This window comes from Photinus pyralis, unplaced genomic scaffold (assembly GCF_008802855.1).
Source record: "Photinus pyralis isolate 1611_PpyrPB1 unplaced genomic scaffold, Ppyr1.3 Ppyr1.4_LG7, whole genome shotgun sequence".
Lineage (NCBI taxonomy): Eukaryota > Metazoa > Arthropoda > Insecta > Coleoptera > Lampyridae > Photinus > Photinus pyralis.
The window spans coordinates 23,512,500-23,573,447 of record NW_022170738.1 but is presented as its reverse complement, the minus strand read 5'-3'; the positions used below and the strand labels follow the sequence as shown (position 1 = coordinate 23,573,447).

Here is a 60,948-nt window from a genome sequence, read left to right as displayed (position 1 = left end):
TTGGCAGAGAGTTAGTATTTTTACCGTATACAAACAGACGGATCGACATATAACTTGGTCCCTTTTGATTCTATTTGGCCTTTGGCGTAACATTTCCTAGATTTTCTTTCCCTATGTCCCATAATTTGATACATTCATGACAAATTTGGTATGTTTACTCCCGAGTTTACTCCGCAATTTTCTACAGCTACATTTACCACTCAAATAGATCGTGTACGTCTCGGTGTACGTTTCAAAATATATCGGAGCTTTTTAGTATTGTGTGTTGCCTACGTTGGACAAAAATAGGAAGTGTTTTCGAGAAATTTTGATTTATTTCAAGACAATGCGACAGTTAGTTGAAACCGACCTACACTAGAATTAAGCTAATCCTTTACATATCAGCGACCAATTTCTCCAATCGCATTTTCCACACTCCGCGTACCATTTACTAACCTCGATCTGATAAAATAGCTGTCTTGTTAGGCATGTTTTTGAGGGAGCTAAAAATGACGTGGACTGTTCAATTGCAACCTTATGTTAACATTTTTTATCAGCCTTGGTCAATATCGGTTCGATAGCAGAGTACATAATAGCAGTGATTAAAATATAAAGGGTGTTTTGAGAAAACAAAAATGTGTGTTGACTATTGCGTAATCCAAAATCAATGCAACAGATAGATTGTACATATAAAAAACGCCAAGAGAGGAAAATTCTGAATTAAAGTGATAAATAATATCTTGCTTCGCAGAATTCCCCTTTATTCCGGGGGTTAATCCATCATAAATTAAGATAATATTAGCTTGGAAAGTATTATACATTTTGATTAAAGACAAACGAGAAACTTACCCTTTTAACTTGAAAGTTATCCGGTCGCAAAGTTTCCTGGATTTCTTGGTCTGGTTTAGTTGGCTGTACAACGGATGTACGAAAATTGTCCAAAACGCCTTTAAACGTAAACTTCTTCATGACTGGTGAGAGTCCTTATCGCGTTTCGTCACACCATAACATTAACCAGAAAGTTAGTAAATGCGATAACAATGGAAAGTAATCGATTTCTCAGTTTCTAATTTTGCTTTAATTCATGAATCTACTGCCGGCATCTAAATTTAAAAATCACATTATCTGCCACAAACGTACTGAATTTGATGCCAAGGCCGCTCTCATAAATCGCACCGTAAGGTACGAACCTTTTGCAATGCGCTAGTGCCTGGAACTCCAGCAAGATACGTTAATATGAGAGAATCACGTTTAGTCACTCGTGCTATTCTCACCAACCTACGGTGTTGACGTTCAAATATCAATAATAGAACCTCTGCGCTTTATTCTGCACAACTTCTGTTATGCGCTATGGAAAAACCGATATCGCGCAAGCGAAATTCTCTAATCTCGCCTGTCGTTTTACGTTTTAATCAAAATTTAAACAACCGTTCTCCCGCTAATTAAAAATATATTTCTATAAATCGAATTATTTATAAAATTAAACACTAGTCACAGATCAATACATTTATAAAACACATGTTGCATTTGCGTAAATCCACCCCAGACTACACGGATCACATCTCTGTTCAACCTAATTCGTTTCCACAACTAAAACGCGACAGTAGATGATAACGTGGAGTACATGATTGGAGGTTATATCAGCAACAGCTGATTTTGACAGCATTGGTATACTACTTAACCTGTTTATTCGAATAGATTACTGCAACGTTTGCCTAAATAAGGGGAAAGAAAGAATATGGTTTTCAAAAGAATAAATGCTATATGCTCGTTAATATTGTATCAACGAAGAGATTATTATAATAAATTTCGGTAAGTAGGCTCCCGATAATTAGCATTTTACATCTTTCCATGGTCATTATCCTTAAGGTTATTAGGAGGGTTATTACATGTGAACCAATGATGTGTGTGTGTGTTTAAAACTGCTGAATGTCAACCTATCCTCTCAAGACTGTTAAACTGAAATTAATTCTGTTTTTCATTTCATCAATGGGTTTTGATTTAGAATCGAGTGACTTAATCATACTTACTTCAATCGCTAGGTATAAAACGACTATCCTTAGTGTGATAAACCGTGTGAGGCAGTTTATCAGATTAGACCTGAAAGGTCTTGTTGTCGTGAAATTAGTATCCACCTAAATTGTCTTCAGCTTTTTGCTTATTGTAGGGGCATGGTCACGGGGATAGTGCCGTATACTTTGCAGTTAATATTAACAAAAAATTTGTGTAAACGTATTTTACCAAGCCAAACCTCAGATTGCACAAAACTTTTTAATACAGGAGTATCCATTCGAGCGTAAAAGTCTTATTTTATTCAAATTGCACTGGATCACTGTAGGGGGGCCACAACCCTAAGACAATAACATACAAGGAAATTATATCGACATTCTAAAAAACAAAGCAAACTACACAAACTTGATTGACTTTCTTCACCAAACTACCCTACTTAATGAAATATAAAGTAAGAAACATATATGTAATTTAGAACCCCTCACAGTAGTACGCTAATGATCATGGCAATCGATGCGTACACTGCTAAGAGTGTATATAATAGGAAATAATAATAATAATAATAATAAGTCATTTATTTGTACATAAAAAACAACCAAATATCTTTCACTTTAAACTTACATAATTAATATACTACAAATAAATGTATAAAATCTAGGGAGTTTCATTCACACAAACATGGGTACATTGGACATTAAAAAGAAAAAAAAAATAATATATCAGCACTGAATTCATACCTGCAGCAGATATCTAAGTTTAATACTTGTTAATACCTTCTGTCAGGTGCAAGGTGAATAACTTGATAAGAGAATTTAATAAAAAGAAAAAGAAAATTAAAAAAAAATACGAATCAAAATAAAAATAAATAAGATGGGAAAGATGATAAGTAACAAAGGACTAATAGTTAAATTAAATTTGAACTAAAAGAATGTTTCGAACCTCTTGTATACTCATTGAAGCACAAATTTTTATTTTTTTTTCAAGTCAATAGATTATAGTAGCCTATCAAAAATGTTTTAATGTGATGTACAGGGTGGTTCAAATTCTTGGCTCCGAGATGTCAACGAAAAACGGAAAATGTTAAATTTCGTTTTTATCATCCCTAGCTTAAACGTTCACAAATTGACAGTTCACGTTTTATGGGCACTTATTTATGGTAAATCAGAATTGCCCTAACACGCTAAATATAGAAGCTATACAGGCTACTGTTTTCTTATTTCTTATGGACGCTGTGGAGGACGCCGTATTGGATTTTCATGGAATGAAATAAGTAGAGGACAAAAGGAAATTAGTATATTTTAAGACAAGTGAAAGTAATTATCAAAAACTACAGGAAACTTTAGCATTAATATGTCTTAAGTTGACAACATCTTTTACGTTGACAATTCAACTCATGTATAAAAAATCGCATAAGCCGCAGTGAAATTGTCACTTTGACAGCGGCAAAAGTTACCTGCAACTTTTCCAGCGACAAATGCACTAGTGGTTTTTTCACTTATTCATTTTCGAACCAATTATCGCATTATCCTTTCCCATATGACTAGTTTGACGTCTGTCAATAATTGATTAGTTTGGTGAATTTCTTGTTCGTTAAATTGTCCTGCCGAATTACACTCGAGGTTTGTATTTAAACCGAGTAAATTTGGGTTGTGGCAATTCAAATCTGTTTCCTTTTAGCAATTGGACTCGAAAAACTGTCAACCTAAAAATGCTCCACCTGCGGTGTCGCATTTTTATTAGTTGACAGTTTTTCTCGTCTAATTGCTAGGCAACAGATTTTCATTACCTAAACAACCCAAATTTACTCGGTAAAATACAAACCTCTTGTGCAATTATAAGTGATAAATTTGAAGTTGACAGCTTAGACGCAACACTCACATATAGAAACTTTAAATTCCGTCGATGTGCCTAAATTTATTTATGGTGGATGTGTAACGAACGTCCATGTACCTACTCCCTCTGCAAGACGGTAAGCCTCATAGGTTAAGTACCTCCACCTTTCCTAGGTAACATCTAAAACTAGAAATAACAATGATATTACTTTTATTGTTAACTTATCTACACATGACACGAATATCTACAAATCTTACAAGAAAACACTGCTTAATATCACAATGGAATACACCGATCTATTGAACATATTGCTTACGTAAGTAGTTAAGTACTATAGGTACCTAACGATCACACATCTTTTTATAGTAAAAATTTCATATACAGTTAACCCGTTTTAAGGGGGAAGGTTGCAATTCGAAGTTGAGTTAGATGTCCATAATGTTAATCCGTGCATTCTATAGATATTATCTGAAGTAATCGGTGGTTTGCTGTACTAACGGTTAGCTAGATAATGCCCGGAAAATAGGGGTACCCTTGCATAAATTCCCAAGAAGCTGAAAATTCACATGAACGTTAGGGATACCATTATAAAGAAATTGTGAAAAGTCCCCATCGATCCCATGTGTGCAAAAAATTTTATTCAAGGTCAAAGTTTGCGAAAATGGGTTTTCTCTATACTATGCACACGTTTCCACGCCACCTGTGAGGTAGTGTACTTGATGCGTTTTTTAACGTGGTTTCCCCAGTAGGTCTACTCCAGGGCCTATTTTATTTAATCCTAGTAGAATAATAGGTCTTCTCATTCAATTTACCTATTCTTCTTTTTTGATATCTCCTTCTTCATAAACTTCTTGTTTTTCTGTATGCGCGTACATGTTTGTCGTGATGTTCGATCGTGTGTTTCCAGCTTAAATAGTAATGTCAGTTTAAGTTAAGATTCTCGTTCAAAACGACGGCGTAGATAGATGATTGTTTAAAACTCTAAAGAAGAAGCCATGAGGAAACTACTGCCTCCCAAGTTTAAAAAGATATATGGAAAACGGTACAATAAGTATAAAATCTGGTGCACGAAACTAATAGTACATACCGCAAATCAAAAGCATTGAACCATGGTCGTGGTTGTGGTTACTTGCGGTACAGGTTGATTTAGTCGGGAGTACAAAAAATAATGAATTGCATTTCTTTGTAGACACCATGCGTTATTTATCGGAGCTGCTGTCCCCTTCTTTACTCAGAGTGATAGTAATGACACATCAAATTTTATGGCAAGCCCAATAACTCCAATGGAACAATTACAATCCAATCCGACAGATATGAAAACGCGCATGGAGCTTATGATTATGAAAGTGCAGGCGGAGTTTTGTAAAGCTTTGGAAAAGGAGGAAAATAGTTCACACAAATTTCTCGTCGATAAATGGCAGCGAAAGGAGGGTGGTGGTGGTATCACCTGCATTCTGCAAGATGGCAAAGTTTTGGAGAAAGCGGGTGTCAACATATCGGTAGTATCGGGACATTTACCTCCCGCTGCTGTGAGTCAAATGAGGTCGAGAGGGAAACAGCTAAGTGAAGGTCAACTCCCTTTTTTTGCGGCTGGAATAAGTGCAGTTATACATCCGCGGAATCCACATGTGCCTACGATTCATTTTAATTACCGCTATTTCGAAGTGCAAGATGGCACAAATGTCCAATGGTGGTTTGGTGGTGGTACCGATTTAACACCATACTATTTGAATAACGACGACGCAATTCATTTTCATAAAACGTTAAAGGAAGCCTGTGACAGACATAGTAATACGTATTATCCAAAGTTCAAGAAATGGTGTGACAATTATTTCGATATACCACATAGAGGAGAGCGGCGTGGTGTTGGGGGAATATTTTTCGACGATTTAGATGAGCCCAATCAACATAAAGTTTTTGGTTTTGTAACTTCTTGCGCTAATGCGGTGATTCCATCATATATGCCTTTAGGTGAGTTATTTAGCAGTTATCAATGCAATCTGTAATTGATACATGTTCAGTTGCTAAGCACAAAGATGAGAAGTACTCTGAAAAGGAACGACAATGGCAGTTATTACGAAGAGGACGATATGTTGAGTTTAATTTGGTGTATGATAGAGGCACAAAGTTTGGATTACAGACACCTGGTGCGAGGTATGAAAGCATTATGATGTCACTTCCTCTTGAAGCTGTAAGTTGTCATGTTTTGATTTTGTAAAAATTACAATTATATTTTAGAGATGGGAGTACATGCACGAGCCTGATCAAGATTCGAGAGAGTATAAACTTCTAGAGGTACTCAGAACACCTAAAGATTGGGTATAACTTGTTATATTAATGATAAATTGTTAACTGTGCAATTATATTTTTTGTAACGTTTTTATACAGTAATTGCAGGAAAACTTTTTTTAATAAACAATTTAACTAAATACCTAAGATTTATTCTGTAGAAGCAACATTGCTAACTCTTCGGCTTCATTAACAGATAACGATTTAGTTTGTTTAAGCGCTTTCTTTTTCTTCTTTGAACTGGGAACATCTGCTGTGCGGGAGGTTTTCCTTTTAAATCTGAAATTAAACAACACATATTAGTTCCAACGTATGTTGTCGTTTGCAAATGTTTGAAAGGTGTATCTTAAACCTGGAACCAAGGTTGTGAAGAAATGGTTAAATAAATCTTCCCAACAAATATTTAGCAAATGATAAAGCTACTGGTTTAGACCACTGGGTATAATGGTATAATAAAACGGGTGAACAAAATGCTGCTAAAGTTGTGAAGCAAAACATAGTCGATTTGATGGACAACAGAAAGGTCAAAGATAAGTTGCAGCTTCTGCACTTGCACTTGCGGCTTCTACTGCTATTATGAAAAACAAGTTCGCATGCAAATAGCTGAAAACACACGAACATGAAAACAGATACAAAACATATAGTCCAGTCAAATTAGCGCAATTTTGGACAAATAAAAACATTAATTGGTAAAGATCTGAATTTTGGTATACACATTTATTTGAACTTTCTATTGAACATACTAAAAGTATTTGTCAAAATCTGTTGCGCTCGAGCCGCCATCTTGGAATAATGGTACACTTTTTCAGTTTTTTGCCCATATCTTGGTAGCTATTACTGATACGAAAAATAGTTTAGATGAAAAATATAGTTTACTAAATTCCCTATAAAAAAGAGTATTTACATTTTTTTTGTATCTCCAATACTTTAGCTGTAATCTGATGTTGAATATGTCAGAACGCGTTTAGGCCCCGTTTCGTAGTTGTAAGGAGGCCGTTTTTTATGACTACACCGATGGCTGCAACCACCAAAAAATGAACAGCATCGTCGTGCGATACAGCATTCTAGTACTGACATAATGTTCATAATACTTATTAAAGCTTTTGGGTAACGATAAAAACAAATCTCGATTGATATCAATGATATGGCAGAGATTTTGAAATGAAGGGTTTGAGCTCAGACAAGCTGAAGATGATGCTGATATCCTTATCGTCAAGATGGGAATAGAATTATCTCTGGCTGCAAATGTTGTCATTGTTGCTGCAGATATTGATCGCCTTGTTCTACTAACTGCATTCACCCCGCAGGACAATAATATGTTTTTCAAGAAACCACGAAAGGGAAAAACTGAGCGAAAAATATATTTCTCGGGTATCTTGCAATCACATGAAGGGACTCAGGATTACACTTTGTTTGCACATGCCTTCACTGGGTGTGATACGACATCAATAAATTTAATGATTTGTCATTCATTCATAATCTTTACCGATCATAGAGCTGTAAAAAATATCTGCGCGACTGTTTCGAGAGCTCAGGATACTTTATTTCCTATTCGATGTCGGATTATAGCTAAAGTTTTGGACATACAAAAAAATGTTAATATGCTTTTTTATGCGCAATTTAATCAACTATATTTTTTATCTAAACTATTTTTCTGTATCAGTAATTATTGACGATATATAGGCAAGAAACTGAAAAAGTGCACCTTTTTTCCAAGATAGCGCCTCGAGCGCAGAGATTTTGACGGGGACTTTTAGTATGTCCAATGGGGAACACTAATAAACATGTGTACCAAAATTCAGATCTTTACCGATTAATGTTTTTATTTTTTCTTATTTGACTGGGCTAATATTTTATAAAATATAAATTATAAGCAATTTAATTTCGTACAAACTGACCTTATATGTTGATTTGTTACCCAAATAAATTCCACTGTCATAAAACCGCCGATATATCCTTTTTCCTTGAATGCCCAGGTATCTGCATGGTCGACTTGACCCCCTTTCTTGCACATGCAGAGAACTTTCTCACCTGACAAAAGCGTTTCCCATATAATTGATCTCAATATTATTACCTCCTCATTTAATTAATTTATAAATGATTAGAAAAAGTAAATTAAACGCAAAAAAAAATATTACGCACATTTCTTATTTGTTATTAAAACCACGTGTCAAAAAGCGCATGCGCATGAGCAAACACTATTTTGTTATTTGTGGACCCTTTGTATGAAATTTTAACTAAAAATGCTTCTTACAAAAGCGAATTGAGATCATACTCTTGTTAGTTGTGGGAAGATTTTTCCTAAATTTTAACAGAAAGTGCTTTTCAAATAGCGGTTTGTCATAATTTTATTTAAACAAATGTGGCTCAGTGAATGTCCAAGGTGGTTCAAATTCGTGGCTCACCATTGGGATCTCGGTAACAGCGAAAGATACAGTGTAGGTGTTTCTCAAACTTTTTTGTCTGGTGGCACACTAAAATTATTAACCCTTCCGGTCTGGTGTTCTGATAAATCACGTACTCACCACAGTGGGGTAACGCAGTTATACTATCAAGCTTATTTAGTTTAGGCTATTTAACGTCAGTTTCCTTAAAATGCCATATATTTCACGTAAAATTGACCGACCGAGGATTATCTGGAAGGACAATGCCATTAAAGTCTCGAAAGAAAAGTTTATGCGAAATAATTATCTTCACTCCGGAATGGAAAGGTTAAACAAAATTCACGGCACCCCTATTATTATTTTTTTGTCTTTTTTACAGTTAAATACAAAAACATTTCAAACAAAAGTTATTATTATAAAATATGAATGAATCTGGTGATAAAATGTGAAGTATGCGCTTGACGTTGTTTTCATAATATTTCCTTGATATTAGGTCGTGTTTTTGAAAGACATGTCATCATATCATTTTCAAGGGCTTTTAATCTTTCTCTCTCTGACTACTCCTTATCGCTCGGTATACACTATATATTTTGGACGGGAGTAAAATCACCTCATGCGTAACGCCACATAACATAGAGTACGCACCTATATTCTGTGCGTAACGCTCGGTAGTCGAAGGCAAGCTCGACTCGCTGGCTCACAATTTCTAAAACGAATTTTTCCATTTGAAAGGAGATATGATATTAAAATAATTGGATCTGTCTTTGTAATTGACTAATATACAGGGTGGTGCCTAGCGCAACGCAGCATAGGGATTTCAATGGTAATTTCTTTATAGTCAATTACTAGCTCCCCTAATTATTTTAGAGCAAAAGTCTAAATACGTTTTTTTAGAGGAAAAAATACTGCATCTGGTCATACTTTTAGTTATAATTTTCAAAACCGTAGAAATCGACAAAATAAAAAATTACATTTTTATAAATCAGTGATGCTTTGGAATCTTTCAACAAACCAGAAGCGCATCGCATCTAAGTTATCATTGTTTGACGTCGAACGCTTTCATATTTAATTCTGTTCCAACTAACCGACGCAATAAAAGGTATCTTATAGTCCGGGAGCCAGCTGCCATTTTCATGACCAATAATAAGAAAGCTGAAATTTTGTAGTATGGTTCATTTAGTATTGCTAATTTTGTTATGTTTGTTATCTTCTTTTTTTGCTGAAGAGAAATTAACAAATTACCGTGAAAACTAGTTGGCAGGTAAACTCCTGACTTGACTTCCCGACTACTTTTAATAGAGTCATTGCAATTATCTTTGGTCATAGCATTGATTATACACACGTCATAGTATAACATTTAGAAAATGCCCTCTAGCGCCTTTATTTTGAACCCGACACAAAACGTTTAGAAGCGTTTTTTGTAGATCTCATCAAGACACATATTTTTTGTAATTAACATTTTTCACTCTGATGCTTACCTTTAGAGAAAAATGCAAATTTAGAAAAATAAAATAAAATACCTAAACATTTTTCGCATGTTAAGACGTGAAGCTGATGTACAACCCACCACCAAAAAGTCAGCTGACTACTTTTTTCCGTTTATTTAGATAGTAATCAACCTACAAACAAAATCTCAGCTTCTTAATATTGGTTTTTGTTCATCATAATTATACATCTTCGGATGGCTGCCGCGAATACACCCACCGCTACCGGGCCAGATTTCTTAATATTGGTTTTTGTTCATCATAATTATACATATTCGGATGGCTGCCGCGACTACACCCACCGCTACTGGGCCAGCTGACGATCACTACGTTTATTAGAAATACTAAATGAACCATACTACAACATTTCAGCTTTCTTATTATTGGTCATGAAAAATGGCAGCTGGCTCCCGGACTATTAGGGTAATGTTTTTTTTAGAGAATGTATGGTGCATCTGCATCAGATACTATTTGTTTATCATTTTCCGGAATCAGAGTACCTACATAATCGAAGAATTGGCAGAAGATTTGTTCTTAAGCTTATATTCGGATTTTCTGCTACTGCAGCCAAAACGTTGAATGTATTATCGTTTTCCTGATGGTTTTGACGGACATTTTGAACGTTTGCACTTGCAATAAACCATAGAAGTAATAAATAAAACAGAAACTTAAAAAGGTAAAATTGTAATAAAAAACCAATATTGGTTTTTGATAATTGTTTTAATTCTTTTTTTAATATAAGTAATTTTAATTTAATTATGTGTGTATTTAAAAATTCCACAAATCCTAAGGTGCCGCGGTACCCACTTGGAGAACCACTGGTATAGGTTAAATGAGGGCAAAATTTCCCCTTTATGTAACTAAATCAACGTATTTGAAAAATCTTTCAAAATGACCGAGATATAACTGTAAAACGTAAAAATTTCCTATCTTACACGGTCGGAAATGAACAGATTATACAGACTACTACTTTTTTATGTCTCTTGGACGCCTGATCTGTTATCAGAATTTCTATAACAAGCTAAAAGCTGGCTACTCGAGAGGCTACTACTGTCTTATTTCTTAGGGACGCCATTTTGGATTTTTACAGAATGAGATAGAGGACAGAAAAAGAGAAACAAAATACTGTTGACACAGCAAGATCTGGTTACCCAAGGATGTTTTGTTGAGAAATGAATGTAAAATATTTGATTTTGAAATTTTTTTTGTAAATTTATGTAAAAGTGTCGAGTGTAAACGTCTTTTTTTTTATCCTCTATCTCATTCCGTAAAAATCCAATATGGCGTCCAAGAGATATAAAAAAGTAGTAGCCTGTATCTGTAGCTTCACATCAAGTGTGTTATGGAAATTCTGATAAGTAATAGATTTACATTCTCTGAAAAACAGAGCCCAGAGAAGGTGCTAACGGGAACCGTCCATTTTCAACCGTTTAAGCTAGGGAAAATAAAATGAAATTTGACATTTTTAGTTTTTCAATGATGTCTCAGTTATTTTTAAAAAGTTCAAATGCGTTTATCCCACTATGTACATCAGGACAAACTTTACCATGGTCTCGAATTCATACTTAACATCTCAAAAAGTCCTTTAGCACATTTTAGATAATATAGGCAGTATTGTTGGCATTTTGTTTATCTGACCTGTGGTTACTGGCGCTATTGCATGCGTATGCCATACGTTATCGCAACATCAGTGGGGAAAAAGTGCTCCACACCTGTCTGAAATCGATCCAGGTTTTATACGCTTCCTTATAGGTTGTTTGACAAGCGTCATCAAAAGCCGATGCACTATCCTTATGTTGCAACTTAGAATTAGAGCTCATGTGGAGTGTCAATTACTCATTTCAAAGTGAGCTTGTTATAAAAGGATAATCTTGCAGGTTGACATTTTTTTTGGGCATAGACAAACACACGGCTGGACCCAAGTTTCTTGGAGAATTACTAAGTATATACAAACAAGGAGAGATCCCAGAACGCAGATTCTTTGTGATTGTCAGTGGTAGATAGCTATACATCAACAAAGTGTATCACAAAGGGCATAAGTACGAAAACTGACTGTAAGTGAACATGTGTGGATCTTCCCCTCAAAATTCAGAATCCAGAAGAAAAGGTCAGTATCCCTCAATGTGATTGACAAGTAGGGATCCTTAAGGTACCATTCCAAATTTGATCTTAGTAGTGGTGACCCGGCAACTCCACCATGGTCGTAGGGCACTACTCTTAGCAGTATGCCGCAGTGTTCAATCCAGGCGCTCCAGGCCAGCTCGCGATCGTGGCGCGGCTGGGCAGCCAAAGTGGGTCGCAACTGCCAAGATCGGAATGGTAGCTTTAAGGTAAAAAAAAATCGCTTACCGTTGTTTCTCTACTTGATTTTTGTTTTCATGCTCTTCATAAAACTCTGCCAGTTCAGAATCAGTTTTCTTTCCATAAATTTTATCAGGATCTGGTAACCATGACAGATCTGGCGCCTCAGATTCCGACTCGGATCCAAAATCATCCTGCTCTTGTTCTGCCTCTTCTTTTTCTTTCAATTTCTTTTCCTTTAACTTTTTCTTCTGCTCCTTATGCTTCAATTTTATCCTTTCTTTAAATAATTGTTTATCATATTTATCTTCCTCTCTCAAAACAAGTTTAGCCTTTTCTATATCTAGACCGCCCACGTCCTCATTTTCGTAAGCTTGCGCTAGTTCAGAACGTTTCTCTTTAGTGCCAACGGCAACTGCATCACCGTCATCGTTGAACACAAGTTTTTTATTTGAAGCAATATTTTTACGCAAAATTTTTTTTGCTAGTGCAACTTTTGTTGTGACCTTCTTTGAGGTATTAACATGAGGTGCTTCCAATTCTTGTCCCACTGGTATATCAATATCGTGGTCTCTCCTTTTAATAGTCAGTATGTCCTCATCACTATCACTATCAACCTCTTCTGTCTTATTGTGTTGATTGTCTTCCGTATCACTATTTTCGCTGTGCTCTACCCTATCTGCATTTCTCACGTTATTATTTTGCACAATTTGTTTTTGAGGTTGTGTTTTTAAATTTAAACGTTGTAAAAATCTAACTCTCGGTGTCACAGCTAAACCTAGTGATCGTGCAAATGAATCTGTGTCTAATGAATGTACATCAAAGACACTTTTGTCTTTCATTAAATATACATATTTTATGTAATTTTTAAATGCTCTTTGAGCTGATTCTTTTAGCGCGACAAATTTTACTAATAATGCCTCCATTTTCTTGATCGGATTTTGTAGTTTTATCGGATTCACTCTGCAATCAAAGATTATAAAAACTTAATCATGTAACAATCATTTAACTAGAGTAGGGTATTTATTTCTATTATGATGTACAAGAGAAATATTGATAATACTCACTCAATTTTTGTGAGTGGAATTTTCCGCTCTTTCAATTTTTCAATCATTGCTATTTCCGATGATAACAAAAGTAAAACGCTTTCACCACCTCGAAAATATCGCGCTGTCCTACCAGTTCGGTGTATGTAAGTGTCTGTATCCTCAGGGCAATCAGCATGTACAACCCAGTGCACTTCAGGAAAGTCCAATCCGCGTGCTGCCAAATCAGTAGCTATTAAAACAGCAGATTTTTTCTGAGAGAATGTTTCATACGTTGTTATTCTGCGTTGTTGGTGGAGACTTCCATATAAAGCGAAAACACTTGTACCTGGTTGTAATCTAAAAGAAGAACTTGTGTTGCACAGCAACTGATCACTTGCAATACATACTTACTTGCAAAACATTTCGTAAACAAATTTCACTTGCTTGCAACTGGAGAAGAAGATTATTACTTTCTTTTTCAAATGATTTTTGATAAAACTCCAAATCACAGCTATTTTGTCCTTTAATTCGCATATCATGTAACTTTGTTCTAAACCAACTGGAGTTGTATACTTGCAGTTGTCATGTACAGATATGTAGCATGGATCCTTTAAACTGAGTCTGGCCAGATCTTTTACAGATTTTGTTTGTGTAGCAGAAAACAGCATTGTTTGGCGTTTTTGGGGTAAATTGGCTATTATTGCATTCATAGTTTGAGCGAAGCCCATATCTAGGCATCTGTCTGCTTCATCTAATACCAAGACCTAAAAAACCATACAAATTGACAATAATAGAAATAAAATTACAATTACAAATTTAAACAATTAAAAATGATTAATTTTTTAACGACCGCCGATTATCATTTTTAACGTATTTTTTAAATAAACTATAGCTTATACCAGGGGTGGCCAAACTTTTTACAGCAAGAGCCATTTCTTTTTGTATGAAATTTGCGAGAGCCACACTTCCCATGATTGAGGAGTGGACGGGGAGGGATCTACGGTTTAACAAATGATTTATTTATCATTCTTTGTGGTTAGGTTGGAATAGCACTTTCAGGTTTTGATTTGGTAATTGCGACCGTTTTAACACAATTTATAGTCGAGCACAACGCTTCAACATCATAACTATCAACTCCAGATCCACGGGCTCTGTTTCTTTTAATATGTTTGTTGAAAGTGGAAAACTTTTATTAATTAGGTACACCAACTTCTAATGGATTTCATAGAAAACCAATGGCGGGTTCCAATTGTTTTGTGAGTGAGCCGCAGTACAGACTTAAAAGAGCCGTACTTTGGCCACCGTTGGCTTATACCGTCTGATGGTTTGAGATCTTAACCAGATTTTGTAAAAAGAAAAGCTTGGTAGAATATTAAATACTGATAATATACTGTCAAACATCACGATGAAAAATGCGCATAAACTTATCGCTTAATAGGCTTTGCTACTATAGCAAGTTATTAACACAAAAATCAAGAAAATGACATTACTGGCGAGTGGCGAAGGGTAAAAAAAGCAAACCTATTCTTATTTGTGGATGTATAGAAGATAATCAAGAGTATTAAAAGCTTCCCCTCAAGCTTCCCGTACTACGCGGTTACTATAAAACCTGCTGTGTACGCGATCCGACTGCTGTTTACACGACTTTAGTTTACCCTGAGATTCACATATCCACGATAGTGCCCCCTATCCGTGACCACACATTTTCTATTGAAAGCATAGGGCTAATAGCAGTCCATGTGCGTCAAGGTGTCCCATTTTTACGGTGTGAATAAATAACTGATTTTTAAATAGAACAGCCTGTATATTTTTAGTTGTTTCGATCACTTGTTAACTTCTACATGGAACCACTTTTTGATTGTTTGTCAATGTTGCTTTTATGCCTATACATTTCCCCCGAATAATTCTCACCATGCAATGATAAATCGTAGGTCGTAGCTACCTTGATTTCGAAGTTAAGAAATACATTTGAATAATAATGTTCATCTGAGTAAAAGGCAACACCTTAGTACGAACCTTAGACAATGAAAGAGAGGGGACCCGTAATACCGCATCCATGGGGAACACGATCAACTCGCCAAGGGCGACTCGCCACCGGACTACTCGCCACCGACCGACTAGCCAACGGGACAACTCGCCAACGCGACAACTCGTCACCGCGACAACTCGCCAATGGACGACTCGCCACTGCTACAACTTGCCAACGAAATATTTTTCCCTGTTTAATGTGTCATACAAATGCATCCCACAAATGCAATAGTCAATTTCCCTAATTTTGTAAACAAAGTTTATCGAAAAATTGTAGTCAATATTTGAATGAAGACCCAATCACCAATACCTGATTCTATTGCTGCATTTTGATATAAGGTACCTACTGTATATATCGCTATCGACAATCATATAGACATATTCTCATATGTCAATGTCGACAATGGGAAATGAATATTGGAACAAGAAATTGTTACTCGCTCTTTCGATTTATTTGAACAGAAAATTTAACAATCACATCGTTATTTGAACGACACATTAAACAGGGAAAAATATTTCGTTGGTGAGGTCGCAGTGGCGAGTCGTCCGTTGGCGAGTGGTCCGGTGGCGAGTCGCTCTTGGCGAGTTGACGCGTACCGATCCACGGCATGCGTGAATTTGACGCGCGGTGGCAGTGTGAATTTATTGACATTTCGTCATTATTGATAAAGTTTGTGTGTGCAAAACTGTGTAATACAAACGTGGTGAATTGTTCTGCGTACAACTGTAAAAATTGCAGTGGTCGTTGTCCAGCAGGAATATCATTTCATAGGCAAAATAAAAAACGGCACGTTTATACATATTAAATAAAATAGTAGTAAAATAGTTAAAATAGTATAAGGCATGTTCAATAAATACACGTTCGAACGCTGTGGCACGAATGTTAGTTGTGTTATAACCGCAGAAAGTTACATAAGACGGTCGTCGGTAATGTAGGTGTCTACTGTGACAGTTGACTCGTGATATTCGTAGAATACACAGTTGTTGTGCGCGTTTCAGTATGGCAGGTCATATCGTTGGAGCGTCCAAGATCGATCACCGAGCAGTACCTGCTTTTTCGATCACCGTGGACCATGAATTTAAAGACCCTCATGTTAACATCAATGCTGTCCGATACAGTGAATCTTTGACTCGCTTGCGTACAGCCATAAAGAATACGTCTTGGGATGCTTACGGAAGGCGTGATTCTCTTTCATGATAACGCAAGTCTGCATATCGCTAACATTATCACCTCACAGATAGCGCGACTGAGGTAGGAGGTATTAGAACACCCCCGTTACAGCTCGGTTCTGTCACCCTATGACTTCCACGTCTTTGGACTCTAAGAAGACACTCAAGGGACAGCGATTCCATTTGGACGCTGAAGTCGAGCAGGCCGTTTTCACATGGTTCTGTCAACAGCCACAGGAGTGGTATGCCACCGGTATATCGCGTTTTGTGAAGCAGTGGGATGCCTGCTGATGTAGTAATGGCAATTTTGTTTAGCTTAAATGAACCGCTTATATGTAAAACCGCTCGACCGTGTATTTATGGAACCTGCCTCGTATGTAGATTAATCAAACAACTATATTTAAATTGATTGTTTAAATATGTGCGATTACTTACTCCACATACGCGTTTTGTATTTACCAGGCAATGGTCAATTAACAATTACCTATGTCGCTGTGATCTGTGGTACAAACCGTATCTATGGTTTCAACCAAGCACACTCTGGATCTGAACCGTCTGTAAATTGACAGGTGCAATAATGGCCCTATCAATTTGGCACCATTCACGCAAAAGTCTTTTGCAGTATGTTTCAATTTGATTTTATTGATGTATTGACCATTCAGTTTGAATTGTCAGAATCATCATTGTAGGTATATACAAGATAAGTATTCGGATTTTGTTTCAATATGGCGAAATTGGCTTATTCACAAACTTGACCAAGATATTTGTGAGTTACACCATTCACCAATACTTAAAGTTTGGTCGAAATCGGTTCATAATGACGAAAATTAGAGTTTTTCTTGGAAGTGATATACAATATAAACCTCTAAATATACTGGTACCATTACAATAGGTAGATAGACATGATACTAGATCGAAAGCTATTAAAGACAACTAATTGTTATCAAATTTTGCCTACGCTCGCTCGCTCGGTTTTAATCAAACTTAAAAATGGGGGGGGGGGGGGCGTTGGACCCCTGCATGGTATTCTGATGAAACAAATCTGTTTGTGTGAACTATAACTTTCCTGAGCAACTCCTTTTCTAGATCAGCAGGGGAAGGGGGAGATTCTTTCTTACCCCTTATCAAAATAGGGGCTGCGGGGAGTGGTTTTATCCTTCATGGTACTCGGTTATAATTCCTCATATCTCAAGAGTCAATTATCGGAAAAGGGTGCCCACCAAGGGAGTATGGGACTTCTGGAAGCAATATATGCATTGGTGACGTCAAAACTTGAAAAGCGAATATCTCGAAAACGGTTTGTTGTCTAGACTAGACATATATTTTGGTGAAGTCAAACAAAACTGTATCTTGAAAAGGAAGTGTCGGAAGGTACTCAAAAAGGCCAAGTGGAATGTGTCTGGTCGAGACACATCTATTGGTGTCAAAACTTTCAATGCTAGGTAATATCTGCAGAACCGAGTGTTGCAGGAGGGTACTCTCAATGAGCGGAAGCGGAACAATCATCTAAACGATGTGTACTGCGGATGTTTACACTTAATTACGAATATCTCGAAAATGTTGAGGTAAAGTAGGTACCTACCTACCTACAAAGGAAAAATACAATATTTTGGAGGGTTTCTCAAGGACTTGACTCTTCTTGCGTTAGATTTTTAATGTATGTCAAGCGGCCTTTAAATGTTCATGTGTAAAGATCCCTCTCCCCATTAATCATCTAGCAAGAAAGTAAACATTGATAAATATAGCATGCTAGTAAGTACTTGATGTTGATATTCAGCACTTTATAACTTAATACTTCAAGTTCAGAATCCTTTCAAACACTAAAGACAATCACCCATTCTTTGGTGAGGAATACTTTTGCACTCGCCTTTGCAACTTGTTGAAAATGAAGATTCAAAAGAAGTTTTTAAAGAAATTAAAAAATTCAAAAATTAATTTATTTAAAAATACTGATTCACTAGATTTATTAATCCAACAGAAACATCTTATAAAGTTTTTCATGATCGTCATTGTCAAATTTAGGTACAAAGTCTACATTCACAATTTCATTAAAGCCCTCTTCTACAATGGGTTCCTCGTAATTCTTTTTATACATATTTAAAATCACCTCACCTACAGGAACATGAGTTTTGTCTGTAATTTGACGAAACTTGTTATTGTGTTTACAATGCACTGGACTTGTGGTCATTACAAAACATCTGCAAGGAACATTTAACTTTTTCGCCACATCGATATACCTTTTTCGACTTGTTTTATCGCCATTTGTATTGTCAATTACAACCCTTTCATTCTTCTGCAGTGATTTTTCTAACATCTTCACACACGCCTGCCAAGAACCTAACGTATCACGATTCACATGTACATATCCGTTACTGACAAGGTTATGTTTGGCAAAATGACTCTTTCCCGAGCCCGGGCTGCCAACCATAACGATAACTTCACACTCATTCACACATTTATCACCACAATTTGAATTAGGTAGAGTCTTTGGATCAAACTTAGGGCTGAGGTGCTTTACAGGGCGAGAACCAAGGAAGAATTCTTCAGGAGTGTAGAATTTTAGACCAACGTTCAGTGCAAATAGTCGATCAGCGAGCGAGTGATCTTTGGCTTTCTTCGGAGCCCAATCCTTCTCACGGCCAGCAGCATCTCCAACATAAAATGACTCAGATAGATCAACGGAAATTTGGTCATTTTTCTCTGAACAAAGTGTGTTCCACATACCGGTTACGGGTTTTCTGTAAATGCTATTTGTAGTAGCTGCGAAAAGTTGAATCGGAACCTTAATTTTAGACAACACGCCTTCGGCTTTCATTTTAAACGAGTTTCTTTTAGCAGCATCATTTTTTACACCTCCCTGATTGGTGAATATGACAATTTTATAATTCTTGTCAATTAAATCACTTAATTTTGCAGATACATCGCTAAAGTTTAACACCCAATCGTCTGCATTTTTTGCAAAGCGGGCTCCCGATTTAGTTCGAATCAGTGTACCATCCAAATCAAAAGCAGCAACTTTGGATTGCGATTTTACAGTAGAGTAAGTACAAATTAATAATTCCCCATTATCAATAATATCCCACATACTGGTTCCGTCTCCCTGACCATTATTATTATTTATAGAAGCTTTCGCTTTCTCCGAATTCTTTGCAAAGTTAAATATTGCATGATTGGGTTTGGCTCGCTTAGCTACGGGTTCCGCGCAATCGTCAATTTGATAATCGAAGAGTACATCAAATTCATAATTTCCCATTATTAATTCTAATCGATCTTCGTGCTTTAACGTATACTTTTTACCTTTCTTCAGAGCGTAGCCATTACAGCAAGAACAATTAGTTCCAAGAGGTTCAACGGTTACTTCACGTTTTGCATAATTAGCTGTGGCTGCTATTTGATTTCTGGACATGTATGGATCTTTTATTTCAGTCTCTTTACTTCTACCTAAATGAACAGTGACATTATCTGGCAAAGGTATAATTTTTAATGGATTTTTCAGGCATTTCACTACACAGTTTTTTGCAATACTGGACATTTTTATGCCAATACAATATTTAAAAACAAAACTAATGGTCGGAACGTGGACGACGATTCGATAACAAAACAAAAAATTTGAGGTTACTTTACTGCGGACTGACTTTAGGCAGGTTATGTTTATACTTCTGTGGTACCATAGAGATGAGGCCCACGGTGATATACTATACAGAGTGCACCAACAGTGGTTTGCATATTTAAGATTTAGACTGTTATAAATTTATTATTAATCAATTAGAAATAAATAAACGACGAAATTAAATTTACATTACAATATGTACAACCAAAGGTTACCTATATGAAATATAGGTTCCGGTTGTGTGACAATAATTTTCGGATCCGGTCCGGTTTTTTTTCCGGTTTTTGAAGGTTCAAACATAGATTTGTATTTGCATATATAAAGAGTACGAGGTATTAATACGTTTTTTAGGACTTTACCTTCCCTCAACCCTCAAGTTTACCTTCTCTCAAACTTTGCTTATAATAATAATAATAATAATATTTATTTCCAACAGACAAAGTCTTATACAGAAAATATCCGGTTACATGTAGGTATAGTTTTGAGTCCTGCATTACATATTATGGTTGTCATAATCATTGAAATATATCTATATTGTGTTGCAATCTATGATAAGTGCGAAACATTTTAACCACGGGGGAGTTTTTATAGTGTTCTGTTCTAGGTCTATTGTAAAAGAAGGTTGATAAGTTTCTCGTAGCTATAGGAGAGATTCTATAACTTATTGAATTGACAATATCGGGAACATCATAGTGACCGTGAATAATTTTGTACAAACTTTTAAGTATCACATTATCATGGTGGTCTCTTAACGATACAGTGTTGAACAAATGTAGTAATTCTTCATGAGGATGGCCACGGGCAGGATAGGAGCCCATTGTCAAGAAGAACATGCATTTTAGAAACTTACGATGAACACTCTCCAATTGTCCGATGTTATGAATTGTAGAAGGTGACCATATGGGACCGCAATAATCCAGTTTGCTTAGAATTAGCGCATTAAACAAGATTTGTAAAACAGATGGACATTTAAAATCACTAGTGTTTCGCATAATGAAACCAAGTAGTCTGTTACATTCATTTGATAAATTCGTTATATGGGCATTATAGTCCGGGAGCTAGCGTCCTATTTGACCGGACCATTTTCGCAAAGTTCATCTTTCTACTATAGATTTTTGATCCATAACCTATCAACGATAGGGGCGTCAGCTGGTTCAAAAGCTTGGCTAAAGATGGCGAGAGACTGAGAAAGACGTAAAAAAAATTGTTTTTCGGACCATTTTCGCAAAGCTGAAAATGGTATATATAATAGTGTACAATGTAAAAAGAGGATAAATAACTGTCAGCTGATATTTAAATGTGGCAAAACCTGTTAGCTGGGCGTCCAAAGTGTAGCGTAGCTGTAGCGCGCGCTAGCGCACGCGTCGACTTGGAATTTTGATGACTCAGCTAACACATTTTTCCACGTTGTCGTGTCAGTTAACAAGTGGTTTTCTTTTTTTGTGCCATAAACTGATGAGGTACTCATTTCCATGCATGCTGATGTCATATTATTGGAGAAAAATATGACTGAAAGAGAATACATGAGTAAAATGGTATCACATACTGTATAATAATATTATACATGAAACATTGTATTTTATAATTTGTAACGTGCGTTAAGGACATAGAATAAATCAAAAGAGACAAAACAAACCAAAAAAGAAACTAATAGCCCTAACCACGGCTGCGGCTGCTTACGGAGAGACTGTAGGTATGATTGTGTGAGATTATCTTTCTGGCGCTACCAACTTTTATTTCCCTGTTAGGGAGCCGTGCCCAAAAATTACAAAATAGCCATCTTGTGGTCGAGGAAGCTAAGGAGAAAATAAGACAAACAGTGGAAGATTGTTTAAATATTTTTGGAAATAAAGACGGCGGGCGTGTATAAATTGATGATTTAGATCCCCAAACTATGGGCGGGTTTCAAAATAATATATTTTTTCTCCAACCACCTGAATAAGACGCTATTTTGTGACAGTGTTCGGTACGTAAAATTGACGTTTTGCGGATTAATCGCTTTCACCATGGCAACTGTACACAAAGTGGATACTTTTGGTCCTAGTACCAAAAAGAAATTGACCTTGAAAGTTGGCCAATTAAAAAATTACAATCACGGAGATATGTCACATTGACATCGTTTTACATTGCAGGTTGTAAGATATTTCTATACATACAAATCAAATATTTTTGCATATTCAATGCAAATAATGATGTTACCTATACGTATGTACATTTATTGAAAATGATTTACGCTCGCTATTTTTATTTAAACCATGTGTAACGTAATTTACATATTCGATGAACGTAATTTTAATACGTATACAACCCGGCGTCGCGCGTAACGCCATCTACTTCAGACCCATTGCACTATTATCTGTCGTTTTGAATTCAAAATTTGAAAAAGTTAATTGCAATTAATTTTAATTAAAAAACTGTATGGTAAGTTCTTTATTTCAATACAAAATATAACAATATTAATTGTGTATACAATAGAAATGACTGAAACTGATAGCAACATGGATTGCACTCCGCCAGAGATTATAGAAACGGCAGAACATGCTACCTCAAGATTTGCTCCCTACAAAGTCGCGAGAGGTGAGAAGTAAACGAATAGGTTATAAGTTCACCTAAAAACTAGAGTGGCATGACACGTGAGGACAAGAAAGCAGAAATTCTTATACTAGTAGTGAAACTGACTGAATCTAAATTCGAATATAATTTGAAGTAAAGGGGGTTGGAGAAAAAATTTTATGTTTTATTCGTACAAAAAATGCGTTTTCGGGACTCGGAAGGTTGCTGGACTCCGCTGACGCGTCGTCCAGCAACTATCTTCCTCGTCCCGAAAACTGACATTTTTTCTACTAATGAAACAAATAACTATTTCGAGCTTTATTGACATCAATTGAACGAGGATAAATCCCAATAAACTTGGCTGGCAAAATTGAAACTTCCGCACCTCATTCACGCACTAGAGACGATTATTGAATGGCCTCCGGAAAATAAAAAGGAGCAAAAACACGCAACCAAGGACAAAATTTGGGGAAAATCAAAAAGTAACGGGCACTAGGCGGAAGTAACAAAATGACGGAAAAATTTTTACAACCACTCTGTAAACTCTATATGGGCAAGAAATGTAATAAAAATCTCAGTCGCGATGTATTTTCGTGATGATTGGAGATGGAGGTATACATGTGCGATACAAAATATGTCGAATGAATCAAGATAGTTTTTTTAATAAAACATTTTTTCAATCAGACCAACGGTTTAAGAAATATAAGAGGTTGAATATTTATTAAAAACGTAACGCGAGCGCCTCAGCTCCTGGCAACACCGACCGACGCGACGCCTGCCTTTATTAACACGCACGCTGTCGCATAAGTCCGTCTCAGTCACACTCCCGCAGACCCGGTCTGTTTTTTTGTAACGCATTTTTTAAGAATTGTCTAAGAAATGTGTTATTGGTTGCGTTTTGTCCTAACAGGAAAATAAAAGTTAGTAGCGCCTAAAATAATCTTACACAAACGTACCATAATCTCTCCGGAAGCAGCCGCAGCCGTGGTTAGGGCTATTAGCTCGGCTATTAGTTTCCTTTTTTTAGTTTGTTTTGTCTCTTTTGATTTATTCTATGTCCTTAACCACGTTACAAATTATAAAATACAATGTTTCAATTTATGTATAATATTATTATACAGTATGTGATACCATTTTACTCATGTATTCTCTTTCAATCATATTTTTCTCCAATAATATGACATCATCATGTATGGAAATGAGTACCTCATCAGTTTATGGTACAAAAAAAGGAAACCACTTGTTAGCTGACACGACAACGTGGAAAAATGTGTTAGCTGGGCCATCAAAATTCAAAGTCGCCGGGTGCGCTAGCGCCCGCTAACGCTACGCTACACTTTGGACGCCCAGCTAACAGGTTTTGCCACATTTAAATAACAGCTGACAGTTATTTATGCTCTTTTTACATTGTACACTATTATATACAGGGTGTTACACGACCGTTCGAAAAAAAAAAATCGGGTTGTAGAGGGCATCAAAACAAGCACTTTTTCCAAATAAATCGAGGGTCCAACGTGTTTCGTTTGGGAGCCACCCCCCAAAGAGTGTTGAAATCTGCATTTCTTCTTTAATTTTTTTCTCAGCAACCATAAGAGTTAGAAAGTCGGGTGGCATGTCTTTGAATAGGTTTTTGGGTATGCTCTTTCCGATTTTGCAATTTTTTTTTCAAAATTCCTACCCCTAAAGGGCGCACCCCTAAACTAGGGTGCAAAAAAAAAATTCTGATTTCGACGAAATTTGGTATCTGGGGGTTTTTTAACATGAAAATCACGAATCTGAAATTAGTTTTTGAAAATTCGAAAAAAAAAGTTCCACTGCAATTCTTGGCGGGACAACGAAAATAGAGATAATTCCACGAAATTTGTTGTGTACATACTAAACGAGTTAAGGAACAAAACTGTCGAACAGTTTTTTAAAATAACTATTCAAACAAAAGTTATACTCATTTGAATGTTGGTCCTTCGGGTCGCGAAGTGTCCCAAGCCTACTAGTAAGCCATAATTTCGCATGTGTTGGTTGACAATGTCGCAAAAACAAAAGATTAATGGTTTGAGTCGATATTTTGTTATTTGGAATTAATTCGGTCATTAAATGATTAAAAAATTCGATGTATCGATTAAAACACTTACCAAGGTATCTTAAAGCGCTGATCGATTATTTATTATCTAAATAAGGTAGGGGAAAAAGTCAAATCACTTTCCGTATGATACTTTTTCACTATGATCAAAAATTTTCATAATCTTAGGTTGAAAAATAACTTCCAAAAGAACACGCTCCTTTTAAGGACAAATCGATCAGCGCTTTTATGTACCTTGGTAGGTGTTTTAATCGATACATCGAATTTTTTAATCATTTAATGACCGAATTAATTCCAAATAACAAAATATCGACTCAAACCGTTAATCTTTTGTTTTTGCGACATTGTCAACCAACACATGCAAAATTATGGCTTACTAGTAGGCTTGGGACACTTCGCGACCCGAAGGACCAACATTCAAATGAGTATAACTTTTGTTTGAAAAGTTATTTTAAAAAAACTGTTCGACAGTTTTGTTCCTTAACTCGTTTAGTATGTACACAACAAATTTCGTGGAATTATCTCTATTTTCGTTGTCCCGCCAAGAATTGCGGTGGAACTTTTTTTTTCGAATTTTCAAAAACTAATTTCAGATTCGTGATTTTCATGTTAAAAAACCCCCAGATACCAAATTTCGTCGAAATCAGAATTTTTTTTTGCACCCTAGTTTAGGGATGTGCCCTTTAGGGGTAGGAATTTTGAAAAAAAAATTGCAAAATCGGAAAGAGCATACCCAAAAACCTATTCAAAGACATGCCACCCGACTTTGTAACTCTTATAGTTGCTGAGAAAAAAATTAAAGAAGAAATGCAGATATCAACACTCTTTGGGGGGTGGCTCCCAAACGAAACACGTTGGACCCTCGGTTTATTTGGAAAAAGTGCTTGTTTTGATGCCCTCTACAACCCGATTTTTTTTTTTCGAACGGTCGTGTAACACCCTGTATACAGTACAACCTCGATAATCCGAATACACGCTAGTCCGAAATCGCGATAGTCCGAAAGATTTATGTGTACATAATTGTGTATGTACATACTGTACTCTTAAATACATATGAATGCTTTTTTACAAGGACAAAGTTTAATTTTGTTTTAGGTGCAGTTTTTAACTAACTTCTGTCCTTGGTTTGTTAAATTTATGTTTTGTTGAAAAGAATAAAGGTTATTTCTTAATGCTTGTGTCCAAATTTATTATTTTCACTAGTTTCGCGACAATCCGAAAATTTGATAATCCCAAAGGTCAGTGGTCCGAATCTATTCGGATTAACGAGGTTGTACTGTACCATTTTCATCTTTGCGAAAATGGTCCGAAAAACAATTTTTTTTACGTGTTTCTTAGCCTCTCATACCAACACGCCACGCAGTCGCGCCAGCTGACGCTTGTTTTAAGTTAAGTAAAAACTACCAGGCAGAATAGAAAGTAATTGTGCGAAAATGACCCGTAAAAATAGGACGCTACCTCCCGTACTATTAAACGTCAGTTTGGAATCAAACGTGACACCGAGATTTTTAAATATTTCACACCTTTTTATTTGATTCCCCGACACATTATAACTATATTCTATTGGCGATCTACTGCGCGTATAAGACACGGTATAGCATTTATCAATATTCAGTTCTAAGCTGTTTTGATGGCACCACTCATGTATGCGGTCCAGGTTAATCTGGAGTAGTTCACAGTCCTGCTCTGATTTAATGGCCCGATATATTTTGATGTCGTCTGCATATATTATAGTTTTCTTTTAAGTTCTCATTGTTCTTTTGGATTACTTTTACGTGGATTACATCGCATATTTACTTGGACTTGGATTTTAGGAAGATTGACAGTGACGAACGACGTGCGATAGATGTCGAATTTCTACATTACCAGCAGATTCACCCCCCATATCAGTGAAACCAAAGATATGATTGTACCAACATTACCTGGTGACCCACTTACATGGAATTGGTTTACCTACACTTCGATACAGTTCCTAACCACAGGTCCAATGGAAGGTGACTACTTCCTTGTCGTAGTGGATGCTTTTAGCAGTTGGCCGGAGGTCATTCGGATGCGTTCAACCACGGCGGAGAAAACGGTCAAGGCAATGGCTGAAATATTCGCTCACTGGGGTCCTTGCAAAACGATCGTTTCGGACAACGGACCACAATTCATATCAGAAACTTTTAAAAAATTTTGTATGGCGGAAGGCATTCAGCACATCACCTCAGCTGCTTATCATCCACAGTCGAACGGAAGGGCGGAAAAGTTCGTTGACACTCTCAAGACGGCTTTGCGAAAACTTGAAGGGACGGATGGTGGCATCGACTCTCATCTTAGGATCTTCCTGAGCAGCTATCGCCGAACTCCATCTAATGCGTTCAACAATAAATCACCGTTTGAACTCATGACGGGACGCAAAATGCCTTCGAAATTCGATCTTTTGCTCGAACGGTCAGACGGAAAAGGTGATCCTAATGTAAAGGCTCAACAGTTCAACAGACACCACGGAGCGAAAGCACGAACATTCGGCATCGGAGAGACAGTTTACTATCAGATGCACCATGGCAATGACTGGATGTGGCATCCAGGAGTTATCCTAAAGCAACTGGGAGAAACAAATTTCCTAATCAACGTGAAGGACCGAATCATTAAGGCGCACAAGAATCAACTGCAACGACGAGTGTCACCAATTCATCAGGACAATGAAACCGATCATTACGACTACTTTGATTGTAATTCCTATTCGTGTCAGAACAATCAGATCCTTGAAAGCCCTCTTCCACAAGATGATCCAAACGAAAGCCGCATGACAAGCTCATTCGACGATGCCGATGGAGAATTCTCAGAAGAAGAAGTACAAATTCAGCCATACGTCAACGATCGCCCACATCGCACTACAGCAGGAAAACTGCCCGAAAAATACAAAGACTTCGTGATGGCAGTCCTGGCCAAGCATGCATAACCTGGAGTCCTGGACATTTCATCTTAGTGGGGAGGAGTGATGTAGATGTAACACACCTAATACAAGTAGGCGGCTCTGATTTTGGATGACAGTTGGAATTATGTAAAACGTATATAAACACGCGTTTTCCGTTCTCTTAAATAATAAAGTATTCTAATAAACTGTAATTACTCTTGACTTGTTCTACGAATACTTCATTAACGAACCCCCTTTGGAGATTAGCGATCTTGTAAATTGCTCAGATACATCTGATTTTACTTACACTACTTGTTTGGTTACAAAGATATATTTCTGAAACTCGGTTTGATCTAGATTATTAACGATCCTCGAGATCGTTTATAATTTTGTATTGCTGTCTGTCTCTCCGTGTGCACGATAACTTTGTGTAGAAACGACCGATTGCTTTGAAAATTGATATGCATCTTCTTCAGGATATAAGAAAGGTCGCTATTGTTTTTCAGCTACATAGACCAACGGGATAAAAAGTTACAGACCAAAAACTGCGCGAACCTCCAAAAAGGGTTTCTTTTATAACTCTTCTTACAAAGATCATATGAATGTCCAGTTTTCTGTGTCAGTAAATATTCCTTAAACCTCAAGTAGATGCAAAAAAAAATATTGCGCATGCGCATTCCAACTTTTGTATTTGCGCAATCCCAATTTTTTTATTTGTTAAGATATTTACATGAAATTTTGTATATAGGCACCTCGAATAAAAGTAAAACTAAAACGAATCAAACAATTTGTTTTGCGCATGCGCAGTCGGTTTTTGTTTGTTTGTTAAGATATTTAAGTAGATGAAATTTTGTATGTAGGCACTTGGAATAAAAGTAAAACTAATTAAATTAATTGAAGTATTGGAGAAGTTTTCAGCCTCAAATACCTACCCAAAAATGTCTACCACATCTCGAGTAATATTGCGTTCCCACTACACATCATTTATTTATTTATTATCCCTCTCTTGTTCTGGGCCCTCAACAGGCTTACACCCAATTACAGAGTGATCCGCATAATGCTTTTTAGAGGTTCCTCTGCAGAAGGTCTTAAGTTGTTGTACACTACTCCAGTATTTACCTTATGAATTAGGAAAACTGCAGGAAAACCTAATTCGGAGTATCCCGCAAAATATGCTTGAAACTGGTCTAAGGTAATTCCCATCTCTGCCACAGATGAAAAATTCACCTCAACCCAGGTTCGGATATAGTCCAACGCTCTACCACTGAACCATAAAGCCGGTAGCAATAGCCCACAGTTGTAAATTCCTTTCTAAGAATTTCATTGGCAGCATTAGATATGCTTTTTGCTTCTTTGTGAATGAGTTAAAGCAAACATGTCCTCATACAGTTTCAGAAGGTACACTTCTTCATTTGAGGTAGTAATAAATTTTTAAAAAAATAACATACCTTCATGTTGTTGCAGTCAAACAAAGGGTTTTCATCCATATGCTGTAACAGTCGACCGGGTGTGCATATTATAATGTTACACTGATCCATTCTTTTACGTTCAAATTTCAGATCTTTCCCACCAATTATGAGCCCAGCTGAAAAATCGTGACATTTCCCAACCTTCCGTAACACTTCAAATATTTGTAATGCTAATTCTCTAGTAGGGGTAATAACCAGTGCACCTAAACCGTCTAAATGTGTCCACTGATTACAATAGAGCAGCTCCAAAATTGGAATTAAAAAAGCCAACGTTTTCCCCGAGCCTGTTTGTGCTGCGCCTAGAACATCTTTGCCTTGCAACGCCAATAAAATGGTTTCCCGTTGAATGTCGGTGGGATTTATATATTTCGCTGCCTTTAAGCCTCTTACTGTGTTTGAGGAGAGTGGGAAATCCGAAAATGCTTTGCAATCACTCGAAACAATCTAAAATTAAGGAAAAGAATGAGAAATCCTTATGAAAACCAAGACATCTTACATCTTTATATTTTTGACCAAGTTCTTCGATAGCATTATTTATGCCTTTTGAAGTTTTTTGTTTTTTAGTGAACACTTTCACTTTAGCTTTTTTCTTCTTAATAATCTTATTTTTGTGCGGGTTAGACATAATATTCGTATTTAAAGTTAAACCACACTTAAATGTTTAAGGTTATACTTGTAAAGTAGGGGTTAATAGAACTACGCTCGATGGTAGTAATTAGAGCAAATCAACTAGAATATAAATCTGGATTTACACTTTACTTATATACAACCCTGTGATTTACACCAACTGATAAAGCATGCCTTAGACCAGCGGTTCCCAACCTCTGGTACGCGTACCCCTAGCATTGAATTTATAACTATCAGAAGCGCAGGTTATATAGCACGAAATGTGACGGTTTTCAATAGTTTAATTTGCAAGACGTAGATGTCTCCTACCATCAAGAAAGATGAATAATAATCTCAGTTTTTTATCTTCCTTAATTATTATGCAAGAATCTGTAATGAACCGTGAACCCAGTATCTCGATTTGTAATTGTTGCATACGGAATTCTAGATACTCAAGAAACGTATTTGTAATGCATTTATGTGGCACACAAGCATGAATGTTTTATAACGCAAGATAAATATCTACAATAACTACAACAGATCGCCAACTGAATGCACCTTTTCTCAAATGCAGCCTACTACACTGATGAACCGGTAGAGTATTATTAGGGTGATACCTTGGATGAAAAAATAACAGAATTGCTAGCAAAGTCAAATTTATGAAGCCAACATCTACAGCGCCATCACAGGGCAGTTGTGCGTTTTGTGAAACGAAATTTGACACACGGGAAGATTTAATTTGGGTGTTTTATAGTGATTTTATGTAATTTTGTGTTAGTTGTGTTACTTTTATATAGTTAATTAAAAATGAGACGCTGAAGTTGTGAAAATGTGATGTAGTTTATAACCTTAAAAACAAGGACATTAAGTCAGAAACGTTTTTCGCATAAGTAAAAGACTAATTCGGTTCCTTCAATTTTCCCAAATACATCAAATGAAAATGTCGATGGTTTCTCCGACCAAGAACAAGTTGAAGAAATGACAATAGATGAAAAGGTAAACACTTTCCCTGATCATCAAAATATGGATTATAATCGTTGTGTAACACCCTGCAGACGCTGCAATAAACATGTATGCATATTTGTTAAATAAAAGCTTATTCCACGATCTATTGGTATCATTCAAAAATTATATCTAGTTCAAATTTATTCATTATATAAGTAAATTAATTCGTCAGGTATGAAGTTACAGTTATCGTAATATATTTTGTGTGGATATACTTTGTCCTTGCAAATTTCATATTTAGCGCCTCAGATTTAGTTCTCATTTTAGTCATACCCAGTGATAGCGCTGCAGATGTTGGCTTCAATTTTTATAACGACGCTAGCAGTCTCAGGTTTAAATGGCGGAAGTCTTGCAAAACACACACGGGGGTGGTCGTTGCCAGACCGTCTCGGTACGTCGCATCGTCTACATCTACTGCTACACCAAGAATCGCGTGGCGTTTTATTACCGGAGCGGCGTTTGTTTACATAGCTTTATACAGGGTGTTCCTTAAAAACATGCTAATATTTAAGGGAGTGATTCTTGGACCAATTTTAAGGAAAAAACTTCCTATGAACGTCTAAAAGTTTTAACTTTTAAGATACAGGGTGGCAAACTTTTAAAAAAATCAGATTTAATAACAAAGATATATTGTAGACATCTTTATGAAATTTGGTACATGCTTCTATATATCAAGATGCATTTTCTGATGTGCAAAAGTTTTTATTTTCTCTACCAGTGGCGTCCGTACGGTTTTTGCATTGAATATATTTAGAGAAAAAAATACTACGCCACTGCTTTCTCTTAAAATAAAACTTATTTTTAAATCCTCATTCATTTTTGGGCAAATTTGATGTTCTGGTTTTTCTTTGTCCGGCGCATGGTTTTCGCTTATTCTTAGGAAATTGACCCTGAAGTAAAACGATTTTTATTTTTTTAAGCGAAAACCATGCGCCGCACAAAGAAAAATCAGAAGATCAAATTTGCTCAAAAATGAATGAGGATTTTAAAAATAATTTTTATTTTAAGAGAAAGCAGTGGCGTAGTATTTTTCTCTAGATATATTCAATGCAAAAGCCGTACGGACGCCGCTGGTAGAGAAAATAAACACTTTTGCACATCAGAAAATGCATAGTCATTTGCACTCAAGAATTTTTAATTTGTTTTTCGTAAGACATTCGCGCGGCTTCGAATGTACGATTCTTGTAACACGAACGTAAATGCCATCTAGTCTCACGCTTTTATAGAACCGTGACACATTGCTCGGCTTCGTCTCGCCCATTCAAAGATACAAAGAGGACATCGGTTGACTTCGGCGACTGCGCCGCCTCACCTAACACATTTATCCAAATCCCATCGATTCAAGAACGCGACTGATCGATATAGGAGCCCCGCATGACGTGACGCTACTCAATGAACGCAGATCTACATGCCGAATTTATTATAGGAATGAACACATTTCCCTGAAGCAGTGTGTCATGCACAGAGTTGTATAATACCCGATAATACCACTCTGTGGTGTTATGATGCTTTTCATTCCAATCAGAATTCAGCATTTAGATTTGCGTTGTGTTGAGTACAGAGACATGGAGAGAGGAGATCGGTGATCGACGAGTGCGCATCCAAGAAAGGGTGCGACCTCATGGGCGCTGCCATTTTTACACCCTTTGTGTCATGTTGTGTTTATAGTGGTGTTATTTTAGCGTGTGTTCGTGTTTAGGAGAGCTTTTTTCGAGGTTTAAGTGTTTATTTTGTAACGTCAACGTCACTGGCATTTTCTTTTGTTCATTTGGATTGAGATATTAGTTTCTTCCTACGGAGCTGCTGCCGAATAGAGTGTAGTGTATGAAGATTGCGTTAGATGTCTCTGGGTTGCGTCAGTAAACCTTTATAGTCCTGTTCAAATTTCGCGCTTCAATGGGTGTCAAAATGGCAGCCCCCTTGTTTTGTAACTTCGCGCAGGTTCATGCGTTATCTCCTCTCTCCATGTCTCTGGTTGAGTAGCGTCACGCCACGTTGCGCCAGGAAGGTATGTTCTCGCCTTTAATATTCATCTTAAAACGTAAATCTTAATCTTTTGATATCCTTGCCACTTATTACTACCACAAGGACTGCACACGGCTAATATATGTAAAAAAAAACGTTTAAGAATGAAATATATTAAAAAAAAAACACATGTGATTCTACCAATACCAACAAAACTATTATCTCTGCGCAGGACCTATCAGTGCCGTATTTGAGAATAGCGCACAGCGTTATCTCTGTTTCATCACGACTCACAGAGTGACATGACATCGGACTCTGGACCACAGATATACGTCTTTACGTATATCTGTGTCTGGACTAACCATCATTCGTTTGTGAAAAAGGCGGCCCCACATTACATGGCAAACTAGGCGAACGCCAACGTTTGCGATGTGTACAAGTTTCCTTGCCAAATTAAAGCTTGTCAAGTGGTTCATACACATTATATGTCGAACTTTCCTATACTCCATACAGCTATCATGGCGAATGTCCTTTGAAGTTTGTCCGTTTACCGACTGCTGGGCGAACGTTGACAAACGCGAACGTTGGCAATGTGCGACTCGTACACATGATATGGTAAACTCGACGCATCACCAACGTTCGTCTAGTTTGCCATGTAATGTGGGGCCGCCTAAACGTAAACGGACCTATAATACGTATGCTTACGTTAAAAATCGAATCGCGCATAAGTTCAATGTCAAAATAACGTTACCCGTTAATACCGCTTGACGTTAGTGAAAGACCCGAGTAAAGACCCATATCTCTATAATAAATTATTTTTGTTTGGTGATCAGCTTTAAGCTTTGGTAATGTATTATAATTAGGTACCTTTCAAATGTCTCTATTTTAAAGATACTCAAATTGTAAATACTCTCATTGTGTTTATTTCACAGCCCACGGGTTGTATGTACCTATATAATTTACAAGATTTTAATTGTTCACGTGAAGTTTCAGGTTTTGATGTATCAGTTGATGCCACATACAACCTATACGTAGGTTCGCGGGAGCATACTTACCTACCTATAACAATAAATTGTGCACACACGTAAAACTTTGACTTTCAAGGCAAGTAGGAGTTTAATGAATTTCTGAACACACTATACAAATAAGTAGTAATTAATATTACAACTAATGTATTATGGTTATAATCATTGTCACAGAAATCAAAGAGCACAAAAATTGCACTCCCTAAAGGCGGATCCACATCATAGATAATTAAATTATCTATGATCCACATTGATAAATATTTGCGTTGTGTGTTGAATTTTGAATTTTGGCAAAAGTATTTGCCCCCCAAATTTGAATATGGTCACGTATTTACTAGTACTACGTAAATATTTATGTTGTGTGTTGTATTTGCTGAATCCACGTGTGCACATTCGCATGCACAAGTCCTCATTAGAACTTTGTGCGTACGTTTTCGTGCGGCGCACAGTCCACATTGACAAAAACTGCGGCGCACACGAGCAAATTTTGTCAAATTCAACACAACGCAAATATTGACCAATGTGGATCCGCCTTAAGACGGGAATTAATCAATTTTGTGGATTCGTGGTAAATCGTTATTTTTTTGCTATTTGCCACATGCCACATTAACTACATGCGAAATTAGATCACTGACTATATAGGCGAAAGCCCAAACGTCAAATGAGTATAACTTTTGTTTGAAATGTTATTTTAAAAAACTCTTCGACAATTTTGTTCCTTAACTCATCAAGTATGTACACCACAAATTTGGTGGAATTCTCTCCATTTTCGTTGTCCGGCCAAGAATTGCAGTGGAACTTTTTTTTGAATTTTCATAAACTAATTCCAGATTCGTCGCCCCAAGTAGGGGTGCGTCCTTTTGTGGTAGGAATTTTGAAAATTTTATCTTGCAAATCGGATAGGGCGTACCCGGAAACCTATTCAAAAAGGTGCCGCCCATTTTTGTAACTGTTACGGTTGCTGAGAAAAAAATTAAAGAAGAAATCCAAATTTCACCACTTCTTTGGGGTTGGCACCCAAACGAGACATGTTGGACCCGCGGTTTATTTGGAAAAAGTGCTTGTCTTGATCCTCGCTATCGCCAAATTTTTAATTTACATGCGGTCATGTGACATCCTGTATATTAGTATTGAAATTTCTTATTCCGCAAAAATGGGAGTTTATTCTTTATTGGTGCATTGAAATACTTTATATAAACCGAAAACTGGTTTTAATTAATTTTTTTCATAAACCTACTAGGTTAGGTAACCGTATATGGTTCTTAGTGTGGACCTAAAGATACACGATCCCATCACTACTAGTCTGTGCATACGCAGTTCTGAAACGATTGCGTAAAAAATTGGGAAGAGACCTGAGTTGTGGTAAAACAGCTCATGGTTTTTTTACTATGGCAATATAATATGCACTGCTTACACAACCTCAGTCAACCCCCTACTTACCAACCCGGGTTTCTCGCACTTTTTTTGTTTCTCAATTAAAATAAATGCTAAAAGCGCGTCGTTGTGGCGGTATCTTTATGGTATTTACACAAGTTTGTGAAAGCTCACAAACCTCACTATGTCACTACTTTGAAGAAAAAAATTCTATAATCTTCGGTCCTTTGACAAACAAATCTCGTATGTGTGCCGGTTTGGGACCGTCGCGTGCCATGCACGGAGCGTATATCGGCACCGTCAAAATATTCGTTGACGCTCCGTGCATGGCACGTTACGGTGCTGGTCGGTCACTAAACGGTGTAGTGGGCATAGTCTCATACTATTCCATGCAAACGATATTTTTTTGCATGGCACGTTCCTATTATGGTCATGGTATGATACGTTGTAGTGGGTAGAGACCTTTACCTACTTGTCTGAATTTATAGTTCCGTACCCGCAACGCCGTACCGTAACGTTTGGAATTAAACCCTACTTTGTTGCGTGTGAACATTTATAGTTCTCGTTAACGTTGCGTTAGAACGGTTACGGTACGTAGGAAATGCCCAAATCTTATTTCTTACAGTAAATCGTGCTAACGCGTTTGTCGTCGGCAGTACTCGGATAATGGAGTCATCCCGTCTTCATTTTTTATTTCTGATCCACAAAGTACATTAAAAATAAAAAGACCCGTGTGTCCTCAATTTTTATTTGCGAGTAAAAATAAACCCAAAATAAATTATTGAAAAGCTGTGTTTTTAGTCCGAATTTGAAACGCTTCAGTCTAAATACGTCATAAACCTACAACCAATCACGTAGAAGTGAGCTGGCAACCTTACGCGAGGGTCTGACGTTTGTCACATTTGACGTTTTGAGAGGGATGTTTAACTGCATCACAGCCGTCTATAATTACAAGCCATGCTGAGAAGTTTGGCAACGTTGTTCGAAAGTGAATCGGTGGGCCGATATAAGTTTTAATGGCGTCTTGTTGCTCTTGAAAAATGGCATTTTCCTCTCCCCTGTGTTTCGCCTTGGCGGTTTTAATATAGAAGAAAGATACTTAGGCAGCTTACATAGATTTTTTTCATTTACAAAAATGGATAATAACATTTTTATTTGACTTTAAAATTCGGAATGCTGTAAATTGGTAACTGCATCATAATGTGTTTTCCATCGAGATCTCCGAAATTGATGAACTTCTGTCGAAAGAGGTCGAGGTGAAGCACACGTTTGAGCACTTAATTTCGGTAAAAGGACAGTAAATCACTGCGCATCAGCGAGGTTATATCAACGATCAGGTGTGATTTGGAATGGCAGACTTTAAGCCAGTCGCTACTCCAGTGGGTCTAGGTACGAAGCTTTTAAAGAGGGGAGCCCCATAGGCTTCAAATTCCCGTACCATAAACTCTTGGGAATAAGTTGAAAGGTTCCTTCAGAAAATCGATTTGACATGTCCGTGCTAGAATACCTGAAATACAAACTAATTGTAAGTTTTCACCACTTACCGTACTTACGTACCAGGTAGTGTGTAGGTCATATTTGAGCTTCTTACAGGTACTTTGAACAAATAAAAGTGCTTGTAAAGGGTTCAGTAAGGAGTAGCCTGCTTTAGAGGTTATGACAACAAATCGATATATTTCGTTTAGCAACTTACCTGAATAATAACTTGTGTTCATTCCGTACGGAGTAACACAAATTGTCGCAATCTCGCTCTGTTAAAACAGGTAAATTGGAATCTTACACCCAAAACACATATAATACACCCAAAATCTGTCAAGTTGAATTAGGAAATCGGCCTACCATGCAGTGTTGCCATAATTCTCAGCACGGCTTGTTATTATAGATAGTCCAGGAAATAGAGACTGAAAATGGACCATTTCCTGCAAAACGAGAAGTAGTTCCAATTTTTTTTGCATGTCATGAAAGAATATCTGGTGGTTAAGAATCCAAGTTTTCGACCTCCTACCCCTTGTGCGTCCCCCGCACCACCCTTAAAACCAAAGAAATTTGGTTGGTTTTTTAGTTTTTCAATCATATCTTTTTATAGATTCATTTTACAAAAAAATATTGTTATCAAAAATTGTAGATTATAAAATTCTACACAACTTTGATATACACTACTTTTTTGTAAAATGTTTATTAAAAACGGTATAGAGCTTCAGAGTTGCTTGTATTTTTAAGAATTCTGAAATTTCTATGTAGATGTTTTAACTTTATACTTTATCTCTATATTTAAGAGTTTTATGAGAAAATATCTTGAACTTATCGTGGTATAAAATCCTCTACGCTGCACCCTTACCGAAGGGGATGCATAATAATTCCACTTTCAACCCTTGCTAGTGGGGATATTTGAATCACTGTGAGATTGTAGGGCTTTCTAATATACGTTTGAAAAAAAAAAATTATCTCACTTCAGTTCAGCTTCATCCTTAAAAGCCTTCATCCCCCCTCCCCGGCCCCTCCAACCGCGGTAGGGATAGTTATTTAAAGAGGAATAGAACACATGTAATAAGCGTTGTACTCTCTGACTAACTTCACAATCGCCACAAGAGCGTTTAATTATCTATTTCTACCACGCGGGGGGAGGGGGGGGGGTGAAACTGAACTGAAGTGAGACAATTTTTTAATTTTAAAAGTATATTAGAAAGCGCTACAATCTCACAGGGATTCAAATATCCCCACTAGCAAGGGTTGAAAGTTGAATTATTATGCATCCCCTTTGGTAAGGGTGCAGGGTAGGGGGGTTTATACCACGATAAGTTCAAGATATTTTCTCATAAAACTCTTAATTATAGAGATAAAGTATAAAATTTGGTTAAAACATCTACATAGAAATTTCAGAATTCTTCAAAATATAACCAACTCTCAAGCTCTATATCTTTTTTAATAAACATTTTACAAAAAAGTAGTGTATATCAAAGTTCTGTAGAATTTTATGGTCTACAATTTCTGATAACAATTTTTTTTTCTAAAGTGAACCATTAAAAAGATATGATTGAAAAACTAAGAAACCAACCAAATTTCAAGGGTTTTGGGGGTGGTACGGGGGAAGCACAAGGGGTGGGAGGTCAAAAACGTTGATTCTTAACCACCAGATGACTGTCTATGACATGCAAAAGAAATTGGGATTACTTCTCATTTTGCAAGTTAAAACCCTCTATTCCCTGGACTAAGACGACTGTGACTGCATCTAGCACGAAAGTGACAAGTGCCTGTGACAGATGACGCAAGTTATAAATGCCATTCTCCTGCAATATTGCCAAGTCGTTATGTCATCTGAATGGTTATAGGAGCTGATTGGTCGGGCTTATTACGTCACAGAGCCCGCCACAATCATATCGTTTTGAATAAACCTTTAAAACCGCACATGTTCATTAGTTTTTTGCTAATCAGCCTCTATTTTTAAATAAACTTTTACCGTCCAAAAAAATGTTTTATGGTTTCAGGTACACGCTTATTAAATTAGAACTGCGGAATTCAACTATACTGTAAACCCCCATTCAACAGTTGAGTTTATCCTGACGTTCGTTTCGTTTATTTACAATAATTATTGACACTTTGTTGGTTATTATTATTTTGAAATGCACGTTACTCTTACTGACAGATGACATACAATGGCAGATCTCGTTTCGCACTAATGCGTAAGCTCATCTCTTACTACTACGGTAACTATAAATCGTATAATTTTCGTTAACGTAAGATTTTACGGTTCCGTTCTTACGGCTACGGAACTATAAATCCGGCTAAAGATAAATAAAGATACTGAAAAAAGGCAATTATCAACCATGATTTCGATGATCGTAAGCCTCATTTACACAATGTGGGATGTGTACACGAACTTATTATAAGATGTGTACAATGCAGTAATCTAAATTACTATTTTTTTAGATAACATGGACAAGAAGTTACTAGACATAACAAACAAAGAATCCGTCGATAGAGAAAGGTTAAATAAATTTATTGCGGTTTCGGGAAGAATTTCAGAATTGAAAAAGAAAACTAACGAAAATGATATTCAGATAACTCTCAACGAAAAGGAATGTGATGTGCTAAAGGAAGAATGCAATAAGCTAAGAATCGAAAAAGACCTGCAAAAACAATTAATGCAGGTTTTTAAATCAAAGGTAACTGCAGGCGCACAATTGTTAAAAAAAGAAGAAACTACACTCGAAGAAATTCAAAACAACGCCTGCAAAAACCTGACACAATACATACAAAATGCCCAACATTCAGTTCAGCTAGAAGATTTAAGTGAAGTGGACGAGCATATTAAAATGATGAATGTATTAACAGAAATAGACGAAGTAAAAAAGCAAATGTTAACCCTAAAAGGAGAGGTTAAAGGTTTAAATCTTTTTATAAAGTGTCAAGAAAATCAAATGAAAACACTGGAAGACATTGCAAGCTTCTTGAAGACCATGGAAACACGTACTTAGGTAAAGTTGTAAGAGTATTTGTTTCATTGTATGGAAGTTTAAAAGATTTTTTCTTGTACATTAAAAATTTATCTATGTTATTTTTTATGACTAGGTATCAAATAATAAAACTGCAGACATTAGTTTATAAAATTTCAGTTTACTTATATTTAATTACAGCTAGCTATAACACTCTTTTTTTCCATTTTTTACAGCACATAATCAAAGTGTATATTATGCGATCAAAAATTTTTAGCGCATATTTTTAAATTTAAAAAAATGTGATTGTCATATGTCTATAGGCTTCAACCGCTATATCACAAGTGTCGACGCGTTGAACGTTGGAACCGGAACAGATTGCATTTATAAGCCCTTCACTTGGAACCTGAACCGTTATTTAAGAAGTTATGATAACCGGAACCGATATCGGTACTGGTATTATAGTGCCAAAGAACGGTTCTGTATCTCTTGTAGCTATTTTATAGAGTAGATACGTTGCGCTTTGTGAGAGGCAAATGCGTTGTATATTGTTGCTCTTAAAGTGTTGGTGTTAAAAACTTAGATTTAACATTATTCAATTTGTTAATATAGGTAGCAAACAAAAAGCATCTAGAGAATTTTAGAGTCAGCATATCATGCTTTCTGGAAAGTACACGTCATTCTGTATCGCCATTCGCCGGTGACTGATTCATTATCGACTTGATGAATAAGAATAAAAATGTTTCCTTCTGAATTAGGTACGTTCAAAATGATAAAATTTGCTACTTACAAGTAATTTCAAAGGCCAAAAATCCAAATTTTCATTTTTACTCAGAGCTATCCACTAATTTCTATCAACCTTGATACTACACAAATATATAAACAGTAAGAGGGTTGAAGAGGAAAGCAATAGTTGAAACTACCTACTGCTGAAGAAATCGAAAGTAGAAAAAGACAGGCAATTGGCAGAGGTGAAACGAACGCGTTAGCTAAAATAAGTGTCAATTAAACCGTTTAGGAAAATATGTTTATGCAAAAGAATAATGTACAATGTACATACATTAATTTTGTGTACCTATTCTATTATTTATTTTCTATAGTTAATAGTAATTTATATTTTTTAATAATAATTTTATTTATTTATATTGGTAATAAAAAAATAATTCTACCGAAATAGTTGCGGAACCGGAACCTATAATTTCATATGGGTTACCTGGTTGAACTACACAATAACAAAGTAAGCTATAGCGTAGCGTATCTAGATACATGGACTAATTACACTAGTTTTTTTAGTCTATTCTAGATATTTGTGATTGAATCATATGAGACAAACAAAGCCAACAAAGAAACTAATTGTATCTGTTAGCCGCTAAGAATTTCCGTATTTACTCTGTATATCTAAAACCATTTTAGGACTTTTTGCCACTGATGTAAATAAAAAATAGAGGTCAGTCACAATCGCCCATTGAAAAAGCACATTTTCTTTCACATACACAAACGGTTTTTCTAATAAATTCAAGTTTAGAAAGAAGCATCCTGTACATACGTACGCGGAGATTCGTAGATTCTATCAGAACTACCCCTGTATTACTCTGTGGAACTACTAAGAAATGTCAGGAACTATTCGATTTATCATGGATGGAACGACAGATAATAACCTCTTATATGCGCTTTTGAAACTTTCCTTATAAATCGTTGAAACATAAATAAATTAATTTAATAATGGCACGGTTAACAGGATGGCGGTATGCAGCATTAGTTGGTGGTTTAGTTGGAGGAATTCTGTTAACTATTTATCCGACAATAATACGTCCCATAATGCATGTCGAAGAATATAGTAAGTACTCATTTATTCTGAAAATAATCCATTTAAAATCGAATCATTTTGTGTCATATTCAAAGTAGGATAAGGCAGACAAAATACGTTTAATTTATACTATTTTATTTTTTAGAACAACAGCAGCAATTCAGTAGAGTTCACCTGCGGAATGTACATACGGGCTCCCTAAAGTAAGTTCACACAAAATTCTAAGTAATCTAATAAATCAGTTTGGAATTTTAACTTTTTTTTTGAAATTTAAAATACCCTCTTTTTGCAACTTTCTTTTTACTCACAATTTAACAAACCGATGTGTACCTATATCAATAAAATTATAGTGCTTTCTCACATATATTATATGTGTTTATTTTCAGATCTCCCGATGACCACAGCTGATAGTCAAGGCAAAAGTAACCATAAGTTTTTCTTTGTGATTTGTTACAAGTAAATTTTGAAAATAGCTTGTATTAGTATTTTACAAAACATTGTTGGTTGAATAGATTATACCTGTTTACGTAATATGTGCAATAATTTATAAAAATTTTGAGTTAAAATGTTAAAATATGGCTATGTAGAAAGGCAAACGGTCATTAAAGCAACCCACACGCTGCACGCAACTGTCCAGCTAGCTCAATGGAGCAGTTTCCAGATATTTTGTTGTAAATTAATTATTAAAATTTAAGTAAAATAAATCAAAAATGCAAAAGAATCATTAAAATACCTTTACAAATGAAAAAGTGGCAAGATTTTATAGTTGCGCTTGGAAAAATAATTTCATTTCAGCGTGTGATATTCACTTGACCTATTCGCATTGGATAGCTATTCGTTCGCTTAGTACGTGTGCGGTTGGTTATTGGTGCTCAAACATCACGACATAATGTAATGTAATATATTTGCTTGTTATTACACAACCTGTACTCACAATTGTCGAAATATACAAAGTACATAGGTACAAATGAGTGGCGGAAATGTTAACAGTGAATATGTTTTTAAAAACTATTTATTATACGTAGAAACATAGAACATTTGGGTATAGTACGTAATATATTGAACAAATAACTAATTATTAATAAAATAAGAAAAGAACAAACCAGATAATATCTAAATGACAAACTCCAGCTTTTTTTTGTATGTGTAAATACCTTTTTTTCCACTTTCAACGAATTTTTTCCAATAGGCATTCTTGCACAATTAGGGAATTGTGCGCGAGTACACCATCTTGTTGAAACCAACAGTTTCCGACTTGTGTGCCGTACATCGCTTTATTTGTAATAAAAAATGCTACTCAATATAGTTTCTACTTTTTCTGGATGATGATTTCTCTGAAATGAAACGTCTCAACGGTGTCTTGTAAAACGATAAGTGGCAATGAGAAAATGTTTTTTTTTGTATCTGTTAAAATAACAGAAAAAAATTAAAACGAAATCTGCAAATTTATTGTCTCTATTTTGATCATCTTCTCTGAAAACTCAACTTAGACGACACTGACTTCATTGTAATTACAATAAAAAATATTATTGGCCCTTTGATGGTGGAAAAACTCCCTGTAAGTGATAAATTGAAAACCTTGGAAAAAGGCTGCTGTTCAGTGACAAACGCTCGATTACCATAGCACTCTGGACATACTTCTTGGTAAACATAAAAACACGCCCCCATAACTCGATTTCACGTTCAACTTTTCGCTACACACTCCCTAGCTTTCTTCTACACAACTTTACAACTAAACATGACAGACGGTCTTTTCAAATACAGCTACATTTCAACGTACACCAAACCAAAAAGCTATACCGAAAGGCCACGTACATTTCACGCCCCTCTCTTCTATTTAAAATATTCTTCCTTCTCCGTTCCACCTCCTTAACAAATTAATGGATCGTTGAACGTGAAACTGCACCTGTGTTTTCTTATCTTGAAACTAATTAGCTTACCCCGGATAATAAGACTTCTTATCTATGGTCGGAGATAAACTTTTACAAATACTAAGCAATGATTTCCAGATGTTTAAATCTAGTCTTAATACGTAACAAATAAATAAAACACAAGGTGATAATTTAAACAAAATTAACAACTAATAATTCTGGTGCAAAACAAAATTGATCTAGAATTCGAATGACATGATCGGAATTGCGCTTAATATCCCAATTTACAATCAACTTTTAATGCTAAAAATAATTGCATGTTTCCATCTGTCTGCCCCTGTGTATATCCATATATTAGGCTCGCCAAGAGAGAATGCCGGTCTACATCATTGCTTGTCACTATGGCCCACAACATCACAGACACAGCTGAGCCAAGTAATTTCATTAATCCTTAAACATTACTCCATAAGTTAACGTTAAGGGAAGTTAAAAGTTAACTTTTAAATTGGAATATTTTACTGTCAGTATATACATGAAAATTTAAACAAAAAAACCAATCATTATTATTTTATTATATTGACACAGTTAAGAACCTATTCGTGAGAGATCTATCGTTCGGTTTGTACATACAAAATTGAGTGCTGCAACTGTTCCTTTTGCTCTCATCCATTTGTAACGGATTTTAGTCAATAGACTTGTTAATAAATTTTGTAGTTAATTAAAAGTTAATATGTTAAAGAATACGATAACTTAATTAATTAAGGATTAACAGTTCACATTTTTTTGCTCACCTTTGGCTACACATTAACAATTTTCTTTAAATAAAATAGCAAACGTAATTCAAGAAGCATTTATTTCCAAAATTGTGGAATAATTATGTAGTAGTTTTACTACTGTCAAAACTATAACAATTTCCAAGTTTATTAACAAAATGTTTCATAGTATCAGTATCCAATAAAAATAGATTTTAAGTATGCGTCTAAGTATATAAATAGTAGGTACACATGTAATTCTTTGTGTGGCATCACTGTAAATTATTATCATCATCACAGACATCTAGAAACACATCAAACGCTTCCCTACTACAGTTGCCATCAGCAGTGAAAACATATTTGTGAAACGTTCCATCTAAGCAGATTGCTGTAATTGGATTAAGTTATTTTTAGTAGATCCATTGATAAATTTTACCTATGACGGCACTGTGAGGTGCAAAGGCACACACACAAGCACATTCAGGAGGTACTGTGAAATTTGCTAATGCCCACTGCGATTCTCCGTAATTACCTAACACAATGCCCAAGTTAGATAATCTAAAAGGTTAATTTAAAACACGCAACAGCACGTGGTCACCTTACGTCATACGCCGATTTAAGTTTGTATTTTTTATTGCGAAAATATGCACCGTTCCCTTATCACTTGAACAGCACAAGAAGTCAGAATCTCTACTAAAGTTTATACTAAAAAAAACACCGAGGATAAGTTACACAATCGAATCAATCAAGCTTACCAATAAACAGTCGCCTGGTCTGAACCCCTTCTCAGTTCAACCAACAAGTTTTTACTGACCGAATCCCATACTCTGATCAATGTTCCTTTATTTGACGCTGTTGCAATGCGAGTACCCTGCTGATTGAGAGCTATGCAACCTACTTCGTTTTTGTGAGCTGTTATGCACACAGGCGCGCAGGAAAATCCAATTTCTGTGTTGGTCAAGTCCTATAAAGCAATTACATTTTTTCTCACACTTTCCGACGTTAACGGCTCGGTACAAATTATATTTGTTAATCAATTGTTAAACGTCAATTAATCAAGTGAATCTTAATGGTAGGGGAACCCACGATGCTAAATGGTGATTTACTCTAACGTCATAGGGCCTTATTGAACATTGTAGATTAGATTGTAGAAAGAAAAAAGTTATATGATGTACATTCTTCAACCGGTGGGCGTCGCGTCTATATTTTTTTTTAGTAATGTACAAAAAAATACTCGAGCGCGTCCGATGTTGGTAGTGTATGCCTCACATATCTTTGATATTAGAGGAATATTAATATGCTGGTTTGAATGGTGGGATCGGCTGTACAGAAGGGTAGAAAGCGGGATTTATTCTAGCACGTCAGATTATTACAGCTTTGTACGTATAGTTTATGGCACGACCGCCTATGATCTTAGTCAACTGATGATTTGTTCCACTTTGGCATGTGGAAATCGGCAGATTATATTACTTCTGTTATTTTTCAATAATTTCCTTCGAAATATATAAAAAAATTCCAACTCGAGAATGTCAAGGTAACGTTTTTTTGCAAGTGATTTTACCACGCACTCCCCTCACGCCCAAATCATCAGATTATTGAAATGCATACTTTTCAACACGTAGTCAACCCACTTACTTTAATCTGACATGCTCGAGTAAATCCCAAAATTACCTATTGGGCTCCCCTATTAAAATGACACTGACACTGAAATTTAAAATAATGTGTTACAATCAATTGTCTAATGTAATAGTATTTTACATTATTAGCCAGGTAAGTGAGTTTTTACTGGCGATAGGAGCAGTGGTCGAAGTGGCAAATATTTTTTACCGGTATGGCTGAACTGATAAAATCTTAGTATTGTATGTATGCGTATATTATCATGAAAAAACTTTATCCGTTATGCCTATGTGGATAAATTTATTACCGGTATGTTTCACAAAAACCAAAAATCTATCGGTATGCCATACCGCCGCATACCGCCTCACTTCGACCACTGGGGATAATTTGTTCTTAAAAACCTCTACTATAAGACTACTTTAAACTTTTACTTTATTTTAGTCTAGGTTTNATAGTATTTTACATTATTAGCCAGGTAAGTGAGTTTTTACTGGCGATAGGAGAAGTTGACTGGCGAGCCTGTCATCTCCTAGAGCCAGTAAAAACTATTACCTGGCGTATAATGTACAATATTTTATTTGTTACTCATTTGTAAACAATAGTAAACGTAAATAATTAGTTCTTAAATTGATCTCGAAGAAATGTCTAAAATATCATATTATCCATGTAACAGAGACTTCGCATTAATTCTGGCCAATGAAATTACTAGATTACTAACTTGTAAAATTTTTACACGTCAGCTGTCAGTTTTACAAGTCAGTAGCGTTTAAAGATGACGTTTACCCGTTTGCGTTTTGTCTTGTTACTGAGTAACAAATAAACGTTATTAATTTTAAATGTATCTTCAATTGATAAAGGACATTCAAATAAAACCTGGTCACTAGTGTAAAGTCACGGTAAGGCTTTTATTACCTCAAAAATATAGTTATACACAGTCACGAACTTATAAATTAAGATGGACTGCATTGGGCTAGTGTGTTAGAGAGAGAACGCAGGATTTTTGCCCAAAAATGGCGGAAGTTACTAGAACCTAGTAACTTTAATGTTAGGGATTGTTCCACCTGTTTGGAGATATCTGTATATATTTTTATAAAACATGACAGTGCTATGAAGTTAAGTTATAAAAAATTACAGCTATTCAGATTAATGTTATTTGTCAATTTTTATAAGTTCGCAGTAAATTTGCCCAAAAATGGGAGATGATTGCGCTACTTTCTATATCTAGTGACTTTAGAAATGGGCCTAGCATGAGCGCCGCCATGATGTGCACATTTTAGTTATTTTCTAGGGGAATTTTCCTAGTGCTCAAGTTTTGAGACTATTGCAGCCTTGGAAAATGACATGTCACAGTAATTTATTTAGAAAACGTGAGGTTACCTATGCTTGTTTATTAGTTGATTTGAATTTCGCGCCATGTGAGTGCACATCATGGCGGCCCCCATGTAGGTGTCATTTACATTAGCATTAGCAGTCCATCTTAATTTATAAGTTCGTGTACACAGTACACATACTCAAGAGGTCCACCCACATGAAAGTCACAGGGTGAAAGGTCGGGACTGTACTGTGGTTGTTTCAGCGTTTCCCATCCAAACGGCATGTTCGGTAGTGGACAATAACTTCTGTGACCACCTTTTGTTCAGTGTAAAACCAGACTAGAGCATAGACAAAGCACATGTGCTTTGTCTATGGACTAGACTGACGCTACGCTATGCAACGTCAAACGGTGCACACGCATCAGTCTCTCTACCAATGGATGGCGCCACAATATCTGCATGTTACTAGGGTTCAATTGAATGTACGATCACGAACAAAAATAATGATAATCGGGAACTTACTGCCACTTAGACAACTAACCATACACTATCTAAAGTGGCAACATTGAATTGTAAGTTTTCCGGCGGCGATTAATGTGGGATCGTCGCACATTGTCGGCTTTTGTTCGTCACTGCCTTGCTATAAACGCTACAGCAGGTATAATTACAAAAATGGGTAAAACCGGATTTTATGCATTATATTCTGAACAAATTTAAGAGACATTACTTCACATTGGTATCTGCGATCTCGATTTTCTCTCCATTGAAACAAAAACTGGCTTTTAAGGTTAATTTTGCAAGACCCGTTTTATTTATTTATTTATTGTCCCTCTTGTTCTAGGCCCTTAACAGGCTTACGCCCAATTACAGAGTGACGCGCATAATGCTTTTTTTAGAGTTGCCCCTGCAGAAGCTCGTAAGTTGTTCTATACTACTCCGGTATTTACCTTATGAATTAGGAAACTGTAGGAAAACCTAATTCGGAGTAGCCGGCAGGCTGGTCGAAACTGATCTAAGGAAACATCTCTGCTACAGATGAAAAAAAATTCACCTCAACTCAGGTTCGAACACCCGACCTCCGGTTTTGTAGCCCAACGCTCTACCACTGAGCTACAAAGCCGTTTTGTTGCATTCTGACAAAAAAAGCCCACGTAAATGCAGTAAAAAAAATAAAACTTAAAGATTTAAATAGTACTTGTGTTTTTTATTGCGTAGGTATTTAACTATAAAAAACAGTAGGTATGTTCTATCTATCTATAACGTTAAAAATTGTAGTAATTGTCAATTAATCCTTTTCTTTTTACTCTCAATTGAAAAAATATAGGTAACAACTTCGGCGAATAATTCATAAGAAGTAACTGATGAAGTAGTAATTTATAATCCATGGGCATTTAAAATCAAAAAACCATAACATGAACACACTGCTTATCTAATGTCATTCACAAGATACTTATTAACACTTCCATGTTAAGATTGTTATGGGCGCACGCGTCGCGCATTGTTCCCGCTTAGCAATTCCTTCATCACTGTGTTGATATATAGGGAGTAGTAGTATTGCAACAATTGGAAAAACCAATACGCGAAATTAAAAAAAGATTTACCTACCTGAATCTAGCTTTTGTCCTCGGCAATGCATAAAATATGGCACATATCTTACAATTACCTACTTATAGTGTGGGTTGATCCCCTAATTAAAATAATGAATCATTTATTAATAAATTGTGATTGCAATTTTTGCTCCAACTTATTAATATATCATTGAAATATGACCTGTATGAAAAAATATTTTAGTCCAACAGAATCTAATTTTCTACAACATACAGTTGGTCTGGTACTATTATTTTGCAATGTTATTGTTCTTTTATGAAAAAATATTCAAAAAAACGTAATCTCAAAAATGAACAAGTTTTTAACACTAAGTAAAGTTCAGCCGATCTTTTTGAAAATGTGTATTTAGTAAATTCTTTTTTTATAACAAAACAATATGTTCAACTCGATCAACGTAGATGTTACAGTCTGCATAATTAAGTTAAAAAAATTTAAAAAACGATGCTTTGTCTTTCACACTGGGTGAACTGCTCTCTTGTAGAAAATGGGATTCAAAACAAATTCATCGCCTCGTTCATCGTTATTCATTTTTTCCCTTAGACCAATAGTTCACGAGATATTTGAAATGAAATGCCAAAAAAACGACTTATTCATGTTTTTAAAAACACAACGTCCTGTTTATTGTGTATAGTACACAATAATAAAAAACCGTTCAAAAATACTAGCAACAATATCGAGAGAAAAACTAAATTGAAGATACCAATGTGTAATGTATTAATGTCTCTTAAATTTGTCCAGAGTATAATGCATAAAATCCGATTTTGCCAATTGCAGTTATACTTACACATTTTATACCTGCTGTGGGCTGTAGCGTTTATATCAAGGCAGTGATGAAGAAATGGTGAAGCAAAGATGACAATGCGCGACGCTGTGTGGCCCATCCCACATGACTCCACGCCGAAAAAGTTACACTTCACCGTCGCCATTTAAGATAGTGTATGGTTGGTTGTCTAAGTGGCAGTAAGTTTCTGATTATCATTATTTTTGTCTGTGATCGTACATAGTGCATACCAATTAAACACCTTTAGGTGAAGTTTTTTTTTTGTAAAATTTGCTCTAGTGGATAAAACCTAACCTTACTTCACAAGTGGCTTTTTTAAAAAAATAAAACAACCGTTTAAAAAAAAGACTGTTCATCGATTTTAATTTAACGAAATTAGAAATCCAAAAAGATCACTGATCCCTAAATTAAACCCAAGAAGCACAGCAAGCTGCAATGAGGTAACTAAAGGTTTACATCAGTCTCAAACTCAGCACTTACACATATTCCCCAAAAGGTAGTTCTTATACCACACTTACCACAATTTGAACACTTCCCACTTTATGTCCTGGGAATATCAAAATTTGTTTCTCTGCTGATGCTAAGGGACTCATTTCACATAAACCAAGTGGATTGTCTCTAGTTTCTAAGGAGAATAACCTCTGAATTGGTGACGGAAATGAAAAAACGTGTATATGTGTTAAGAGAGCGACAACTAATCTGAAAATAAATTAATATAATAAATATGCAGGGTGTAGTGTAACAAATAATCATGTAAATAGCTAGCGTAGCAAAGAGAAACTAAACATGAAGTTTTAAAATAATTTGATAAATAAATAACATGCGAAAACCTTTTTTGTACATCCTGTATAAAAATACAGTCCAAGGCTCATACTGTAACAAGGCCAACTTAACATATGCGAGCCAGCTACGAGCCCTAAGGCCCGGCGCACATTGAGATGCACGCCACACACGCAACGCAACCCACGGCCACATACGCATTGTATTCTGTCGGAATTAAGGAGCAAACACATATTATGACACCATGTACGATACGATGTCTCATTTCTGAAGCCACAGATTGTTTAGTAATTTCAACAGTAGGTACACAAAGCGTGTGTGGCCGTGGGTTGTGTTGCTTGCACTGCGGGCATCTCAATGTGCGCCACGCCTAAGGCTTTATCAATATGCGAAACAAAGTCAAACGAAAATCAAGGGGTATTGCAGGTAATTAATGTAAGCATGATTAATTTTGAAAGTGACGACACCTAAACCAACCGACTTACTTATCTCGTCTCAGCCTAGTTGCTTTAATAGATGACGAAAATGTTAATTCTAAAACAAATTTCTTGCTTGCATCGTCAAATAATAACAAGGTATTATCAGCGAACTTTGGGCGTGAACCTCCAGCCACTATTGCTATAATATTTGTTCGTAACAACATTTCACAATGTGCAACGCTACCCATTAGATCGAAATCTGCAAAACATTAATGACTTATCGCTTCACGAAATGTACTTGGGTTACATGCCGTAGTGAGCTTTCTCTGCTAAAGGATCTACATTGTATATTCGTAACCCACTTTCCATTGAGCAGGAAAAACAACCTAAGAGAGTTCATGTTTTAAACATTTTTAATGCACACATTACTCTAACCTTGATCTTGATTAAACTTAATGTTCAGTACAGCTCTATCAGAACTCATGATTTTGGTTTGTGGAATACTACTAACGTGAAAAAGGTAACATTTTTTAATACGTAGTAAAGAAAATTAACTTGGATGTATTTAAATTCTTTGTTTGTTGCTTTTCTTTGTACTGGCTACATCATGGCAAACGGAAATTTAAGAGAGTAACAGCATAGTGGCTCTCGTTACGCGAATTTTTCTTATACAGATATTGGTGCCAGCGGATGTATGTAACCATACCGTTGTAACCCCCAATGCACGGTTAAATTTTTACATTACATTTGCATTTTACACATAAAAATGCAGGTAAAAATTGAAGAAAAATGACAATGATACACGTTTAAATTTGTGAGGTATTTTAAAAAGTTGAAAAGAAAGATGCATGATACGTAATGTTGGTGGTTCTGTAATAGCAAATAAATCCCTAGGACTTGCAAAAGAACTTCACTTATAAGTTATATTTACCTACTTTTTAAAAATCAGGATTGTCTTTGATTCTATTAATAAAGGTTTTCTCGTTTGGTTTAAGTTACAATGAACAGGTCTATCGCCGTTGCTGTTAGTGCAGTTGCAATAATAGCAATTACTGGAAGGGTGAAATTTAAACAAGAAAAAGAAAAATTGCAACCCAAAAGTGTGAGTTGAAAGAAGGGAAGATAAAAGAATTATGACTAATAAATAGATAGGTAATTAATTATTATTTGAACATCCTGCAGCATTCAGGAATTATTTACGAATGACAAATAATTCATTTTTAAAGCTACTTGCGAAAGGTGAGCCATACCGGGTGAATAAGTATTTTAAAACCGAACATAGGCAATTAACAAGAGAAAAACGTTTTTTGCAGATTGTTGCTCTCCATGTTAACTTAGAGGGTTTATAATCATACCAATCAAAAGAAGATTTTTTTCTCATCTAATGATATACGAATTAGTTTATTAAGGATCCTCAGATCCTTTATAGTTTTGTATTGTCGTCCGTCCGTCCGTCCGTCCGTCCGTGTGCGCTCTAACTCTTTTTAAAAGTGGCCGATTAAGTTGAAATTTGGTGTACGGGTTCTTTGGACATTAAGGACGGACGCTATTGATTTTCAGGAAGCTGGTTCAATAGGAACAAAAGTTATAGGACTTCGAGTGAATCGGGAACAGGAAAAACTACGGGCTCAATATAATAGAAATTAACATATTTCATTCCCTAGGTCATGTATCGGGTTGGGACTTCCGCTAGATTATTCCCTATGACTCTTAGATGTGTAATACTTTAATATAACTCTTCTCTGTGGTATAAGGTCGAAAGTTTTAGAGCAAAATGTAGCAAAAATTACACTTTATACTTGAATTTAGAGTTTTAAAAGGTTTCAAACGCATTATCTTGATGCAGCAAGAGTACATCACGTGCACATTTGATAACCGCATGTGTGTGATTCAAAAATGTTAAATTATTGCCATATGGGTTTTGATCAAAATAATCAAAATCGTTATTTATGCACCAAGATCGTCGAGAAAAAGGCTAGGGGCATTATCTCAATGCTCAAGACATAAATTTGATGCATTTCTGGCGACCACATGGATTTTGATCAAAACATGTCAAAATCGTTATTTATGCACCAACATCGTTGGGAAAAAGACTAAGAGCATCATCTCAATGACCAAAACATGAATTTGATCTATTTTTGGCGACCACATGAATTTTGATCAAAACATGTCAAAATCGTTATTTATGCACTAAGAACGTTGGGAAAAAGACCAAGAGCATTATCTCAATGATCAAAACATGAATTTGATCTATTTTTGGCGACCACATGGATTTTGATCAAAACAAGATTAAGAGCATTATCCCAATGGCCAAGACATGAATTTGATGTATTTTGTAACATTAAAATAAATTATCGTTAAAAGTTATTGTAATACTGAGGATCCTTCGATATTTCGTTGTATCGGTTTATTTTCACTTATAATTGCACAAGAGGTTTGTATTTTACCGAGTAAATTTGGGTTGTTTAGGTAATGAAAATCTGTTGCCTAGCAATTAGACGAGAAAAACTGTCAACTAATAAAAATGCGACACCGAAGGTGGAGCATTTTTAGGTTGACAGTTTTTCGAGTTCAATTGCTAAAAGGCAACAGATTTGAATTGCAACAACACAAATTTACTCGGTTTAAATACAAACCTCGAGTGTAATTCGGCAGGACAATTTAACGAAAAAGAAATTCGCATAACTAATCAATTACTGACAGACGTCAAACTAGTCATATGGGAAAGGGTAATGCGATAATTGGTTCGAAAATGAATAAGTGAAAAAACCACTAGTGCATTTGTCGCTGGAAAAGTTGCAGGTAACTTTTGCCGCTGTCAAAGTGACAATTACACTGCGGCTTATGTGATTTTTTATACATGAGTTGAATTGTCAGTAGTAATACCCCGAGAGCTTCAAAATTATCGAATATTTCCCGAAAGTTTGGTTGCATAGCAACGGTGTGGTGACAAATTTGACACCGCCCGTTGCAATGCAGCCAAACAAAAGGGAAATATTCGATTAATTTTGATGCTCGAGGGGTATTTGGCTAGATTATTTTTCAAATTTGGAAAGTAAACCACTTCACCAATTCTTGTCTTAGTTTCAAGATTTTTTATTTGAAATTTAATAATTTATCACCAATAATCATTAAGTTATTTACATTACACAATTAAAAAACTGCAGATTGCATACAATTAATTTAAGTAAAGATTAGTACAATTGAAGGTACAGTTGTTGTAGACATTATTGCTTGTTTTAGGGGCATTATAGCTTGTGGAGGTAGCCGAATTCATTTCAACTGTAGATGTAGGATCTTGCCGCATTTTCTTTAATATTTGTTCATGGTGCTCCTTATTTAGCTGCAAGTATGGTTTTATTGAATTGGCATTGGAGTGCCCGGTAATTTTAATAATTTGCTGCTCCCCAACTCCAGATTTTGCAAGTGTGGATACAGCAGTGGCCCTGCTCGAGTGGTTCGTTATTTTCTTGTCAGTAGTGTTAAGCCCAGCGCGTTTTGCAGAATCGTTCATCCATTTTCCCATAACATTTTTTCCTACAGGAACGTCTTTGTACCAGCCAACACCTTGCAAATCTCTCCAATTGGGGTTTACAGTTAAAAATAAACGGTCCGTCTTTATATTTTTACCTCGAAAAGACAATAACTTCTTTAACAACCTTACCGGACAGTAATCGAGAGCCTCTTCATTTGCAATTAGCCACTTACTATTTGCGCACTTCCGTTCTCCACCTTGTGTTGTCTTTGTGAACACAGGATTGTATTCAATTCTACCAGTATAAATACCATCGTTTCCCAATTCCTCCTTAAAGTGATGCACGATTGCCGTTAGTCCTTCATTACCCCTCCAAGCCAATTCCACGGAAATGATAATAAATAGTTTTCGTTGCAATCCCTCTGGTGTATTTTCGTTCCAGACGTTCATCATAGCTATTATGTCTTTTTTGTCCAAAGCCGTTAAACTGGTGGTACGTTTGGTTGGATCGGCCTGAAGTGTGCGCCTTTTCGCATTTCTCGCATCTCTAGCTACTTTAAAAGTTGGGTTTTTGAATGGGTCTCTCTGTTGAATTCGTTGAAGTACTTGTCTTGTATCATTTTTGCAGTCTGGTTCCACATAGTTTTCACTACATTTTCTTTATAATTTTCTCCGTTCGATTTTAGCATGTTGAAAGCCCAATCTGTTAAAATATTAGCGAGTTGTTCATTTGAAGTGGTTTCCATTAATTCATAATTCCTGTCGGCGCAAAAGTAAAAAAAACTGTTTCCAAACCATGTTTTTCGTTTTAATGGTGTTTAACGGCACATTTTCCTTAGTTTTTTCTTGTATATTTTGTAGCGATTCTACACCGAAACGACTCATTTTAGAGAAAGTGTTGCACTAAACTTGTATTTTAACTTACAATCGTCAAAATTACGATGCCTACTAAGCGTTGTTAAACAAATGTCTTTATAGACATGGGTTGCTATTTGTTTCAAAAATATTTTCGCTGCCTAGCAACAAGCAGGGGTATATCCGAAAAATATCAGAAATAATTCTCTCCAGTAGCTTTGAATACGGCGTTTTCATTGGTCGACTGTTAAATGTGAAAAATAATCTGGTATATTTCTCATTATATTATCAAAAATTCGGCAATACATCCAATTAGCAAAATCATGTTAAGCCATGGAAATTTCCTAAAGAATTGAAATAGGTTTTCACACAGACGGAATGGGACGCTCATTAAAATGCACGGAAAACAAATATCGCGTACTAGAATATTTTCGCTGTACACGTTGTTTACTATAAATACCTACTTTTTCCTCAGTGAACCGCATTTTACAAAAAAATTAATGCCAGTTGTCATAAACTGATATTGATTTCGACGTTTGAATCTGCTTTTTGTCTTCCTAGTCATGGCTTAACAATTAACATGATTTTGGTAAGTGGATTTATTGCCGAATTTTTGATAAAATAGTGAGAAATACACCTGAAAATGAACTAATTCGTATATCATTAGACGAGGAAAAATCTTCTTTTGGTTGGTGTCATTATAAACCCTCTAAGTTAACATGGGGAGCAACGATCTGCAAAAAACTTTTTTCCCATGTTAATTCCCAGTGTTCGGTTTGGGAATATTCACCCGGCGGCCGGCATATCGCAAAGCAGGACATTGTAATGGGAGACTGCATTCCTTCAAAGCATAAATAACTTTGCGTTATTTAGCTAGTGGGGAAACTTTCAGAAATTTAATGTATTCAACAAGCGTCCATGAATCCACTAAGCCCAATTTGTACCAGTAATTTGTACAGCAATTGTACTTTTGTGGACGACTATTTGAGGGCAGTAATTATGCTTTTGATTGTTCCCTTCGTCGTTTCATTTTATTTTTATAATTTTTGTCCATAACGCGATATAGACACTTGCTGTTGGTATAAATCAATTAAAATTCTCGTATTTTCCTGTGTCCACATTTTCTACTGGAGATCGAGATGGTACAATCAAAAAGCAAAGATTCAAATAAAAGAATTAACGTTGGAAGAATAATCGTATTCTATGGTTTTCGTTGTTGCCAACTTCTTCTTCGGCGGAATATAACTAACTTAGTAGTACCCTTTGATTAATAATCAAAGGTAGTACCTACATCACGCGTTGTAGTCTTAATAGGCTGTAGTAGTCAAATATATTTTTTCTATTTCGGTGTTACAATGAGAATTTGTGCAACTGTTTTCGGCAAAAACAGTGTTTCAATGAGTTCCATTGTAACATTGTTTTTGGTAACTTTTCATCTACAAGTTGGCAGTTCGCCAACACGTCAACGTTAAATCATCAGATGTGAAATCAAATTACGTACGTAAAATTTATGTGTTTTCCTTGATTTTTGGTACACGAAGAACTTAATATATTCCAAATCAGCAGTTTACACATCCACCATAAATAAATTTATCTACGAGTAAAAAATTACACATTCACGGAATTTCAAGTTTCCAAATGTCAGTGTTGTGTTTATCTACGCTGCCAACTTAAAATTTGTCAACGTAAATGGTGTTGCCAACTTAAGACATATTAATTCTAAAGTTTCCTGTAGTTTTTGATAATTACTTTTTAATTAATTCGCTACGCCACTCGTGCCACAAGATAGTCGTATTACAATAGGTCACATTGTAACACTTGTCTTCCAATATACTATTAGTTGTGTTTTACATTAATAAATTGGTGTGGGCGCTTGCGATTGTTTCATTGTTTCAGATTACAGTCATTTGCGTATTGTGTAATACAATTTTTCTAACGATTAATCATACCTATATGTAACATAACCTCTTTCATATTTTCCATCAAAACAAATAAGATGGGGCGTACCAGTAGCACCAAGCATAAACACTAAAATCACTATAAGTTACTAAACATTCACGCGAATGTCCTTCAAAAATAGGACCAGCTCTATATTTCAAATGTTACATTGAGAGGTTCCACCCTGTATATATGTTTGCTGGTTTAAAATGGCCAAGAAACATATGTTAGTATATTTGTAAACAATATTTGGTTTCAAAAATAAAGCCATACGTGGAGAATATATCAGATGGGGGAAGGTATACCAACGCGACAGGTTTACGTATGACACCGCTGTACCCGCAATCTGTGGAAAAAGGCAGAGCATTCTCACTTTGCCTGAATGTTTGGGCATTTTGCGAAATCACTAAAGAAGAGCAGGCAAAGTACGAACTCGAGCTCCATTTCTCACTTTGCCTGCGACATTAGTCATTTCGCAAAATGCCTAGGGATTTTGCGAAATGCCGGATTTCGCAGTTTACCGGTAACGTATACAACTTACGACAATGCACACATTTTTGAGAGTTGGCAACCACGCAATTTTTAGGAGGGGAAAGCGATTTGCGCCATCTAGAAAGCACGAACGGGGGTTACATAGGGCATCTTGTCTTGAATGGCGGTCGTGAACGCGTCGTTCCATAAATGTTTGTTGTTATTTTGTGTTATTTAATGCAGGTAGTTATTTTTGCATTTCTTTATATCGTATTTGTGTTTTGTATGCCGCATTATATATTTTTTGTGTTTGAATTTTTGTTTTTAAAATTTACTTGGTTGACCGCAATGCATAATCACATATCTGTGATACCGTTATGCTATTGTTTGTAATTGTTTACGTTTTTGGTGTAATGCTTGCTTAATTTATGTTTATTGATGGTGATTACTTGGTCTTGTCCCTGAAGTAACATTCATATAAGTTTTGATCATTTTATTTTAATATGTGGAAATTACCGATTCCTTTGATGTTTGTACTGACTTGTTGTTTGTAACTAACATTTTCTCCGTGAATGAAGCAGTCACGGGGGTGGGAAAAACTGTAGTCAAAATTGAGCTACGACACCTAATTCCGTGATTGTCTTCGACTTCCGACTGTAGGCTCGAAACCCCGAAACCAGGGGCGGGCTACCTATCATGCAGGAGTGGGATTACGCTAATCAAAGCTCTTCAGCTTAGATCGATGTGCGATAAATGAGTGGCAATTCAATAATTTCCACATATCTTGTTTTTAGTTAAATTTACATGTAATTTTCCATCTTGCTTTTAACAAAATGGCTTTATTGCACCAAAGATGAGTCACATCCTGTGTATTTCACCCTTTCTTAGAATCTTGGTACCTGCTTACCGGACCCATAATTCCCAAAACTTGTTTTAACCTGTATGTTACCTCTTGAAGTTTACCTGCTACTTTTTGTGATGTTATAATTCTATGTTACGCATTCACATCATTACAAACAATTAATTTTACAACACAATTTGATATTAATTTGACGGCTGGTTTTTTTATTGGTAAGTTCTTTTTTCCCCAGCCTATTTCTATTTTTATTCGGTGAACTACCATTTTCAAAGTTTATTTTTCCAATGTAATTTATTTTGACTTAAATTTCCGAGCTTTTACAATCAATAATAATTGCGATCATTATTAAACAAACTTTTCACAATTTCAGTGTTTTATTTAACGTTCCTTCCCTACTGTGCTTCAGGTTAAAGCGTTGTCTACAACTAACTTAAGGGGGCTTAAGGGGGGATGTTTGATCACGTGCCACTTTTCAAATTTAAGCGAGATCTTGTTTAGTTTTGGAGGGAATAGTCATTCGGGTTGCCATTTTTAAACGTTGCCGAGTTGACTTTATTTTTGTGTTCTTGAAATGTGAAGTTAGCGTAGAACCTGGGGGTTAAGTACCTACATTACAATATGTAATAGCATTGAATAAAAACACTATAAGAAGCCTAACCCCGTGGAAATAAAGGTCGATTCTCACTTTCGTGCAAGGCACGTACTCGGCACAGGCAAGGCACCGACTCGGCAAAATATCTATATTATTGAATCTTATGAATTTTTTGGGGTATAATTCACACTATGCGAGCAACGACTCGGCCAGCTACGGCCTTTGCACGCAGCGTTCTTCCGAAACAATATTTGCCGGGCATGTACCGTGCACGTTCCGACAAGTGTGAATACAATCTGTGCAGGTCACCGACTTTAGTTCATTTTTCATAGTACAAGAAAGGTTGAAGGGTCAGCAAAGGAACACTTTTTCAGCGGAACAAGATGAGATGCTGATTGAATGTGTCCAGGAAAATGATTTCGGTCATAAAAGATACTTCTTATGCATTTTATGTACACAAAAACGTATTTTTCTTTTTCTGCAATATGTACTTTCTTGTTCTTCATCATCTAATATTAGACCAATTTTAATTAACGTGAAAGTTTTGAACATTTTTACAGTTGAAACTCACGTAGAAACTGCTTACCTGCGGCAAGCGTGTCGCAGTGTGAATTGAACTCAAAAAACTTTGCCCGTGCCGAGTATGTGCCGTGCCGGTTCTTTGCACGAAAGTGAGAATCGGCCTTAAAGCGCGACAGAGATTGAACTGAGAATATAATGGAAACACTGTCAATAGTGTCGATTCTTGAACTGAGAAGAATGAGAATTTGCTTTCCTCCTATTTAGAGAGTTCGGTGATCACAACCAATGCGGGTGCAAGGGGATTTGTCGCGCTTTCTTCCATAAGCGTTAGGCTTCTTATAGTGTTTTTATTCAATGGTAATAGGTAATTACACTATGCTTAAACTAAACCTTTCCATTTAATAAAATTCATATAGGTGCGCTAGCGGCTGGAGCGTTTGTTATGTTTCCACAATCGCGTATCCCATGATCCATGTGTAGTATATTTAAATCTGTGATATGACGTACACCGCCAATGAATATGGCCTGCAATAAATCTTAGTTTACGAAATGAGGAAGATATGAAACCTGCTAAATGACTTGCCCTTGACAAAATACAACAGCAACGGCACCCGATAAAATATTTGTAACGCGGTTTCAAAAAATAGGTAGATACCCACACAAAGAAAGAAAAAATGGTGTTCAGCTGCATGTTAATTATTATATTCAATGATTATTATCAGAGGTATAAAAAAACTGTGTACCTATTCTATTGCCGTGAAGATCATTTTAGTGTAAGTTGTTAGATGACTGAGCACTGAGTAGTAATCGCACACCATTGGCACATCGCAATGTGTGGTAAATTATGCGCGTCGCCTCTCTGTATAATCCCGGTTTCATGTTTATATAACATAAGAATGTGTTAGAAACATCACTGGGTGCTCACAAAACATATAAACAAAACCACTATTCGGGATATAACGTTCCAGGCGCGGTACGTCTTTAATTTAATACCATAGCGCGCTTGTGACGTCACTCAATTAGAAAACGTTTCTGGACGCGTCACGAAATTCAAACTTCTTTCCCTAATTTTGAGAAAACGCGTGCTTGTTTTGAAAAAATTCTTTTATTTCCATGCTCAGTGATGATGAAAATTTATAGCACTTACATTTTTTGCATTTTCCCTATTTATAATTTTTTAATTTACAACTTGGAAGAATTTATGGAATTTCCGGTTAAAAATAATTTTAGCTCAGAAAACCTGATTAATAGCGACACTGGCACTGGAAAACTTACAGAGTACATCGTATGGACATATCTGCATGCAAAGAATTGTAACACAAAGCTAATACTTCAAACCCAACAAAAACATACGATTTCATTACACCAAATACTTTTCGAGATAGGTATTCGAATTCAAATTTGCACACATACATCTAACCCGAGATCTAACCCTATATTTTATATTAAAAGATCTAACAAAGAACTTTAATCTTCACTTTGTGAGTAGTACACTGTTACGACACTTCGTTCTCCAAAATATACCATATCTCCGTCGCTAGTAATCCGATCCGGTGGTACCATTGGATGCGTCTCAGGGAGACTTATCACTTTCCATTTGTGAGTACTCACTTCCAACACTCCGTTCTAAAGATATTCCCATTTGAAGTGTTGCCCCTACCAGCGGATGTGTCCCGTCCAGACCTTTCCTTTTCTCTTTGTGAGTATTTATTCCGCTCCGACACTCCGTTCTCCAAAATACCTCCATTACTAGTCATCGGTCGCAT

General features: G+C 36.0%; 4 protein-coding genes across 4 annotated transcripts; 1 reads left to right on the top strand and 3 right to left on the bottom strand.

Annotated features, from left to right (window-relative positions):
• Positions 1–1,583: 1,583 nt before the first annotated feature.
• LOC116177502 (oxygen-dependent coproporphyrinogen-III oxidase-like) lies at positions 1,584–6,201 on the top strand. Its single transcript, XM_031496488.1, has 4 exons — positions 1,584–1,791; positions 5,012–5,793; positions 5,844–6,013; positions 6,061–6,201. The coding sequence occupies exons 1-4, from the start codon at positions 1,718–1,720 to the stop codon at positions 6,145–6,147; spliced, it is 1,113 nt and encodes a 370-aa protein (XP_031352348.1). The 5' UTR covers positions 1,584–1,717; the 3' UTR covers positions 6,148–6,201.
• On the bottom strand, positions 6,164–29,815 carry LOC116177500 (probable ATP-dependent RNA helicase DDX10). The gene is made up of 6 exons (XM_031496485.1): positions 29,611–29,815; positions 29,094–29,558; positions 13,720–14,072; positions 13,348–13,665; positions 12,329–13,243; positions 6,164–6,390 (listed from the first exon to the last, which is right to left on the bottom strand). The coding sequence occupies exons 1-6, from the start codon at positions 29,737–29,739 to the stop codon at positions 6,255–6,257; spliced, it is 2,316 nt and encodes a 771-aa protein (XP_031352345.1). The 5' UTR covers positions 29,740–29,815; the 3' UTR covers positions 6,164–6,254.
• LOC116177501 (uncharacterized protein F21D5.5-like) lies at positions 18,428–20,156 on the bottom strand. Its single transcript, XM_031496487.1, has one exon. The coding sequence runs from the start codon at positions 20,036–20,038 to the stop codon at positions 18,473–18,475; it is 1,566 nt and encodes a 521-aa protein (XP_031352347.1). The 5' UTR covers positions 20,039–20,156; the 3' UTR covers positions 18,428–18,472.
• Positions 29,816–44,103: 14,288 nt separating the features above from the next.
• Positions 44,104–51,080, bottom strand: LOC116176288 (WD repeat domain phosphoinositide-interacting protein 4-like). The gene is made up of 8 exons (XM_031494779.1): positions 50,906–51,080; positions 50,782–50,856; positions 50,537–50,729; positions 49,790–49,970; positions 44,708–44,916; positions 44,556–44,657; positions 44,389–44,510; positions 44,104–44,340 (listed from the first exon to the last, which is right to left on the bottom strand). Exons 1-8 carry the CDS (start codon positions 50,952–50,954, stop codon positions 44,225–44,227), a joined length of 1,047 nt encoding a protein of 348 aa, XP_031350639.1. The 5' UTR covers positions 50,955–51,080; the 3' UTR covers positions 44,104–44,224.
• Positions 51,081–60,948: the final 9,868 nt, after the last annotated feature.

Excerpts from the sequence above, each read along its gene's own strand:
- LOC116177500 (XM_031496485.1), bottom strand. The coding sequence starts at position 29,739 with ATGTCTAACCCGCACAAAAATAAGATTATTAAGAAGAAAAAAGCTAAA. Across the intron at positions 14,073-29,093 it reads TTGACTGCAACAACATGAAG|GTCTTGGTATTAGATGAAGC; the intron begins GTATGTTATTTT and ends ATGGTTTTTTAG. Across the intron at positions 13,666-13,719 it reads GTTTACGAAATGTTTTGCAA|ATTACAACCAGGTACAAGTG; the intron begins GTAAGTATGTAT and ends TTCTTCTTTTAG.
- LOC116177502 (XM_031496488.1), top strand. The coding sequence starts at position 1,718 with ATGGTTTTCAAAAGAATAAATGCTATATGCTCGTTAATATTGTATCAA. Across the intron at positions 1,792-5,011 it reads GATTATTATAATAAATTTCG|ACACCATGCGTTATTTATCG; the intron begins GTAAGTAGGCTC and ends ATTTCTTTGTAG. Across the intron at positions 6,014-6,060 it reads TGTCACTTCCTCTTGAAGCT|AGATGGGAGTACATGCACGA; the intron begins GTAAGTTGTCAT and ends ATTATATTTTAG.
- LOC116177501 (XM_031496487.1), bottom strand. The coding sequence starts at position 20,038 with ATGTCCAGTATTGCAAAAAACTGTGTAGTGAAATGCCTGAAAAATCCA.
- LOC116176288 (XM_031494779.1), bottom strand. The coding sequence starts at position 50,954 with ATGAGTTCTGATAGAGCTGTACTGAACATTAAGTTTAATCAAGATCAA. Across the intron at positions 44,658-44,707 it reads GACCAGGCGACTGTTTATTG|TATAAACTTTAGTAGAGATT; the intron begins GTAAGCTTGATT and ends TGTTTTTTTTAG. Across the intron at positions 44,511-44,555 it reads AACTTAAATCGGCGTATGAC|ATTATCTAACTTGGGCATTG; the intron begins GTAAGGTGACCA and ends TTAACCTTTTAG.